Here is a 72,089-nt window from a genome sequence, read left to right on the forward strand (position 1 = left end):
ATAATAAACAATCCTGTTATGTAAGCGAATTCCCTGCCTACCCTGATTCCTCATACTACAATACTATCATATTGCCTCTCATTTACACTCAGATGTAAAGTGATCAGAGAAAAAAGTGAGGACAGTCAAAATATGGATTTACTCCTTAAATGGAAAAACAAGGATGTTTTGACTGCATCTGAGACCTGTTTATTTGACACATGTTATTCATTAAATGAGAACGTTCTCACAATAAATAACATTCTTACTGTAAAAAATATTGATGATCAATAAGTTATGACAACATATGTTTTTACATCGCTTTAACTCATCGAAAATAAGTTAAGCAATTTCCAACTTTTTTTATAAGTTATATAAGATTCAGCTCATTTGTTTAATTCAATTTAATGTAATTTAAGTTGAGATTACTTAAACATCCAAGTTGATTGTACTCCATTTAAGGCAGCAACTTTTTTTAGGGTGTTATATAGAAAAGAATATGGGTGGGAAACCCCAAATTATGAGATACTGCAAGTCATAAAAAGTCTGTATACTTATTTATAAAATAAAACATATAGGTTAAGTCTTATACATAGATAAAGTCAAAATTATGAGATAAAAATCTAAATAGGAATACTAGTATTTATGGGATAAAAAATCTATTCAAAAGACGAAAATGGGCGATACGTCAGAAATATAACAAAATTGAGATACTGCTGCAGGTTATAATTTTTGAAAGTCGAAATAAGACAAAGTCATAATGACATAAAAGACAATCAATTATGACTGTCATAATTGAGTCATAAGTTTGACTTTTTATCTCATACTTTTGACTTTTTGTAATAATTGACTTTGTATCTAATAATCACAATGACTTTTTATATCATAATTAAGCATGTTTTTCCCCCTTAAGTGGTGGAAATGGGCTTATTCTTTAAAAAATAAACAAACAAACAAAAAAACATGCCTTTTCTCTTTTCTGAACTCTTTAAGGTCAGTATGATGTAAGAAATATCAAACCAATTTTTAAAAATGGGAAATGGCACAGCTTAACAGAGTTAAACATAAAACAAATACTGCTTTTTCTGAGAAAATGGATAAAGCATTTTAGCACTTTAGCACTAAAGGTTTTTATAAAAATTGGTTGTTTTAACTTCCAACCCATGTTTGGGTCAAATAAATAAACCCATTGAAATGTAGCCTAATTGTGATGGACACGTCTAAATTGGCTGATTCTGATGAAAAACAAACATTGTAAAATATTGTAAAATATATTATAAATATTTTAAAATTTCTTTTGCATTACACATTAAACAGTCAAATAAAGTGACTAAGTTCAGCATGCTGTTGTTGATTCTATCAGTGGTGATTCATAGCACACAAATGGCATTTCGTGAGAATGACCCAAGTGAACATCTATCACACGCTTCACACACTTGCAAACAAATGCAAAGGCATTTCATCTGAACACTTAAAGATCCATTCAAAGATCCGTCAAGTGTAAAGTGCATTGTATTTGTTGAAAGCATTGTTGAGTTTAACTTCAGATGAAGGCCTATGTTTTCTTCTGTCAAACAAAAACTGCCTCCCAACCAATAGCTGCTCAACAATCACTATACGTTATAACATCTCTAGTCGCCCATACTGTGCCTATAGCTATTACCTGTACAACAAATTATTATGGTGATTATGTGTATTATTAGTTTGTTGAAATATCTACATTCTTGTATTTATAGTGCCATTTTAATTAAGCCTACCTTCATTCTATCACTATCTTTTGCTGCCACCTTGTGATCTGAGCAGGAACTCCTGCCAGCAAAGGTTTTTTTTTTTTGTTTTTTTTTTTAAGACCACTTAGATGTAAAATAAAAAAGACAAAAAAAATTTTTTTGAATCAGTGGTTTGGAGCGTGTATCAAACTGCCAAAGTCACTTGATTTCAGTAAAAGTGGCTTTAATTCGTCATCACTGTTTTGAAATTTTAGTTGGAGTAATGGGCGTGACGAAAGGTAGAGGGTTAGGGGTCAGGGGTCAATTTCTGTTGAAGGCGTTACCTTTCGGCACGCCCAAATACTCGACCTGCAGCTCTAACTGTCTCTGCTTGGGGGCGATATCTACGAAACCAAGAATCATGCAAATTTACTGCGAACACCCCTCAGCGGTGAACCATTGAACGAGTCTCTATGGTTTTTATACATTTGTCAATGCTTTAATGAGACATCTGTATAATTAAAATGAATAATATAGTGATTAGTCTCTTATATTGGCCCGTTTAGCGGAAACATCCATTGAACAAACAAAACTTGATTGAAAATTGTATAAAAAGCACACATACAGTATTATACAGACACTTAGGCCTGGTTCATAGACAGGGCTTAGATTAAGCCAGGATTAGGCCTTAGAAAAGTTTTTTTTAAAGTGCCTTAGAAAAAACATCACTGTTAAAAGGGTTAAAAGGTAGGGTCAACAGATTATAGGTGTAATAAGCCTACAGGAATTAATTACAGTTGTAATATGCTGGTATTTTAAGTACAACATTAAAACATATATGCACACAATGAGTACATTGTATCAAATGATTCATTTTAATGTGATTAGTAACAGCCCGGTTTCACAGACAAGGCTTAGATTAAGTCAGGCTTAGGCCTTAGTTAAATTAGGTAGATTTTATAAACGTGCCGTAGAAAAAAAAACATTACTGGCTTGCATCTTGAGACAAAACAATGGCAATGACATATTTTTAAGATATGTTAGAGCAAGTTGCTTTCAGTTAAAACAGCTCAAACAGGGACTAGGCTTAAACCTTATTTGTGAAATCGGGGGTTAGGCTAATACTTAATGGTATTAGATGATTAGTTCATTGCAGTTAATATACTTTCGATAAAACATTTGCAGTGGTTTTGTAAAAGCTGTTCAATTTCATTGGGTAGACCGCCAGAGGGTATAACTAAGTGGAATACCTTCCGGTCTTTCAAGTTGAGAATATAAAAACTGTCACCTTGTGACATTAATGACATGTCTTTCTATAAATACCTTCTGTAACATCATCACTTCCTCTCTTGTCTTCTCGTCTAGAAGTTGAGAACCTGCAGTGGTGTGAAGTGCAGCTATGTTCCAACAGCTGTATCCCTGCAGAACCTAGTAGAGACATATTAGTTTATCAGGAGAGCGTGTTTCTTCCCAAACCACCCATAGGGCTCTGGTAAAAATGAACCCTTAAATGCATGAATGTTTCGCCAATCATTATTACATATTCGGGTCTCTAGCGACCCGGGTCTATATCTACAACGGATGGATCTCTACCCATCTCGATCATATAAAACTCTCCTGATATTAGAGTAACAATTACAGAAGAATAAAATAAAGCATATTTTGTCACCTTTTGGAGCTTGGAAGGGTTCAGTTTTAGCAGATATTTTATACCATCATCACTGTCCTCATCAGAGCTCATTTCCCAGTTCATTCAGCATCTGGCTCATATTCACCATCTCAAACATTCTCAAAACTATAATTTTCAACATCTTCAAAATCAATATTTTGATCGCTGACAGCTTCTTCACCATATCTACCATCAAGTGACAGTGACACATATATTTTATTGCGTTTAGTACTTGCTCTGCAGTAAATCACGGCGCCATTTCATGTTTTCTGATGATACTTCCTATTCTTTTGTTTTCTGCCTGCAGTAACTATGTCATGTATCAGACATTGCCACCTCTGCACTTATTCAGTCATCAGAGATTTGATATTGTTGTGCAGAAAAAAAATTCTCCCACAGTTTCACACCTCGGTTCGTTAGCGACCCTATACAATTTTTACAAAAAAAAAAATCAGATAATCTTTTATACTTTTATCATTTTTTTCTTGTTAATAATGAGTTGACTGAGGAATATTAAGAAGGTTGATGTCTAACTTAAAAAAAAATGAATGAGGAGGAGGGTAGTGAATGATGTCTCGGTCACTAAAGACCCAAGGTATGTGTTTAAGGGTTAAAAACAATAAATCAAATTGCAGGGTTTCCATTTACCTTCCTGATTCTATCTAGAGTATGTCCTTGCAGTGTTCAGCTCAAATTTACCAATTAATCGAATGTAAAAAACTGTGCAAAACATTCCGTTTAATCACAATTTTAACAATATCCTGAGGAGGTTTTAAGAAACACCAGATGTTAAACTGAATCATACATCTGGAAACAATTTTTTACTCTAAGAAAAGTCTGTAAAAATATGCTGCAATGTACAGTGTTCATATGAAGGAATTTATGTATTGATTTTTCACAGGTATTTTACCAGTATTTTGAATTACGCATTGCATAGTGTTTAAATGTTGAAGGGAAAGGTCTGTAAAAGTCCTTGATGTCCTTGAAAAAAACATGATCTTTTTCTTACAGTGAATGTTAAATTCACCAGAAGACAGCTGATATTATAGTTATAGATTTTATAGTTATAGATATTTTATGGTTACTGAATTTAACCGTATTCGCACTATAAATTCACAGACAAATTCACACTCTATATAGTATGTTAAATAACAAATATTCTATGTTGTGGAGACCAAAGAGATGCCTTTTCACAAGTATTAAGTACCATAGTTGTGACAGATTACATTACTTTCTGCAAGATCATTACATGTTTACACATTAATCTTCAGTTATACATAGGCCTATTTGATCTGCAATGATCCAGTCTGAGCTGAAGAGGGCAGCAAATGCTTAACTATAATTCTCACACAGAGCACAGAGAAATCCTCTCTGGCCTGTAGAGCTAGTGTGATTGTATCACACTGTAACACTTCAATAAAAAAAAAGCAAAAAAAAAGTATTCAGTCTTTTCTAACAAATAAAATCTACATTCAGGGGAAGTGGAAGCACAACTAAAGTCATCTTTACATCATGAGAACATGTTGTTCTTCTGACCTAGAACCTATCCTCAATTAGCATTGATCTGAAACAACTGACCATTGCAATTTACATCCACCACCAAACCAGATTACCTCAGCGTGTCTTTATTTGCAAGGGGTTATACGTTAAGGGGTGTGTGGAGAAATGACAACATGAACAAAAATGTTATATTTGGGAGCTGAGGTATACAACTTTTAGTATGTTTTTTTTATAGTAGAGTTACCACTTATGTGTAAATATCAGATACTTTCCATTTCTTGAGATGTTAAGGGTGTTCCGTTCACAGCCTCTGGATTTTTACTGATGGAAGCAATCCATGCATGAAATTTTAAAGGTATTTCTATCATGACAACTTTCGAAAGATTTTATCATGTAATGATAATGACATGCAAACATTGACCAACTATTTAAATGTTGAGCAGCAAGCTCATTGGCTACAGATGCAATGGGGAGCAATCAGCTTGTGCCGTGAAGTTATGTGATTGTCAGCAGGTTGTTAAAGGGATAGTTCACCCAAAACTGAAAATTCTGTCATCATTTACTCACAAAAGATATTTTAAAGAATGCTGGTAATCAAACAGGTAGCCATTGACTTCCATTAGAAAAAAAATATGGAAGTCAATGGCAACCGTCAACTGTTTGATTACCAGCATTCTTTAAAATATCTTCTTTTGTGTTCAACAGAAGAAAGAAACTCACACAAGTTTGGAACAACTTGAGGTTATAAGTAATGACAAAATTTTCATTTTTGGGTGAACTTTCCCTTTAAGGGAAACGCAGAGATTTTTTTTTCATACTTCTCAGGTAAAATGACATTTAATTAAATTAAATAAAACTAATAAACAACGAAGAACACGCAAAGCATAAGAACCATTTAGACTATATGTTAAACATATCAAGAACGTTTTTAGTTTTATCATTATTTTTGTTTATTATTTAGGATCCCATTAGCTGAAAGTCTATGCAGTTAGCTAGTCTTCCTGGGGTCCGCTCTAAAAATGTACATTATTACATAACAACAAAAACATTTCGTCATAACAATTAACACATACATATTTCATATCAATACCTACATACACAAACAAACACATACTCATACATACAATTTAATTTCAATTTATAATCCGAATAAATATAACATTATTATAATAACCTTACTTAAAATCAAAATAACAAAACCTACATCAATAAAAAACACCTAACACCTTTTTTAAATGAAAGCTTATTACAAAGCTGACGCACTTGAATGGGAATGTTATTCCAAATGACAATAGCTCTATACAATAATGTTTTCTTCATAAAATTAGTTTTTGGATAGGGGGTCGTTATATGACCATTATTTGCCTTTCTGGTGTCATGGTTATGCACGGAATTACAATATACTATTTGATTAAACAGAGTAATAGGCATTTTCATTTTCAATGTGTTATATATCATAGTACTTAAAGTAACTGTTATTCTTTGGTTTAAAGTAAGCCATGAAAGAGTAGAATACATCTGATCTCTACTTGTTTCAATTGAGCAGCCCAGAACAAGTCTTGCTGCTTTATTTTGTGCAACCTGAATTTTTGTCAAGTCCTTTTTTGATGCTGAGGACCACACCTCAGTGCAATACGACAAGTGACACAATATTAATGACTCTGTTACTATTTTTAAAGTTTTCTGATTCACATACTGACAGCATTTTTTTGTTACTGCAATGCCGCATCCTATTCTGTTAACAATAGTATTTATGTGTTCTGTCCATGAAAGACTACTATCAATAACCAAACCCAACAGTTTAGCCTTTTCTACTGTTTGTATTCTTTGCCCGGCTAAATGTAACTTTAATTTTGGTTTAAGCATCAATTTTTGTTTTGATCCAATGATCATGCTTTTAGTTTTGGATATATTTAATACTAATTTGTTTCCACTAACCCACTTATACACTGAATCTAATTCTCTAGACAGAACCTGATTGAGTTTGTCACATGAATCTGAAGCATAGTAAACAGTTGAGTCATCAGCAAACATTGTCATTGACGCTGTTTTGACTGTTAAGGGCAAATCATTGATAAAAACCGAAAACAGAAGAGGACCTAAACACAGGGCCGGCCCTGACCAATTTGCTGCCCTAGGCAAGATTTTACCTGGCGCCCCATGCATCACAGCCCATTTCACCCTGTCATTGTGTTCATGATTTAGCATATATATATATATATATATATATATATATATATATATATATATATATATATATATATATATATATATATACACACACACACACACATTACAGCAGAACTGTTTCCAACACTCATAATAAATCATCATATTAGTATGATTTCTAAAGGATCATGTGATAGACCGGATGTCACATGTGACACTGAAGAATGGAGTAATGATGCTGAAAATTCAGCTTTGCATCACAGAAATAAATGATAATTTAAAGTATAATAAATTGAAAACAAATTATTTTAAATTGTAATAATATATCACAATATTACATTTTTTTCTGTATTGTTGATCAAATAAATGCAGGCTTGATGAGCAGAAGAAACTTCTTTCAAAAACATTAAAAATAGTAATGTGTCCAAACTTTTGGCCTGTACTGTATCCCCCAAAAACTGCACAACTGTAGAGTAAAACATTAATAAAAAAGTGATAATAAAAAATGCGTCTTAAAACTGACATGATTGTACAAAATCACAGTCTGGGGACTCAGAACTCAGAACAACTGCTAACATAAAGTTTAAGGTAAAAATAACTGCCATGAAATTATAGTATCTTACTCCTATGCAATAAATTGATCATTCACTACATCACTTTACCTCTGTCTTTATCCTCTTCTCTTCTTTTTGGCACTGTATCTATCGCAGACTATGCTCATTTATAATATGTCATGTAAATTCGCCCTTCCGTCACAATCAGGAAACTTTCACCGCGTCTAGAACTGGCGCGAGCTGCCAGGCCCGTTTCTACGAGCTGTGTGTTAACAAAAGCAGTGCTGTCTACATTGGATGCGGAGTCGCGCACGCTACACAACAAATTACCAACAACTGATCGCGCGCGCGCTCTGTTTCTGACGCACTTCAAGCACTCGATGGGCGGGGGAAGATTGAAGAGCCGGACTTTTTTTTTATTTATTTTTTTATTTGGTAGTATTTCGAATTAATGGTTTTAAAATAGTAGCCTATTATATAAAAAAAAAAAAAAAAAAATGCACTCGTTCACTCATTCTGGCGCCCCTATGGATGAGTGGCGCCCTTAGCATTTGCCTAAACAACTACCTTGTGGTAAACCACAAACTAAACTTTTATAATTAGATAAGGAACCGTTATAAAAAACCCGTTGCATTCTATATGAAAGATAACTTTTCATTAATGTAACAGCAGAAGGAGAAAATCCGTAACTCTGTAATTTCTCAATTAAAATTTGATGGTCTATTACATCAAAAGCAGCACTAAAGTCCAACATGACCACACCAACTAATTCCGAATTATCCATACTTCTAAGCCATCCATCAGTCATTTGTGTAAGAGCTGTACTGGTAGAATGTGCCTTTCTGCATGCTGAAACATAGTCATCAAATTATTATTCTGGAAATAATTACAAATTTGTGTATGAATAATCTTTTCCAGGACTTTACTGAGCGCAGGCAAAATACTTATAGGTCTACAGTTATGCCCATTAAAAGTTAATCGATTGTCTTTTATTAATGGGATAATTTTCCCTTCCTTCCACAAAGATGGATTACTTGGGTATATACCTTCATTAAGAAAAAAAGAATAATAAATTGTGGTGACCCTTATTAAGATATGTAGCTTATTTGCAAAGAAACGTTCCACGGGTCTGGTGACTCTGGAAGCATAATTGTAATATTTTATTCTTTGGTAGGCTATTGTGTAAGCAGCATCAATGTAACTACAGGCTACAAAGTATATTTGCATAGCGAAATAATTGAAGTTTCTCAAAAAAATACCTTTCCAAAAACTACATTTCTAAAACTTGTAATACATTTGTTTTTATATACTTGTGTAAGTAATCAACTGAGGAAGTTTCATGGTGATATCTATTATTTAAACATTTTACCCTATTCACCTGTAGTGTCTCGCCTTAAAAATAAAAAATCCACCCGCAAACCGCCTATATTCTTTGATTTAGATATCTGCATCTGATCATCACATTACAATTATTCAAATTCTTAGTGTTAAGCATGATAATATGGTAACATCACACTGAAGTAGGCTGATTTAAAATGAACATTTATTTAAAATAAAAGTTCTTCTTTTGGCAAAATTACATTCCCTTAATAGCCTAAACAGAGGCTTTACTCCCTTCAAGCTTAAATTGTCAATGTTTCATTACATCACTGTTTGAAAACACTCAGAATCATTTTTTGTACCTTTATAAAGGGCATTTTTCCCTAATTTTATTAAATGTATGCTCCATCTTTCATTTCAAATTCTTAAATTTGATAAATATATTCAATTAAAATAATTAGACATGTTGCGATTCAGGAGGCAGAGACAGATCCATATGCAACAATGTTTATTGACCAGTTAAGCCAGGCAAAACGAATAAGCCGAATGGCCAGAATAACGGCGTGAACTCGTAATCCAGGAACGGGCAGGGGTCGGGGCAGGCGGCAGACGACGGAATGAAGAGACGGGCAGAAGTTCAGGGCAGGCAGCGAGAATCAGAGTCCGGGGAACAGGCTTGGGTCAGAAGTCAGGCTGCAGACAATCGAGGAAACAAGTAAGGCAAGGATAATTCAGGAAAACGCTCAGACATGCAACACAGGGTGAAACAATACTTCGCACAGGACGCTGAGTGAGTGAGTAAGATATAGTATCAGTAATCAGTGATCATTCAGAACAGGTGCAGCATAATCATAAATGATCCATACTAGGAGAAGTATGCAATGCTCTTAGTATTCTGGAGAGGGCGCTCGAGATTGAGTACAGGGAGAATCACGGAGACTGGATGCCGTAACAACTAGGCTGTTACCAATAAAATTAAATCATTTACATTGAAAAATTATAACTATTAAATTAGATTATTTTAAATATTTTTGAATATACAAATAAGGAATGTTGAAAAAAATGATACTTTATGAAACTAGCGTTTTGTCATTCAACGTTGACACTTGCTTGAGAAGTTGAAGTCGTTCTCTATCTCCGTTGCTTCTAGCCACGGTGGTTAAAAATGGTACGGTCCACAATAGGGGTGTCTGAAATCGCTTTACATTAAAATGTTCCTACAGTGAAAATAGGAGTTGACTTGTATTGTAACTGTAATTATATTTTTTCACAATATCAGAAAAATTATCTGACCCCCCCGAAACTGATATTTCTGTCCCCTACTGGGTCTTCATTGGGGGGTATAGTACCCCCCAGTACCCCCTGTAATTCGAACTATGCTCTGAGGTACTTTTGTATTTGTGGGTGGCGGTCAGTTACAATACACTCCAGAGTAAAGGCCAATTTATACTTCTGCGTCGAGTGTACGCCGTAGTGTACGTCGTAGGATACGCACGTAGGCGACGCCGTCGTGAGCATTTATACTTCTGCGAATGTCTGTGTTGCTCTGCAGTTACACCGCCGAAACGCTAGTTGGCGCGGGTGGGTTTTAATGTTCCAGTTCCACTGTGTTTACATTCCTCGCGGCTGTTTTGAGTTTAGGTTTCTACGAGCAATGGCGACTGAAGGAGTCATACAGATGGCTGTATTTCCGCACTTCTTCAAGCAATCTCTCGGTCACTTGGTCTATTTCCATGGCTCTTCACTGATCTTCGGAATTTAAAAATGGCGGGCGGGCGGTGCAGAGTGCAGAAGATCATTCCGGAAATGCGTAGGAGGAAACGCGATGCTATCCAGCCGACCAATCACAGATCTTGCGGTCCGCGTCGCCGCGACGCGTAGTTACATTTTTGAGGAGGTGCGCGTCAGGGTACGGCGAAGGGTACGACGTATGGTACACGTCAATGCGTATGCTACGCCGTACCTTCTACGCGAACCCGACGCAGAAGTATAAATTGGCCTTAACACCACGAGCTTCCAACAGGGCAAAGCTCCTATGTAATCCTTTTTCCATGTGGTAGCTTCCTCCCACTTCGTTACTCTGAAATAGACAAGAATAGGGAACGAAACAATCATCCTAGACAAACCAGAAGTTTTAAACTTCTCAAAATGTAATTTTTTTAAATACTGATATTTCTTCTCTCCCACCTGAACCAGCTCTGGTGTGTCCACAACGGTGTTGGTCTGAAGGTCCATCAATGTATAGCTTCCAAACTTTGCAGAGTTGCCTTTGAAAGTAATATTACACAAAGCATTATTACCACGAGTGCATTGAATTCAGTTAGATACTACCTATGCATGTTATGCTTCATGATCCGGAAAATACCCGAGCATCCATGCATCCTTCTTATTTACAACTATGTACCTGGTGAGTCAGCCCTCATGTCACCTCCAACGATGACCCTTTCCCTTTCACTCAGGCGATCTAGCGTCTCATTTTGCCATTTTGCTTGAGCACTAAGAAACAAAAACTCGTACTGGTTAACAAATATTAAATACAAAAGTAACAAAATATAATAATAATAAAAATAATACAATTCTGAACCAGGGGTGTTAAACTCAGTTCCAGAAGGATCAACAGGCATACTTGAACTTTTTTAATGAGCCTTAGAGAGTTGATTAGCTGCCTCAGGTGTGTTTAATAATGATTAGAGGTAAACTCTGCAGTGCTGTGGCCAACAAGGAACTCAGTTTGACACCCCTGTTCTAAAACAAATGCACAGTTTTGAAACTTACGACATGTCTGCTGTCTCCGTTAAAGTTGTGTCCGTCTCTGCTGGATCAAATGTATAATCTTGCTCTTCAGGTGCTACTACAGATGATGTGTCCATTAGGGTTTCTTCGTCATCCTCTTCCTCCAGTTCCACACGAGGTCTCTTTGATGGCCACTTTATAGGTGTAGAGGTCCTAAATATTAAACCAGCTGCTGGTGACAAACTGTCAATGTCCGAAACTGTATCTGTCGTCTGGACACCTGTAATATACAAAGTAGTTGTGTGTTACTGTTATGTGACACTTATTGTGTAACAAGACTAGTTATAGGTCCTCTGTATAAGCAGTATCATGTAATACATAAACATACCTGAACTCCTGTAGCGAACATGAAACGTCTTCATTGATGACTGAGTACCAACAGACTTGGTCAGCGGTTTTGCGTCTGTCTGGCAAGCAACATCTCTGGTTTGGCTGCTCTGTTCTGATGTGCTGTCCTTAACAAATAAAGATTCCACTATCAGCGCGATAAAAAAATAACAACATAGCTGGACTCATGGTGCTATCACATGCTATCTCAAACTTTATAAGTCTAACATGTTATTATGAACTTGACAAATTCAAAGGCAATTTGGAAAACCAACGCGTAATACATACTTCTAGATGTGTAGCTGGATCACGAACAGTTGGCACTGCTACATCCTTCAGGAGCCATTTTTTTGCAAAACCTGCTTTATACTGAGCCTCATTCAAAAAGCTGTCCGGTGTAAAATGATTCGAGCAGACATAAACGAATTTTGGTAGAGTTGAGGGAGCATTTTCTTCAAAAACAAACTTAATCCACCTCGTCTTCAGCGGTTCAGATTTCGGGAGTAAATAGAGAGAGGCTATGTGGATTATTACATCCAGCCCAACGCTTGGGAGACATTCTCGTCAGTGCAGCGATGGCGGATGTGATGCCCGGAGAAAAATCTGTGGAAGCAGTTTTCCAGGATCTGGAGCTGCCTGAGGATGGAACATTTCAGATATCAAAAACTGTTTTTGTTTTATTTTTATTTTTTATAATATTAATGATCAATGTCAGTGGTCACATCAAATTGTTACTTTGGTTTCACTTTATTTTGGTCCCTTTAAGTCAGTAGAGTGTCTGTTGCTAGATCCATTGTTTTATTTAAAAAATGTCAGCGCTGGTCGAGAAAATAATATTATAATGGGGGAAATAATTTTAATATTCTGTAAAAACAAGCCTTATTTTTTTGTGGAAAACAAGATAATACTTTTTAAAATAATGTTGGAGAAATAATGATTTACCATTATTATATAGTATCAAGCGTTATATAAATGAAGGTGATTTGACTATAACAAGAACATTACAATGAACACAAATTTGAAAATCTCACTACAAATAATCCAGAATTTAAGACAAAAGATAATAATCCTACTCTGCTTGTTACACTTCCACACACCTGAAACTGATCGAGTGAATCTCCTCAGCTTCTCCAATCTAGCGTAGTGTACGAACAAACCATGGATGTTGTAACATCTGCTCTAAGCTGGGGCGTTCAGCTGGATCCCGAGCTAGACACTGTCCAATCAAATCCCTGCAGTCTGTACACATTTTAATAAGGAGAGAGCTGGTTAGTCATGACCATGTGACCTGGCATTTTTGAAAACAGCGATGCTCTCGGTGTACGTTGAGCTACAGTATATATAAAAATTCTGACACACTACAACCTTTAACTTTCTGTACAACTCGTTTGCTTTATGTGTGTTTATCAATGTTATCATCATTATTCACTCACGTTTGGATAAGTTGGGGTTCTGAAATGTAACTTCGGCTTGTGTGATTTCCGTTCTATTACGAAAAGGAAGACAAAAGTTCGACAACTCGTACAGCAACACTCCTAGAGACCAGACATTTGCTGGGACGGCGTGGAATCGAGGTTCTGTAATGACTTCAGGTGGGCAGTATTCCCGAAATCCTGTAAGGAAGACATTTGCACATTGTTGAGCTTTTTTTTTAAAGCATCATCAAAAAATTTGTAAGTCACTACCTTCAGGTTTCCACACTCCCAAAATGCTCACCCCTGTATATGTTGCTCTCGTAGCCTTCACTACTAAATAGCTGACCGCAGCCAAAGTCTATCAGCTTGAGATCTAGCGTGTCTTTCTCAAACAGGAAATTCTCCAAATGAATGTCATTATGGAAAACACCATGATGGATGCAGTGTAGCACTGCCCGCACAGCCTGTCTCATGACGACCCGTGAGAACCAGTCACTCCAAGGTTGACGAGTGATTATGTCATACAAGGTCTCGTAGGCCTCCGGATACTCCATAACCAGAGTGAATTCTTTAGGATGTTCAAACCACTCGTACGGTTGTATGACGAAGGGGCTTATGGGTTCTCGCCTCATCATCATCAGCAGCGCCACTTCTGTAACGAGAGGTTTGGGATTCCCAGGCTAGAGAGAAGAAGCAGACAGAAGGTTAGCTGGGTAAAAATCTGAAAAAAACATCATTTTGAAATGTACTACTCTTTGATCTTTTTAGATGCGTTCAAAAGAGCCTTTTTAGCTCAAAGTTATTTGGTGCCTCTAGGCTTATTTGTTGATCACATTTATACCTAATGCTTCCTACAGGTGTATTAACTACAGTAATCTGCACTTAAACAACTCCATACACATTCAGGTTTTGGCCAACTTACAATATAAAGATAACGATCATTGTCAATCTTGCGTATCCGCTTGATGGCAACCTGCACAAAAAAACAACAAAAAAACAGTTTCAATAACAGTAACAGTTGTCAAGCACCTGGCCTTGTATTAAGTATTAAACCATCTGTAAATTGTTTTAAATGTGTTTTGATGCATGCAAGAGCAAAATGTTTGTACAATTCAGTAAGATTTACCTTTTTGCCATCAAATTTGCGTGTTCCCAGGAAAACCCTGCCAAATACTCCGGATCCAATTAACTTTTCCACGTTATAGAGAGACTCAAAGGACTCTGAAAAACAAACAGAAAAATATGAGACAATTATTAGCTTGCTAGATCCATTGTTTTATTTAAAAAATATCAGTGCTGGTCGAGCAACAGTAAATGTGATCGGACGTGTTAAAAACTTGACTCAGTTATGCATGAAATAGCTAAATCTCTATCTGTAGACTTTGCACTGCCCAGCCTTATTTCAGTCTCACCTGTTAAGCTCTCGTTCACAGGAGAAGCCCTCACGGCACGCCGAGCAGTTCGGCCAGTTGATGTCTCTGTTGGCTCGACAGGAACTTGACCCGGCAGCGGAGGACACAGAAACCCTTCGAAGCTGTTGGACCTGGACAAACCCCTTTCGCTTGGGCTCTCCAATCCATCGCTACTCCAGCTCCCCTCGACGCTGTCCGAGCCTATTATTATTTTTTTATTATATTAATTATCAATGTCAGTGGTCACATCAAATTGTTACTTTGGTTTCACTTTATTTTGGTCCCTTTAAGACATTCTATAAGTCTATCAGTAACATTGCACCTACATGTCTACTAACTCTCATTAGAGTATTAGTAGAGTATTAGTAGACTTATAGTCAGTAGAGTGTCTGTTGCTAGATCCATTGTTTTATTTAAAAAATGTCAGCGCTGGTCGAGAAAATAATTTTATAATGGGGGAAATAATTTTAATATTCTGTAAAAACAAGCCTTATTTTGAGTGGAAAACAAGATAATACTGTTTAAAATAATGATGGAGAATTAATGATTTACCATTATTTGGCTTGACGCCGGAGTGATCTGAAGCAGGTGACGATGATGGTTCAGGAACAGGATCTGCTGGAGGAATAAAAGGCTCCACAACATTTCTTGAGCTGCTGAAAAAACCCTTCCAGCGCTTACGGAAACGACCAGGTTTCTTCATACGTTCTGAAGCTTTTTCTGAAATGAAGAAAAAACTAATGAAAACAACTATTAAACCCATCTCTGACGTCAAATTAAGCAATGACATAATGATATAACTTACATTTTACTATTCAAATCTTATCTGTAAAGTTACAAATCTAAAGTAATGGGAATTGTTCACGCTATCCACCTGACTTCTGCTTAATGCCTGCATAAATGTCCCAACATATTATTTCACAATATTAATAGTAATTTTATTTCACTATTATCACGATTACGAGGTGATTCCGATTCAACGCTACAGTTATTTTTCTTATTTTATCTGACCTTTAATTAAAAAGAAAACATACATTTCCAGGCTTCATTTGGCCAACTCTGGCACATGTGGCTCAGTTCTTGTAATGGTAAAGATCATATGGGCCATATCTAAATATAGATATATTTTATTAAACACATTTATTAAATGCATAGCAATGTCTTATTTATGACATAACCGACTCTGTAATACTCGGCACGACAGCCATTTTGACAATTTTGCATGTTTTTGACAATTCAAGAGAAATAAGTGGTGAAATTGAATTCTTTTCTGGATCGTATGCAGTCTGTGAAGCGGCTTTCTCTGCGTGTGTTTCTGGTGTGTGTCAGACAGCCATCGAGCTCATGCCTTATTGAGAACGTTTTGCTAACATTCCCATTCAATTAAGAAAACATTATTTCTAAATGTTCCCTGAACGTTCAAAACGTCCAGTTTTTTCAACGTTTCAAAAATGTTTTATCTTGGTTAAAGGAACATTCTATTTTATAATTTTTCATTATGGGAACGTTACTTTTGAATGTCCTCGGAATGTTCCGAAAATGTCAGATGAATGTTGGAAAAAATTGGTTTCACTTTATTTTGGTCCCTTTAAAGGGATACTTCACCGTTTTTTCATATTAAACTATGTTATTCCCTTAACTAAGACGAGTTGATACATACCTCTATCGTCTCAGTGCGTGCACTAAATCCCCCTGTCTTGCGGCGAAACTTTGTTAGCCCAGTTCATTTAATATGGGCCAAGCAGAGAAGATACCAAACACCTCCACGTTTTCCCTATTTAAATACAGTTACTCGTGAAGTGTAACTCGACCTAGGACGGTGACACAAAACAAAACGTTGCGCTTTTCTAAGCGTGTAAAATGGATAACTATTTTGTATGGCGGAATACCATAGCAAGTGCTTGTAAGCACTTCGACTTGGCGCAGTAATATCTTCACTAGAGGGAGCGGGGGCCGGTGAGAGGATTTTTCACGAGTGAAGATATTACTACGCCAAGTCGAAGTGCTTACAAGCACTTGCTATGGTATTCCGCCATACAAAATAGTTATCCATTTTACACGCTTAGAAAAGCGCAATGTTTTGTTTTGTGTCACCGTCCTAGGTCGAGTTACACTTCGCGAGTAACTGTATTTAAATAGGGAAAACGTGGAGGTGTTTGGTAGCTTCTCTGCTTGGCCCATATTAAATGAACTGGGCTAACAAAGTTTCGCCGCAAGACAGAGGGATTTAGTGCACGCACTGAGACGATAGAGGTATGTATCAACTCGTCTTAGTTAAGGGAATAACATAGTTTAATATGAAAAAACGGTGAAGTATCCCTTTAAGACATTCTATAAGTCTATAGGAGAATTATCACCCTACGTCACACGGCGTCACGCAGGTTCTACTGCGCATGTCGGGACCAAAAGTGGTCAAAAAAATATGCGGAGAACATTACGAAAATTACATATAAAATGTTTTAAATCGAGCTATTAGTATTATTCTTATCCGTGTAAGGATCAGCTGTTAAACGGGTCTTTCTGCAACCACGATGCGCACACATCCTGGATGTTTACAAACCTATAATTGGTCTATAAGTAACACTGCACATGTCTACTAACTCTCATTAGAGTATTAGTAGAGTATTAGTTGACCGTTAGGGTTAGAATAAGTTGACATGTAGTTGAAAAGTTACTTATAATCAGTAGAGTGTCTGTTGCTAGATCCATTGTTTTATTTAAAAAATGTCAGCGCTGGTCGAGAAAATAATATTATAATGGGGGAAATAATTTTAATATTCTGTAAAAACAAGCCTTATTTTGAGTGGAAAACAAGATAATACTGTTTAAAATAATGTTGGAGAAATAATGATTTACCATTATTTGGCTTGACGCCGGAGTGATCTGGAGAAGGTGACGATGATGGTTCAGGAATAAAACGCTCCACAACAGTCACAGCACTACCGGAACAGCAGCTGAAAAGTCCCTTCGTAGCCTTCCAGATCCTGAGCCAAAGACGTTCTGGAGCTTTTTCTGAAATGAAGAAAAAACTAATGAAAACAACTATTAGACCCATCTCTGACATCAAATTAAGCAATGACATAATGATATAACTTACATTTTACTATTCAAATCTTAATAGTAAAATGCTCCTCCCAACAGACATTCAGTTGTCTACAAGTAAAATTGCACCTACATGTCTACTAACTCTCATTAGAGTATTACAGGGTACCTGCACATATTTTAAAGTCAAATTTAAGGCTTTTTAAGACCTTTTTAAGACCTGAAGAAATCAAAATGAATACCGTACATTAGGGGTGCGCAATATTGACAAAAATATGTCTCGATATTTTCAACGTTTTGTCGATAATAATTAGATGATATTTTTAAATTATTTAATGATTTACTGTACAGTTTTTTTATGTTTTAATTAAAGAATACTTTAAATATGAAACTAAAACCACCAGTAGGTGGCGGCAAGTCACTGTCTTAATAAGCGAGTTGTTGGAGTCATTTATTCAACCGATTTGTTCAAACCATAGATATTATATAGAGACTAGATGCCCTATTGGCCGCTGGGCACTGAGAAATGCGGCCGCCATCTTAAACCGGTCGTGTTCCTAGTTTCGTTGCGTGGCAGCAGTTAAGATGCTAGAGCACTGTGGAGTATTTTCCTGTTCTAATCGACGGACCATCGCAAATAGGGCCCGGGGGATTACTTTTAACATTACCGTACTATTGGTTGTATTTTGTGAATAGAATATTACCAGATAATTGAGAAGGAGCAAGGATCTTTGATATTACTGTACTGATATCGTAGCCAGCTAACGTTAGCTAGGCAATGTTTACTGCACCAGCCGGTGTTCACCTGACATGGAGAGGTGGGGTAAAGTAATAATTACAAGAGCTTCTCGGTTATTTTAGTCCCGTCCGAATGTGCCATCTCAGTAATCATTTCGGACAATGTCAGTAAAGATTACAGCGACTTTTACCTTCTGTAAAAAGGTCCAGGAAAATTACCTCAGGTAACGTTAACGTTTATAAACGTGCGAATAGACCCTCTGTAAATCAAGTAATTTCGTGTTTAAAAGTAGTTTCCTGTGGTTTTTCAAGTATTGAGACGCTTGAAAAGGCATTCAGTTGCGTGTTTTCTCCCTCCGTCAACTCAAGTGTTTTCCACATACCATTCAGATCAGAAAGAAGTTCGAAAGCACTTGTAAGAGGCACGAAACTTACTTTTACCGCAATCCAATCTTAAGTTAATTCATACATTGTTCGACCGGACATAACTGTTTTATATATATATAAATATAGGTTATTTGTGTTTGCGCACGTGATATCAGGAAGCAATGTAAATGTAAAACACACGTTTCTTCAACTTATTAAAATATCTTACTTTACTGCAACTATCTGTTTCTGCTTCTTTATCATATTTATAGTGTGTGATTTATAAAATAGCTTATATCCTACATCACATATTTTATATCAGAATATTATATTACTGTTAAGCCAACTATGAATATTAAAATACGCCGAACCATGTGTCCTGTATAATAGCTACATGAATGACCTTTGCAGCAAACAAACCCGCGTGAAAATCTGTTCGGTATTCAGTGAGGTATGATTAATTAAATGCGCTGACAGCTCATTGCACCTGCCATACAGATTACACTGAGTGGAGCGGGTGACCGGTCTAAGATGGCAGCCCCACGGCTCATCCGCGCCAGTAGGCAGTAGCGGTCGATAGAGCGTCTATCTATATGAAGTCTATGGTTCAAACGGCTGATTCGTTCAGAAAACAAGTGATTGTTCATTGAATCGTTAAAATGATTCGTTCAAAACGCGGATTTCAGTAAAAAACAAATCTGTCTGTTGGACTACGGCTTCATTATGAAATTCTCGTCGGCGATATAAAGTGAAAATTGACAATATTGTGTCCAAGAAGTAACTCACAATGTTAACTTTATTGTTAATTTAACTGTTGTATAAAATAAATAGCACATTTGCAATTGTGCAAAGGAAAACGGCACTCTTGATCATGTGATATTCTAATATAACAACATAATATGATATAAATATAAGACAAAAACTAATTTGGGGACATCTATAACTGCACTGACACATCACGCAGTGAAAGCAAGCCTGAGAGACAAACGCGATGTCAGCTCGCACTCGCAGTGCCTCGTACATAGTTAAAACAATGATTAAAATATCATCATAGTTCATAGACAATATTGCACACTCCTAAGCACATAAAGAATGAACTTACAATCGAACTGACATTTACTCGTTTTCTTCTCTCCTCTCGCGTGCAGGAGACAGACGCCGTAAGTGACAAATCCACAAAGTAAAAATAATAATAGGGGAGAGCGGGGCACAACCTAACGCTTTTTGACTTTCTCAGTTTGTGTAAATCTACTTATGGTTCAGAGTATTTATTTTTTCCCACATGTCTAGTACAATTATGTGTTTTTGTTTTATTAATACAGTATATACTTTTTTCTTGACATACCCCGAAAGAATGGAAGTGAAATGTGACAACATGCCCCATAGGTGGGGAACATTGTAACATGTGAGGGGCACATTGTAACATAACATATGACAGCTTCAAATGTTATCTGATCTAATAAAAAATATATACAAAACAAACTAAAATATTTTCTAAATAAAATACAATTAAAAAACCTTTTCATATAAAATAATGGCAATTTTTAATAATTAAATAGGCCTATAAACAATTTTTTGAGTTTTGACTACGAACACAGGAAAACACAGCTATACAACATAGTTCAAAACAAATAAATAATTAGTCATTTCTGAACATTGACTCTCAGTCTTTATTCACCTTTTTCTCAAGTTTTCCCAATAAAATTAATAAAAGTATAGAATATAATAGCATATTTCTAATAGGGGCACATTGTAACGCAGTGTTACAACCATGCCCCCGCCTGCACAACTGGGATTTAAACCCTGCTAGTGTCTTCTGCTAGTTAGCGAAGCATTAAATAACTATCTCAACTGTTAAATAACATCTTGGAGACTAAAATAATATCAGATTTGTCTTATTTTAAATAAACACAAAAAATAGAGATGAAAAATTTACTTAAGTAAGAAATTTACTTTTGCTATGGTTTAATAAATGTCTATGGATATCTTCCCAAAAAAATAATAATTTGGGCGGAATTTTTTTTTCTATATAGTGTTGATATGGCAACTAGTAAATACACAAAGTTTCGTCATCCATGCATGTGCGGAAGTATTTAAAACAAGCGTGTTACAACTAGCCCCGCGTTAGGTTGTGCCCCGCGCTCCCCTACGTAGGCCTATGCTAATTAGATAGTTTTAATTTCGAAAGCATTTAGATAAGTCTAAGTCAAAGTGTCATCTAAAATTTAAGACCTTTCATAAGTAAAAATAAGACTTAAGACTTTTTATGGCCTTAAATTAAAAAAATCGAATTTAAGACCTTTTAAGACTTTTTAAGGATCCGCGGGGACCCTGTATTAGTAGAGTATTAGTAGACTGGTAGGGTTAAAATAAGTTGACATGTAGTTGAAAAGTTACTTGTTGTCAGTACAAGTGTCTACTGATGCTCTAATGAGAGTTAGTCGACATGTAGTTGCAAAGTTACGTATAGTCGACAGAATGTTCAAAAGGGACCATCAAAATAAAGTGTTATCGTTACTTTAGTTGGTTTAGTTGACAAATCAGCCATTGAAAATAGAAATAGAAACTAAGCCATTACATCTTTATTAAAACCCTTTTCGGACCTCTGCGAGAGTGGTTAGATGAAGTGGACGGACGTCCAACATCTGGGTTCTGCTTCGCCCTCGTCCCGTGAGCCTGACCTGTGGACACAGAAACAGAAAACTCAGAAGACAGAGATGGTAAATATCCAGGACGATCCTGGCTCTGGGTCGGGTCTGGCAGCGGCAGAGGTGGACAGTAACAAAGTACATTTATTTGAGTACTGTACTTAAGTACACTTTTTGAGTATCTGTACTTTACTTGAGTACTATTTTTTCTGGAAACATTTTACTTTAACTTCACTACATTTGAAAGACATCATACTTTTTACTCCACTAACGTTACATTTCTGTCAAGGTCCTTGAGTAGAAAGTAGTTGGATTCTGACATCAATCTGACTTTCATTTTCAATGTTGGGTTTGGTCTTTTAAATGCTCATTTTGTCATTGTTTTGGAGCACACTAGCTTATAACAGTGGCTGACATATTCATCCTAAAAGCCAAAAATCTTTAAATAGGGCACTATTTGAGGGAACAACCAGAAACTATTGTGGACGTTATTGAGAGCACTTATTCAATCTCACATTCAATCCCACTACAGGAACTGTGTTCTAGAAATAAATTATATATTGATATGAGGGTGGGTAGGTAGGCAGGCATAGATTCAGAGGCATAATGTACTGTAAGTATTACAAACAATAATAAAACAATGCATTGACATTTACTTTTTACTTTTCATACTTAAGTACTTTTAAAAACAAGTACAATCTGTACTTTTACTCAAGTAAAAATCAGTCTTTTCAACTTTTACTTGTAACTGAGTAATATTTCACCAGAAGTATCTGTAACTTACTTTCACTCAAGTAAGGAAATTGTGTAACTTACTTTGTCCATCTCTGGGCAGCGGATCCTGATCACGGTCATCAGAATCGGGCCTCCAAACCTCCCGACCAGCCGTCTGACCGAAAGCAGCTCTCCTGGATCTGGAGTGCTCTAAGGATGGAATATTTCACATATCACATAACGTTAGTTTAATCATAATCAATAACGTTAATCAATGTCTGTGGTCAATTACAGATTTTTACTTCAGTTAAGTTACTCAAATTCAATTCAAGTTTATTTCACATGCAATGAATCAAATAAATGGGATCAAATGGGATCAGTCAGTCATTGTACAACACACCATAACAAATAAATTAAAAATTAAAGCACTCACTTCCTCTTTCGCCCATCATGAAATTACGAGCCATCGCCAACCTCCTCCAAACTGCAATAAAATCGGTACAAACTAAATACAAGACAAGACAATACAATACAATACAATACAATACAATACAGTAGAAATCTCCTCAGAAATAACGTTACTCCCCTGAAAAAAAATATCAAACAAAAGTATTATCAGAAATTATATGAATTATATAATATAATTAAATTATATATCCTTTTTCAAAAAGTATATATCCTCCGATGTCCTTCAAGAATATAAGTGTCCTCTCAGCAATCCAGAAAAGCTTCAAAGTAGCAAGTTTCGGCCAGAAAATTCTCCGCAAAAGTCAGTCTGTTAATTCGCCTCGTCTCTCAACCAACAGACAGCGGTCGATCGTTGAGCAGAGAGATACATGCAGATCGCAGAATTCATAAAACGCGTCGCCATAGCAACTAACATTCGAATCATAACATGCACGCACGCCCAGACAGGACCGGTTCGAGTGTAAATATATTTGCAGTCAGAATTCATAACCTACATAGCAACTAAAATTCGAACCACGCATGCACGCGCACATCGACTCTGATTTATTAAATAATTGCAACCTTAATGTTGACGTTTTCTTTAATATGATTTTCATTCTTTCAGACCAGTTTTATTATTAAAACCCGTGGAAAATGCGCGCAAAAAGGCACAAGAGAGAATAAATCGGACATCATATAAATAACTTTTCCGCATATATATCAAGGCCAATCAGCTTTCAATATCACTAATACACCATCCAACCGGTTAGTAGTAGTGGTGAAGAAATCCAAATTATTTTTGAATCCTCTATTAAAATTGTTCACAATTGCTACCCAGTTGAGTTAACTATAAACGTGCTAAATTTGCTCTGCAAGTGAACGTCGTCTTGTGGTGCAATCTTATATATATTTTTTAATAATATTTATTATCAATGTCAGTGGTCTGGGGCCTGTTTCAGAAAGGAGGTTAAGTGAAAACTCTGAGTATGTTAACCCTGAAATGAGGGAAACTCTGAGTTTTCTGTTTCAGAATAGGAGGTAGGTTAAACCTGAGAAAGCAGAGTAAGTCAAGCCTGTTTCAGAAAGAGAGGTAACTTATACTCAGAGTCAGTTACCATGGCAACTTACTCTGTGAACCTAACCTGGTCGGGAGCAGGTTTTCTTCGGGAAACCCAGAGTTTCTTTCGGTCTCCTCCCCTTTTTTAAAGAGGAAGTGGTATTTAAACACCTCATTCATTCTTTCTGTATTCATTCATTGCGCACATTTCAGTCACGCAGAGCGCATCAAATTAAGTGAATGAAATGGCATGTCCTTTCATGGACGATCCTGTGGATGAAGAGGCTGCATTAATCCGTAGGGAGTTGCATTTACGTCGGGAGAGGATTTTGAGACCCAGAGTGGATTTTTTGTCATATCCATATTCATTTTTATTTGAGCGGTACCGTTTTTCTTTACAGTCAATAAGATACATCCATAATCTCATCCATCCTTACATCAGAAACATCAGCCATCGCGGCCGTGCTCTAACATCCGAGCAGATGCTTTGCGTTGCATTACGTTTCTTTGCAAATGGTAGTTTTCTGTATAACATTGGGGATGCAGAACATATCAGTAAGGCTACTGTTTGCAGAGTTGTAAGGAAAGTGTGCCTCGCTCTTAAGCGCTTTCTCCGAATTTTTGTGCTGTTTCCTGGGCACAAACCCGTGAGAGCCATCAAAGAGGAGTTTCACAGGATTGCAGGTCAGTGATGTATAAATCGGTTTAAATGAGGCTAACCTGATAAATGACGTTCAGTTAAGAGCATATTGCTGCGACCCCTGGAAGTAAACTAATAATTAGAATTCATTTTAGGATTTCCGAATGTGGTTGGATGCATTGATGGCACACATATTCCCATCATTGCACCTTCCGAAAATGAAGCGGACTATGTCAACAGGAGGTCCATCCACAGTATTAATGTGCAGGTACACTGACAGCCTGTTGTTTCTAATGGTTAAAGACTACATCACAATACTATAACATGTCTCATTCTTTGCATTGTCAAGATCATATGTGATGCTGCACATCTCATTACAAATGTGGAGGCCAAGTGGCCCGGTTCTGTTCATGACTCACGAATGTATCGTGAGTCAACGCTGAGCAACAGACTGGAAAGGGGTAAGTAAATGCATGTATTTCAATGTCTGCACTACACACTTACTGGGGAACTTCTATGCAGCTCTAAAGCAATGTGAACTTTCTTACAGGAGAGATTGATGGCTTTCTGCTGGGAGATAGGGGTTACCCATGCCGACCAACACTAATTACCCCTTACCCAGAACCTGAACCAGGCCCCCAGCGCCGCTTCAATGTGGCACACTGCAGGACGAGAGCCCGGGTGGAGATGACCATAGGCCTGTTGAAAGCACGTTTCCAGTGCCTACGTCACCTCAGGGTAACCCCTGAAAGGGCCTGCGACATTATTGTGGCCTGTGTTGTTCTCCATAATATTGCCATAATTAGAGGGGAGCAACACCCTGCCCTACAAATACAAGACCCAGAGGAAGACCCCATCAACCCGGCAGATTTCCAGGAGGGAAGGGTAGTCCGGGATATGATATGCCGAAATGTCTTCACAGATTAATACACATTATATCCACCACCACAACCAACCAACCACAAAATTAAATAAAAATGAATAAACACAAAATCACAGCAATTTATATGGTGTTCTTTATTTCCTACACATTAAAAAAAAAAGAAAAAGATTTTAATATATTTTCAATACTTAGAATTCACCTGTGACCATGCACTCACCTCTAGCTTTAGTTTCAGAATCTCAATTTCCAGATCTGCCTTTTGGATCTGGCGGTCCAAGTATACAAGTTCTTTGCTGTTTTTTTCTATCTTTTTAATAAGAAGAAGTCTATATAACTCCTTAACTGGCAACTGAAAATACAGTAGATTACAGTTACATAATGTAGTTCTAAAATTCTACAATATTAAACTGTGGCATTTACTGAAAATCACTGAACTGTGTTCATCTGTGCATCAGAAGTTGATGGACCATCCTCTTGCTGTTCTTCCACACTCTGGGGAGAGATAAAAATACATGTTTATACTTAGATTTAAACTTAGATTCTATAGGCTACTCCACATAAAAAAAGGTGAAGAAATGTGAATGTGTAGATTGTTTGATAGACACATAATATTAACATTACCTCTGTAGGCCTCTCTGTGGCAGCAGAAACTGTTTCTTCATCCCCATCATCCTGTGAAGATGAGCATTTGAGTACACTTTATAACACTATTTGTAATAATTTCTGGTGTATTGAGTAGGCGACTTACAACTGCCTGTGGTTCTGTTGGGACAGGAGGCTCCAAAAGACAGATATTACCATCAGAATCTGTTGGTACCAACGAAAAACCCACCCCAAAGTAAAATAAATGGAAATATCACAAATAGCCTATATAAAAACACAACACATAGGTAGACCTCTTACATTTTATGAAGGCACTTAAATCTTCTGGAGTGACTGGCTCTGATGAAGTCCCTCCAGGAATTCCCTCAGCCATTGGCCTTCCAGCATTCAGGCTCAGGGCCATCTCCTCTGCATTTGTCAGAGGTGGTGGTGCAGGTCCTCCCCCCGTTTTGCGAGCCTCTGCCTTCTTTCTGTTGGCTGAGTAGTCAAATGAGAATGAACATTTAGACCCATGTCAAAAATGCTGCTGCACTGCTAGACACTGGATGCTATTTAGTTATTTATATGTCAAATGTTTGTAAAGTCAGGTAGACTACAACCATGATATGTTCAAGCCTTACCTGATTGAATTATGTTTTTATATTTCATTTTCAGCTGCTGCCATGTTCTTTTAATGCCTGCAGGATTGCACCTACATGAAAATTAAAATTAGGTTGAATAACATAGGCTACTGTTCTTTCACCTCTGATATTATAACAGTTGGGTAAGTTACTTGTATTACTAACTACAAATGACATCTTCAACAGTGTAATTAGATTAATGTAATAATGACTATCTCTAGGAAGTATTGGTCTACTTATTAGCCTACTAATTACTTTTTAAATCCCATATCAACCTCAACCACTTGAACAATACAAGGAGAGACAAGAAACTGCACTTTTAATGCTTTCAAATAAACATTATACAATTGCATGAATTATTCTTGAAAAAATATATCTTTTAAAATTTGATGTTAAATCCACTATTGTTTTATACAGAATTGCTTTATAGTTTATGCAGCATTTAATGCAATTACATCAGATTTTACTTTAAATTACGGAGTAAATTAAATTACAGTTTTTAGATTACATAGAAATTAAATTACACACAACACTGTATAACAGTAATTCAAATGTAAACTTACGCATTGACTCGAGCAGCTATTTTCTCCCAAGCTAACTCTCTGTCCTTCGCCGCTGCAGCCGTGTTGCTTTTTTTTTTTAAATATATGTTCGTACTCTCCATATGCTTGCATAAGCACATCCAGTTCTGCTGGTGAAAAATATGAAGACCTCTTTTTGTCTGGCGCTGTTGCCATGGTGACTCATAATATCTGCGCTCCATTGATAATGGCTTTTTATAGTTGTGGTGCACGCGCTTAACTCAGAGTCAGTCAACTCAGAGTTGATTGAACTAACTCATTTCAGCTGTTCTGTAACCGAAAACTCAGAGTTTCCCATCTCAGAGTAAGTCAACTCAGAGTTCAAGTTTTAACTCAGAGTTGGTTGAACCTCCTTATTGAAACAGGCCCCTGGTCACTTCAAATTGTTACGTTGGTTTCACTTTGTTTTGGTCCATTTAAAAAACAGCCTAAGCGAATGTTATATTTGTTTATTTTTCTGATTCATCAGAATCATCACATTACAATAAAATCAACTGTATTTAGATGGGAAAATGATTCTCATCTGTTTCATTTCATTAGCCTCCAGACTTGCTTAAAAAAAAAACAAAAAAACAGAACCATTAAAGCTATTTTTGTGACAGTAACGTCATATAATATATAATATTATAATATTGAAAGTATTGATTTTAGAAATACATCTTTTTATGTATGGTATACATAACATATTGTGCTTTTTATTTATTTATTTAAATTACAAACATTTCAAGTAGCCTACAATGCAACAAAAAACTAAATGAATGCAAGGCACTGTAAATACAATTCAAAATGTATAAACCAAAGAATAACAACAACAACTAAAGTATAAATGTACATAATAATAATAAAATTAAAAATTAATAATAAATACAGAAATTAAAGTTTATAATATCAGGGCAGTTATATGTATTTGAAAAGCTTTAAAATTTGTATTGTTTTTATAAGCTTTTTGTTTTGTGATCTCATGTTTAAAAGATATTCTAAGTATATTGTGAGATCAGTGTTATAAAAGGTAATATAGGAGGGTTTCTTTTTAGTTATTTTTGTCTTATGGATATAAAACTTCACCAAAATAATTAAAAGATTAATGATATAATTTTGTTTTTCAGAAAAAGAATTCACAAATCTAATGACTAGGCAATTTTAAATATGAATTACACATATTTATTCCATTGGCTGGTCCAGCAACCAATCGCGTTGCATCTCGCGTGGGCCGAGGTTCCGTTTCTGCTTTACTTTTCGAAATGGATGATCCCCATGGAGGGAGAACCTGGATTTGGGACGTTGGGACGGTTGTTTTATTCTCAACGATATGAAAAGTGTTGCCACTCCCATTTATTGCACATGTTCCCCCGAAATTATATTGCACGACACGTAAATATGCAGGCAAACGCGGTTGCCTACTATATCAGTCGAGCCAATAGTGCGGCAAGATACTGAAATAGGATTATTATTAACCAATCAGATGTAGCTTATTCACAACAGCTGTTACACGTATGATTCAGCTTTCGGATACGAGCAGCAGCTGCGGCGGCAGCAAATTGACCATCGCCAAGGACATTATTTCTGTGATTGTAAGTATTCATTTAATTAGAATATGATATCTATATAAAATGTTTGTTTTGTACGCTGTGTTGTTAAGCGTCTCGTTAGTGTCGTTTTAACCCTTGTATGGTGTTCGGGTCTGTAGGACCCGGTTTCATTTTTATCAAGAGAAAAATTATACGATTAATTATTTTTTCAAACTCAGACTCATTGGCCTTGGCTCATTTTCTGTGAAGAATATATATCTGAACACATTTTCAATGACCACACACACACACACCCACACCCACACCCACACAGGCTGTCCGGCTAGACCCGGGGCTGTGTACCTTTACTCCTCCTGTCAGAGCATATTGTTATTGTGTGTGTGTGTGTGTGTGTGTGTGTGTGTGTGTGTGTGTGTGTGTGTGTGTGTGTGTGTGTGTGTGTGTGTGTGTGTGTGTGTGTGTGTGTGTGTGTGTGTGTGTGTGTGTGTGTGTGTGTGTGTGTGTGTTCTTGTATATGGTTTATGAGGACACATGTGTATAATGACATGGGTATTACAACGTAAACATGGTTTATGAGGACATATGTGTCCTTCTAAACCAAACGGCTTAAAAAACATACTAAATCTGTGATTGGTAGGGTTAGTGTAGGGGGATAGATTATACAGTTTGTACATTAGAAAAACCATTACGCCTATGGAGAGTCCTCATAAACCACATATCTGAGAGTGTGTGTGTGTGTGTGTGTGTGTGTGAGATTGTAAGTGTGAGTGCAAGAGTGAGTTCTGTGTTTCTTAAAGGGATACTCCACCGAAAACTGAAAATTCTGTCATTATATACTCACCCTCATGTTGTTTCAAACCTGTAGGAATTTCTTTCTTTTGCTGAACAGAAAGGAAGATATCTAGAAGAATGTGAGTAACCAGACAGTTTTAGATACCATTGACTTCCATAGTAGGAAAAAAATATATACTATGGAAGTCAATGGTATCTAAAACTGTCTGGTTACTGACATTCTTCTAGATATCTTCCTTTCTGTTCAGCAAAAGAAAGAAATTCCTACAGGTTTGAAACAACATGAGGGTGAGTATATGATGACAGAATTTTCATTTTTCGGTGGAGTATCCCTTTAAAGGGTCAGTAAGAAGCCAATATTCTAACCGGAGAGCTAAGAGCTCAAGTTAGAACTGCATGTAATAGAAACAAAATTATAAGTATAACTATCAAACATAGTATTTTGGTTATTTAACTTTAAAATATATATTTTATCAGATATATTTTATTGTATTTTGGTTATTCAGGGTGGCCGCGGGTCCTTAAAAAGTCTTAAATAAAATGTTCCTAATAAAAGGCCTTAAAAAGTATTAAAATGTTTTAAATTCAGATTCGATAGGTCTTAAATATTTCTGGTCACATTACCGCTAAAATTTCTCCAGTCTGACGGACCTAATGTCCGTCAAATAACCAGTGAAGCATCGAATCGCGAGAATGATTCAGATTTGATTACTTAAACAGCTATTGATAATGATAATGTAGGCTTTTTCTGGTAACGCTGTTGAGGCTCGCTCTGCTTGTCTCTGTGATAGATTTTATAGTAAGAAATCAAAACAAATGAGCATAACGGCACACATAAAAAAACTCACAGAAGAAACATACTGAGGTAAAAATTCTAAATGTTGATTTTTTTTATTTATTTATAACATGTGATATAGTTAAGTAACATAACATGACGGGAGCTATTTTGCTGAATATTCTCACGATTGCAAATGTTACATTGATTTTAGTTCAATAAACAAGTAGTTAATATTAAATTATTTCAATTACTTCGGTTAAATATTACATATACATATGCAATATAATGTGTATTTCCATCACAGGTTTGGTCTTAAATTTAATTCAAAGTGGCATTAAAAAGGTCTTAAAAAGTCTTAAATTTAACTTGTTATCTGTAGACACCCTGTATTAACTGGCCGGAATTTTGAGATCGCAATAGACGTGAAGGACTATAATGCGTTAAGAGCTCGCTCAAGTACTGCGGAGCTAAACCATTTAGTGCTTTGTAAGTAATCAGCAGTATTTTAAAATGTATACGATGTTTAATAGGGAGCCAATGCAGTGTTGACAGAACCGGGCTAATATGGTCATACTTCCTGGTTCTGGTAAGAACTCGAGCTGCTGCGTTTTGAACTAGCTGTAATTTGTTTATTAAGCGTGCAGGGCAACCACCCAGTAGAGCATTACAATAATCTAGCCTTGATGTCATGAACGCATGAACTAATTGTTCCGCATTTGTCATTGAGAGCATATGACGTAATTTAGATATATTTTTAAGATGGAAAAATGCGGTTTTACAGATACTAGACACGTGACTTTCAAATGAAAGATTGGTATCAAAGAGCACACCCAGGTTCCTAACCAACGATGAAGACTTAATAGAGCAGCCATCAAGTGTTAGACAGTATTCCAGGTTATTACGTGAGGGAGTTTTTTGTCCAATAATTAGAATCTCTGTTTTTTCAGAATTAAGTAGTAGGAAATTACTAGTCATCCAATTTTTTATATCAGGTATGCATTCCGTTAATTTTGTGAATTGGTAAGTTTCGTCTGGGCGTGAAGAAAGTCCTACTATTATTCATTTCAATAATTTGTTACATTAAGATATCACAATGCAGAAGAAAAGATCTGTCTATACTTCCGTTTCATTGTGACTTTTAAGGCCCTGTTCTAAACGGCACACTTCATGTGCATCTGTGGTGTTCCACAAGACGGCAGGGTGTCCCATTTGTCATTTTAGGTTTCAGAAGGAAGCAGACTTACACCCGACAGACAAAGCAGCGTTATGTCATGAAAGCGTGGAACTGGAGAAAGACGTCGAAGGCCTAGGGTTCCATTGGGACGGGCTGTGTCTTTATTAAAACAAATCTTTACATAGATTAAACCAATAGGCCTTTATCTCATTTCCTGGTTTTGGAACGTTCGAAATCACCAAGCAGTGTACTCGCACTTCCGGTTGTTAAGTAGTTACACCTTTAGATGAAAAGTTGGTCAGTAAACTTAAATAAAATCGCGATATAGACCAGTGTCTGTCAATATTAAACCACATAAAGACCATTTAAATAGGAATCATGCATGTTCTGTGTATCTCTGTGAATGAATGGTTTCATTTACCACACACACACTGAGGCACGCATGTTTTCAGCCTAACGTCTTAACATTAATGCACTTTATCAACACAGCTGCTCTGAGAGTCACTTCAGCAGCATTTTAGCTTCATTTGAGAAAAAACGATCATATCATAAAACACAGAGAGACTCAAAGGTGTACAAGGCAACCCGTCAAAATAAAAGTTTGGTTTAACCTTTGAAGAAAGTTTGGCTTAAATCATTACATTTTAAATAATTGGTTATAACAATTTGATCAAACCATTAAAATGGAATCAAGAAAACAAAACAAAAAAAGAAACTTTTGGCAGATGCGAGAGCGAAGTAGTCCAGTGCAATAACCGGAAGACGCCGTACACTGCTTCGCGGCTACTTCCAGCGTTCTAATGTGTTGTGATAAAGGCCTATACAATATCCCTCAGTTTCACAGACAAGTCTTAAGATAGTCCCAGACTAAAATGTATGTTTGAGCTGTTTTAACTAAAAGCATCTTGCACTGACATATCTTAAAATATGTCAGTGCCATTGTTTTGTTTCAAGATGCACACCAGTCATGTTTTTTCTAAGACACGTTTATTAAAGCTACTCAAATGCTCTAATTTAACTAAGGCCTAATCCTGGCTTACTCTAAGCCCTGTCTGTGAAACCAGGCCTAAACATTACATTTTGTATTTTAGCAAATTATCTGTAATCTACTGACATGATTTTAATTCTGAAACATATTTCTGCTTCCTAGATTATTTGATCTTTTTTCCAAGATGATCCCTGCAAGTTTCGGCCAGCTGTTGGCTAAAGTGAGCAAGCTAAGGACCCACCTGCTATTTGCTCCTTCATACTTCACTACAGCACGGCTATCAAATCAAAACTCTAAACCGCATGAAAGAAACATTCTCCTGATGGGTCCTCCTGGAGCAGGGAAGACCTGTGTAGGGCGGATTGTGGGACACAGACTAGGTATGCCTGTTATTGATATAGATGACGATGTTCTCGAAAGGACGTGGGGAATGAGTGTGGCAGACAAGCTCTCTGAAATTGGTGGTGATGGTTTTATTGAAGAAGAAGGTAAAGCAGTGTGCAGGTTTGCAGCCACAGGAAGTGTCATCTCTCTGACCGGCTCCAATCCCCTGCATTCGGACGCCATACGGCACCTGAAGCGCTCTGGACTGGCCGTGTACCTGGATGTGGACACAGAAGATATCATGCAGAGACTCTCTCGAATGAAGGTGAACAGGATTGTGGGTCAGGATGCTGGTGTTTCTATGAGAGAGATATTACATTACAGGGAGCAGTTTTATGAGAAATGGCTAGATGCGAGAGTCCTTTGTGGGACGGGAGACTCCGTGGAGGACGTGGCTGATAAAGTCCTGAGGACTCTGCTCAGATATGAGGATTCAGAATCAGAGGTGTTTGTTTCAACGAGGAGCCAAATGTCAAGTGACCCCAAGTTCTTCAGTGACGTCGTCATAGAGGGTCTTCCACCAGATGGAGGGCTTTACGTACCAAAAAAAGGTTTCCCCAAACTGGAACCTTCAGAATGGTTGAGAATATCCAGCCATGCCACGAGAGCTGTGGCCATACTGGAAAACTGTATCCATCCTATGGATGTGTCCCCTGTAGAATTGAGCACAATGGTGTGTCGTGCTTACGGCCAGAACTTCGCCGATCAGTCGGTTGTGCCTCTAAAGCACCTCACTGATCATCAGTATCTTCTAGAACTCTTTCACGGCCCAACTGCCTCGTTTAAAGACCTGGCACTGCAGTTGATGCCTCAGCTGTTTGCCCACTGCCTGCCACAGATGTGCAACTACCTGATTCTAGTGGCCACATCTGGAGATACCGGAAGCGCGGTGCTGAACGGCTTCAGAAATCTTAAAGACAGTGACCGGTAGAGGATCGGCGTGCTTGTGGTTTTCCCTGAGAACGGAGTGAGTGAGATTCAGAAGCTACAGATGACAGGATTTCAGGAGGGCAATGCCAAGTCCATCAGCGTCCTGTCCAATTTTGACTTCTGCCAGAGGAGCATTAAACGAATGTTTGGGGACTCGAGCTTGATCGGACATTTAGCTGTGGAATATGCCACGGTTCTCAGCACCACAAACTCGATAAACTGGGCCCGACTGCTCCCTCAGGTGGTCTATCACTGCTCGGCGTACATGGACCTGCTTAGAAATCGCACGCTGACTTTCGGAGACCCCATTGACGTGTGCATCCCTACCGGAAACTTTGGCAATGCCATGTCAGCCCTGTATGCCAAACAAATGGGAATACCCATACGGAAGGTGATCTGTGCATCCAATCATAACTGCATCATATCCGACTTCATCGCTAGTGGCAAGTATGATCTCCGCAACCGGAAGCTGCAGGTTTCAAACTCTCCTGCCATTGATATCCTGAAGTCTTCCAACCTTGAGAGGTTCATCCATCACGCTTCCGGTGGGGATGGAAGTCTTGTCAGAGATCTGTTTTTGAATCTAGAAAGAGAGTGCATCTTTAAAGTGTCGGAGACTTTACGGCAGAAGATAAATCTGGAACTTCAAGCTGGTTGGTGCTCTGAAGAAGACTGTTTGAGGGCCATACAGGAGATGCACACTACAACAGGCTTCATAATGGACACTCACACAGCGGTTGGGAAAGTAGTCGCCGATCGTATACATGACAAAACCTGCGATATGCTCCACTGCACCTTGTGATATGCTCCACTGCACACCACGGCAAGTTTGCTCCGGCTGTCTTAAAAGCCCTTCAGTGTCAAGATATCCCACCGGATCCTGTTGAGCAGTTGGATAAACTCTGCAGCATTGGAGGCCGAGAGCAGATGCATGACGCTCTGCTGAAGTGCATGGGAAACAGTGGACATCATCCACATAAAGTATGTCAGGCTGACTATAACAAGCTCACTGATGAAGTAGAAACTATGATACAAGACTCATTTCTGAGAGTCCAGTGAAACCTGCAGTACCTGCACATGTCCACTTGATGGCAAAGTCTGTCAAGAAACCCCAAACATTATACTTCCATCAAATCTGAACACAAGGTGACAGTAAAGTCATGAGATATAGTTCAAATGCTTTTCATGTAAGTCCATAAACTAGTCTTAATTGTACTTTATCATAATCTCTCAGATGTTTTATTAATTTAGTGTTGATAACTTTATTAAAAAAGCCTGTTTATACTGATAGTGGCTTAATTGCTGGCAACAGCAAACAGTCTACAGTTACATAATGAAATATTACTTGGTGGAATTATTCTTTTTGAATATTATTAATAAAAATAATTTATTGATCATTTTTATTCCTATTGCTGTTGTTGACATGTGTAGCTTATTTCTTTAAGGGTTGAAATACAAATAAATAAACTGACAAGGCAAACCAAAAGTTTTTCCCTCTTGAAGAGATAGTTCATCATCATTCACTCAAACACTCATGTTGTTCCAGACCTCAATTACTTTCTTTATTCTGTCAAACAAAAAAAAATAATAATGAGAAATTAATCCGTTTTTTCCCCTTCATGTAGTAGAAGTCAATGGTAACCAAACCGGTTTGCTTTATCAACATTCTTCCCAATATCTTTATATATATATATAATGACTGAGCATCCTGGATTGGATCCTGTTTGTTTAAACGTGTATTCTCTTCAGAATGCATACATTTATCGAGCCGACTATGGAACCTTACCCTGGTATTCCAGAGTTCTCGCGAGAGCACAAGTTGAATTTGCTCAGCGAGTTAGATTTAGGTCTGGATTTCCAGGCTAATGGAACCTTGCGTCTACGTGGAATTGTACAGTAAGTGTCGATAGTGTTTTTAAATGTTATGTCAAGTTTTTATATTTTATTAAAGTTTGAAAATTTTAATGCAGGGCTATATAACAATATATTTACATCTACAATCAACCTACACATACTGACTGCACAAAAGTAAAAACTTAGCTATATTCTGAATTGCAACCATGAAATTGACAACACATATGGCAGAACAAACTTAATATTTATTAATATCACAATACACTCTGCAAATACAATTGTATAAATAATTAGTGGATGGATCTTACTTTATTCTTGTAATTAAATAAACATTGCCGATTCTACAAAACCAATACATACTGTAAACAAACTAGTGAATATTTGACATTTTATATACAATAGTAAGAAATAACTTCAGGAGTCTTCATAGAATTATAAGAAAGCACAAAATGAAGCATAGGCTGTGCTATAACAAAACAAAGACATTGCTGAAAAATAAAGTACTATCTGTACATGTGCCTGTTTTAGTCGTTACAGGTTTCTGGCATATCGCTCCTTTGTGAGCTGGTGCTGGGGTTTCCTTGGCCGTCGGGTACGTGTCGTGATTCCAGCCTGGGTGGTGATGAGGGTTCGCTGTGAGTTTCCAGATGATCAGGGCAGATATGTTGGTTTCCTACCAGCTGATGATTGAATCTGGACACCATGGTGGAGATGACCTCCTCCTTGTCTGGCCACTCATACTCCGCACAAAGGTCTGATAGTATGGGTATCTTAAGTACCTCATCCATGTATGGAGCAGGGTCCACAAAAACATGCTCAAATATTAGGTCCTGCAGGTCATCTAGGTACTCTGTGCAATAAAACAAAATGTATTTATAAATGTATATCCTGTTGATGATGTTGCTTGTGCACGACCAGCATTTTCATTGTAATGAAATGCAGCCAGGTTTAGTCTGCAAGTGCACAGACACAATTCAGGAAAATAGCCTATAGTGATGTAAAGTTATTTTAACAGCAGTTAAATTACCTGCACAACATTCCAAGAAATGGGAAAACCACATTTTTTGGGGAAAACTGTAGAATGTCATTATGAAATGACTCCAAAGATGAAGTCTGGTGATGTGGACTTAGTTTGGTGATGTCCCTCAAAATCCGCGTGTTTGTCATCACTTTCTCCAGCTTGTAGAATGCCTGAGTTCCTATGAGAAATGATACAAAAATTGCATTAATTACAACTAATAACTTTAATTTGAGGTTATTTACACTTCGATTAACAGTCCCTTTTAAAAAATTTTTTTTTACATGTCGTGTTGCATAAAAATAATATTTGTTTACAGTATCATACTGGCAACAAGCCACTTGTTTCTATCTCTGCTTCCCTTTAGATGATGTAGACGAGCAGGAAAGTTTGGATCCTCTGTGTACGTTCCTGACATGGTTCAGAATCGATTTCCATTTTGCCACTCTTTCTGGTCCAGTGGTTGAAGATGATGCAGTCCAGTAAATGTGGTTTTTAATGCTTCTCTGCCATTTCCGTAATTTTTCACAAGTCTTTCATCTTGGAAATGTTTTCAAGTTTCCTCACAATCCCTGTAAATAAAAATATAGACAAGCATTTTACTGCTGAGAATAAAAACAGTGATGTTCACAGTTTGCCACTACTAAATATTTGTGATATGCCTATAAACTGTCACAATTTCTTAATTTTCATATTATACCCACTTATAAATCTATGTTATTGAATAAAACCTTTTTCGATGTGCCACACATCATAAAACTGGTTGATGTTATGTTCTCTGAGGCAGAGTGCGAATTACCCCACCATAATTGGGGGGTACTGCTCCTTCACTTCTTCTATGACCATCATGGTCCACTACCATATCAATCCCCACCGTGATCGCCAAGTGCAAATAGTTATACCTTTACAAGAAGCCTATTGCCTATTTCAGGGTTTTCCTGCCTTAAAATGTGGCGCAGGTGGTAAAATCATAATAATGTATTTTAATAATAAGATAATAAAAATGTGTATTTTTTTTGTAGATCATCATATAGCCTAATGTGTTTTCCACAATTCATTCTGTTGGTGGAGCTTGGTACCTCTAGGGGGGTCCGGGGGCATGCCCCCCCGTAAGAAAATGTTGTACATTTTAAAGATAAATTCATTAATCTGGTGCACTTTGAGTCACCCGAATCCACTATTAAGGCGAGACACGGCAGGCAAAAACAACGATTTTTCATGCAGTGGTCAGTTTTGAGATTTTGGGCTAGTTTACTCCTTCAATTATGTGTTCTTTCAAGCTGCTATAAAGAAAACGTTGAAAATATACATTAAGATGTTTATTTTATTACATTTTGTTTACTTGCGGCAACAAGTTTCTCCCGAATTTACCAAGAAGTTAGCATTCCAACGCGACACCCCGAGATCCGTCTGTTTACTGAAGTCTGTCATGACCGGGATCGTTGTGAAGCTCTGAGTCTCCTGCACAACACTATGTAACCCAAATATGGGCATTTCCTTTCTATCAGTAACCAATCGTGAATGTCCAAAGGGGGATTTAAAGCTAACGACGAAATCTCATTTAGAGCTATTTAAATCTTTAACTGCCGTTTTCTCAAAATGAGTTTTTTGTCATTCTCCAGTAGAAACATCTCAGCCTATGTAGCACCTATGTACACCAAACTTTCCAGTTATACACTTAGCAGTAATCTGAAGATATTTTCAGAGGGATTTGTTAATAAATCATTCCTGGCCTGATTTATGTGACATTTTAATAAAAAAAATATGGTGGAAATCGATTTTTTAAGGCTATGGACAGTATATTTTAATTTCCTAGGTAATGAAAGCATATATCCTGAAATCCCTCTGAGTTTTTATTTTCTTCTTGTGTGTAAACAAAATGAAAAAATAATTTTGCATCTATCTACCGAAAATATATGCAAAATCGTACATATTTAATGAGATAATGCCTAATTTGCATAATTAAACACAGGCGCGTCGTTTTTGTATAGCCCCGGATCTCAAAAAAAAATAATTTATTGATAATTATTATTAGGCAAAGTGGCAAGCAGCACAAGTCCACGAGCCGTGAGAGCAGGGCGTGGACAGTAGCGCGAGAGTTAATGAGTCACCTGAATTCAAGTTCAAGCACCGGTTTCAAGTTTCTCACGGATGAAGTTCGGGGGCGCGCGCGCCGAACCGGTTTAAAACAAAAAAAACGCAGTCAGCACCGCCGCACAGTCTTCAGTCACACCAGATGTTGTCAGGCTATATGTCAGTAAAACTCAGAAAAACTAACTTACTTACGTCGTGACAGCCGTTTGCTCGCGGCGCGCACTCTTCAATCACGCGCAAATGCGGCGTGCCCTGTATCATGCAAAATAAACTAGCATGTAACGTCGTGTTCTGTCGTCAATTAAGTATTGAAATAACCAAAAGGGAGATCAAAGCTGCGTCAAAACTCTATGTCGGGGCTTTTGTATTCCTTATAGGCTACAAACACATTTTGGCGTAGCCCTACTCAATTTTCATTATTAATATTCTAATATTTTATCAATATTGCAAAGTCATCAAAACTGACTAAATATTTTGTGACCAAAAATGTGAAAAATAGGCCTACATCTAGCCTAAATGATCGTTCATGACATTCTTTTAACTATAAGCAACCCAATTTGTCTAGATCTGTATTATTTCCTTTGTATAATGTGCTTAAATATTGCTGCGCAGTCGTGTGATTTAGTCTGCTTGATTAACATTATTACAATGTATTCCTATTTAACTCTGATATGTAGCCTATATATAAGGTCCTCGAATGTGTTCGAATATTTCACCAGCATCAGCCTTTTCACAGTTTCTATCACTCCGCTTGTCTGTGTTTGCACAACTTGCATCATTAGGCCAGTAATGGTGACAAGTGACTGTCTTTATGAGTGAACAATTGAAATTTAATTGAACTTATTTAATAGTGCCAAAAACATTGATTAACTCAAGAAAGAAACAAGTTGCTGAAACCAATCTTTAATGCTAAAAAGTTTACATCTATGCAAAATAATCCTTGAAAGATTTCTCATTTAAGGCCATTCCTGTTTGGAATATGTGGTTGTGTATTGTCAACAATAAGCAGAAACATTTTGCATTTCCATTTTATAGTGTGGATCATTAATTTCAACATTTATCCTCATTCTCATGTTTAAGAATCTGTTATCTGCTTGACAAATAATTTATGCTACTGCCCAATGACATGCTTTTAAAGCTATTGTTATCAAAAAATGTTGGCCTTCAAAGTTCAAACACCTTAAAATGCACATATGTAGGTCTGAGAAATCCAAATTTTCTCGGGGGAGCATGCCCCCCAACCCCCCTAACTACCTCACATTTTAATGTGTGTGTCTGTGTGGTAGTATGCCATGGTGTGGCTGCAGTGCCAGGACTGCATTTTTTAACCAGTCTGCCCCCCTGCATATAGGCCCAAAATATACATTATTCTCTGTATCGAAGCATGTTATCTTGTTACCCAGCCCCTGATGTTTTGGGCTCAGCCCCTGGTGTTTTTAAAACCTAGAAACGCCCCTGCCAAAAAGTAGCCTATATGTTGGCAGCACCATGGTACAGAGGTATCGTAGTAATAGATTTTAGTTTGATATATGGCCTACCATGAAATTGAATGATAGATGTATACAACATATATAATTTAAGATACATGTCAAAACAAGTAGTGTTAGTGAACTGATACTATTTAGGTTGGGAAATGTTAATGTCTTTAACTTCAGCAACAACCAGCTTCACATACTATCTATGATGGATTCAGTAAAGTCCTTCTTTATCACTGACGAGCGATGACGAGATGCCTTTATGCGTGTTTGTTTCTATGGGTTGTATTTCAAGAAAATATTCACTTCGCCCAGCGCTATTTTAAGTTCTAACGTGTTGCGTGCTGTTTTACTAAATTAAAACACGCAACAAACGTTTAATTGCGTGTCGTGAGTAATCTGTTTGATTGTAAGATTCTTTACAAAAACAAATGACCTAACCGAGCTATTCACTCGTGAATCGTGCATCGTAACAGTGAACGGAAAATACAGGACACATATATTAAATGAAATATTTCTGAGTGCGGTAATCTACCTCATCAGACAGGGATTTATCAGTCAAATTGTACCGGCGAAAAGCAGAGTTTTAGGGGTCATGGCATGGGTGAGTCATGCCAGCAGGATCAAATGAGTCGACGCTTCGTGAATCGCTTACCGAAATTGGCTTGGTAAATCGATGGAACCCTGGGCCATTGTATAGGTATTTGGCCATTGGTTAACATTATCCAATAGCCAGTGCTGTCTCAGTGACGTCATGTGGGAAAAGAAGGTAGTTTGGGGAAGAATTTTTACAGTAGGCTATATAGGCTACCTTTTTGGCGGTGTTTGTTATTTTATTGTTAAGAATAATTAGTTGTTTGCTATGTAAAAACATTTTGCCTATTTTTTGTTCTCTTGTAAAATCATAAAAACAAACAACCATGTTTGTAAGATAAATCTTATTCTTTTACTGGCGAATTTCACATTCACATGTACAAATTTTCCTGCAAAAACCCTGCTTTATTTCCTTTAAAAAGGAAATTAAACATTATATAGAATCAAAGAACATTAATAATAATAAACTTTATTTTATATAGCGCCTTTAAAAGTTGCATCTCAAAGCGCTTTACAAAGACGGACAGAAAAGATACATTAAGATAAGAGGGGGGAAAAAACATAAATAAAAAAATAAATAGAATCATACAATCAAAATCAATTTAAAATAAAAAAATGTATATTGATTCTGACTGCAAGTCCTGATGAAACAAATTTAGGAGGTTACAAGCATTGATTTAAAATGACTGTGAGGGGAGGTTGAATCTTAGCACTAGAAAGTCGCTGCAGCAAAAGACTTCGATATTCTGAGCACGGCTGGCACGCAGGTCTTTGAGAGGACACACAGAAAGACCGCGTCAGGCAATAGAGGACAGCGGGTTCTTTCTCACAGTGTTACCCATGGGGCCACTGATCTAATTCTAGCTGCGTCCTGATTCCTCTGTAAAGGGCTGGACGTCTGAGCTCAGTGCAGAAGAAGTGTCACTAGACAGAGAGAGCTATATGATGTCCACATTTACATGAACATTAAATTAGTCTCAGTGACTAATAATCATGAAATCCTTGTAATGGCTTTTCATACAACATAACCAGGGACTAATGGTGCTCTCTAAAATGCAGGAGGAGAGAAATTAAAGTGAGCTGGCAGTAGCATTTGGAACAGGAAGGTCTACCAGGAGAAAGTTATCCGTTAGCATTCATCTCAATGGCAGTTGCTTAGTTGCTTAGGTGTAGATATGACATACTAGCAGAAGCTAACAGGCCCATGCTAACCATCTAAGTCTTGACAACTTAGTTTGGTTTGTCAGTTAAAGGAGATATTTTAGAGATCTTTAGTACACAACTGGCAGTTAAAACGTAGCACCAGTTGCATTCTTTATACCCAACATACATAATGTATGTATTTAGCCTAAATACTACTGGCCCACTTATTTTCATATTACCTTTTGTAAACCTCGATCCAGACCAAGACTGGTCACACTGTATCAGGTCAGTAACTAGTTGGCATGTCTGTTTTTATCAAATTTAAATGCCTTAAAGTGAATAGCCTTTATATAGCCTTATTCTGTTGTGTTCAACCCAGTTCTGAGAATAGAAATGACTGTATATTCCACAATGTCAATCATTATTATAGCGCCAAAAGTGTGCCTGCATGTGTTCAGCGATTAGAATATAAAGCTTACAAAATGTTTATCATAAACTAGCGCTGAGACTCAGACCTAAATTTACAGTCGGGTGCCGCTACTGGTTAGCCTACTGTTCTGATAGGGTTACGGACAGCAAGGGCAAAACAATTCTGAATGTAAATAATAAAGTGAAAACAATACAACTTTAAGATAGCATACTGAGCAAAATGAAGCCACAATTACAAGTGCCCCATTCATCTCCATGTTGTAAGAAATTCAAAATGTCACTGGATTTACATTGCCATGCTCAGTTCTTTGCGCACACTAGATGGTGTCAGACACACTCAAACAGAAAGAGATTACCAGCCATGATAAGACCTATACAGGAAATTACAAACCATACATTCAAACAGATTTATTTTCCACACAAGACCTCACTGTAGCTAAGAATCCAGTTTTAAATGACCTGGTTTGTTAAGTAAAGGTTAAACAAATTTCCATGTCATTAATGTCAGATCCAAATATGTGCAGAGACTTTATAATTGTCATTATCCTAACAAATGGAAATCCTCTTAATACAGATGGATAAAAAAAATCAATAGTTAATATGTTTTACACTGGGCAAACACTGACTTTTACACTGAGGAGATGCAATGCAAAGGTTGTGAGTGTTTGTATTGGGTCTGGGAGCGACGCCATTGCTGTAGCACAAGCAGTTGTGGGATTTGTATAGGGCAGGGGTGAGTTTAGCCAGAGGGTAGTTGACTGATCCCAAACGTCCCATGTTGCTGTGACCCCCAGTATAGCTGAGGTGGCAAAACACAAATCGCCCAGCATAAACAGCCCTGAACAGATGTTACTTAGAGCTTTTGCATAGAGCAGAAGCCAAGGACGGTTTTATACTTTTTTTTTCACTTCTTCAAGATGGGTTCATTTTTGAAAGTCCTGGCTACAAGGAAGCAATTGAACATTTCCCCTGTTATTGACCTTGAAATAAGATTCTGCCACAAACTGCTCTGAGACAAGAAGGTTGAGGATCCAAATGCAGTGTTTATTGAACAGGGTAATCCAAATCCAGGCAAGGTTCATACACAAATAAGCAATCCAAACAAGAACAGAAAAGGGCTGAGGCAAGGAGAGAAACCCACGGGAATAGGCAGAGAAACAGGACACAAACATGCTCAGAATTGCAGTTCAAACACTAAACAAGACTTCGCAGGGAATGAGTGTGAAAACCAGGCTTATATGGGGTGAGCTAAACAAATGACATACAGGTGAATGTGATCATGGCTGATTAGTCTGGGCAAAGGATTATGGGAACTGTAGTTTGTGGATGTGTGGTGATTGTCCGGGTTGGAGTGCCCTCTGATGGTTATCCCGGGCACTCTCACTGGTGATCGTTACAGATACAGCTGAACACTTGTGATTCCAAAAGGAACTAAGTCACAAATGCAAACATGCCTTTAAATAGCCAGTTACAGTTTTTAGCAATATTCAAACTGTACAACGTAAAAATTGTTCAAATAAAAAAGTATGACTGAAAAAAAAAAAACAATTCATGAAACAGCAATAAAATGCAACATATAAAAATACCTGACATTCTAAAAATATAATAAATTGTATAAAATTACAATTAAATCATGTGACAGCTTGCTGCTTTTAAAATATGACTCAACATGACATTTATAAATGTATATATATAAGCTGTAAGCTATATTCAGCTAGAATTTTAATTTGGAGGACAATTAAAATAATAAATAAATCATCATCATTTATTACATACAAACTGTCACACTTTCCCGCCAGCGATCAGTTGTCATGGACACCCATCAGATCATCACACCTATTCGTTACCTTTCAGTTGTCGGTCGATGTTTGCGTGTTGTGTGTGTCTCTGTTTCACACACGCACTGTTACACCTTTTGTCTGTTCCTGTGTTTATTGTTTTATTAAAATCACTTCGAATCGGATCCTGTGTACCTCCTCCGTCTTCATCTTGTGACACAAACATACAAAACTAATGTTAATAAAGTAAACCTTCTTGTAAAGTGTTACTGAATATTTCCCGAGACATATAGCTCTTGTGATAAATTCCCAGTGTAACAACTTGCCTCAGCCTCCATTACATAAATGGGACTCTGAAATGTCTGTCTACTGAGCATTGTGATGACAGGTAAGCAAGAACCAGAGGATCCGAGCCATTTCAGACTCAAATATAGCAAATGAGCAGAGGAAAGAGCGGACAGCAATTCATCAACCCTGTCGCAAGTAAAGTTACATGGCACAGTCAATTAAACAGATTTATGGTGAGTGTTGTCCCTTGTATTTTGAGATAACAGGCTGCCCTACATAACTGTTAGAAAGGATACTTTAAGGATTAGACTCATCCATCCCACATATTTTAGAAATGCTTTCTGTGGCAGCAGGGAAATGTCAGAATCAGATTGATCCCGTGACCCTAATTGAGACAGAGGTGGGGGTGAGGCGTGATAGACAGTGACTTCCTGTCTCTGTGCAGTCCACTGAGGCATCTCGCCGTCTTCCTGTCAGATTATGTGTCCTCTGCTATGACCTTCATTCGAGAACAAGCTCTACCATCCACAAATGGATCTTTGTGGAATTTGTATGTTTATAAGTATAGAATAACATAAAGTCAGATGGTCATTATTGCAAAATAAACCCTGACAGGGTGATCAGGACCCTTGCAAGTGGAGGAGTCTTGCATATGGATTGAGATTTGACAATTAACATTTCTTATGGAATATTTCAGCCTTTATTGTAAATGATTAATCTGTGCACATCGTTATGTATTTTTTTAATTCATGTGCCCTCGTAATCTCAAATTCAAAGCTGAATCCGAAATCGCATCCTCTTTATTATATCTGGCGAAAAAACAGTATGTGTTGTATAATATACAATCTAAAACACAGTTTAACAAGGCCCGGTTTCACAGACATGGTTTAGATTAAGCCAGGATTAAGCCTTAGTTCAATTAGAACATTTAGGTAGATTTTATAAAAAAAAGAAGAAAAGAAAAAAACAAAAAAAAAAACATAACTGGTGTGCATTTTGAGACAAAACAATGGCAATTAAATATTTTAAGATATGTCAGTGCAAGTTACTTTCAGTTAAAACAGCTCAAACATGCATTTTAGTCTGGGACAAGGCTTAAGTCTTGTCTGTGAAACCGGGGCAAGTATCTTAGCACAGTATTACAAAAAAATAGAAGTCGTAAAGTGCCATAAAGGGGTGTATTTAGCAAAAATAACCATCCCTTACCTATATTAACATGAATGTGGTACTTAGAGTAATCAGGTACTGGTAATCAAAGCGCATGATTAATTACATTTATTTGTTTTATATTTGGGGTCTATATAATCAATGTTTCCGTAGTAACTAAACATGGTTCCCTTCATCTCAGTTGCATAAAATTTTGTCACTTTTTCTACATTTTCTATCTATACACACACAAAAAAAAGGTGCTTGATTTGGTTGTTCTAAAGGTATAAAAAAAAAACACACACAAAAAAAAACACATATGGTCTTTGGGGTCAGTATGACCCCACATTGAAATGAATGGGAAAATAATATTTTAAAAAAATAGTTTTTTATTTTTCATTTGTCAAAAAAAGAAATTTTCCATACCACAATGAAGTCCTGGTACTAGAGCACAAATGCAATGTGAACATGATCACTTGCACACACATGTATGCGCGCACACAAACACACACACAGGTGTGACTCCAATAGATAGCATTTTTTATAGAAATCGACAAATAAATCAGAAAATTCTCACACATAAATGAAGGCCTGGTACTAGAGCAAAAAAGCAATGTAGAATAATCATGACACATACACACATGCACGTGCACGCTCACAAACACACACAGACACACAGGTGTGTTTACTCTTAACTCCTGTTCCTATCTGCCTATAGCTGTTTGTTTTTTGTTTTTAATTACTTAAAAAAAAATCTTATTCTAAAGTTAATCATTTTACACATTTCTATTATTATAATAATATGTAATTGCAATCAAGTCTTTTCTTATAGTGGCATTACTGCAAATTTATATAGCATTATTGCAATAAGACACTTCAAAAGACCTCAGACAACAACTAAAATAATTCTAAACTTTGACAAAATACTGATTTAATGTATTTTAAAATGTTTAAATAAATATATTCATAACAAAAGCTGTTATAAGAGCAGTAAGTCACATCCAGAAAATAAATGGATCTCTATGTGGCCTCTGCTGGAAGTATATGGTAATTACACTTTCTGGCTAAAACTATATTATCTACAAAAAAACATCTAACCAGATTTGGCAGAATTATGCATCTAACACCTAGATCAATATCCAGAAACAACTCATATTTAAATTTGATCATCATTTATGTGCTTTTTTTTTCATAAAAAAAAAAAATAATATGCATGCTAATGGTTTAGTAGGAATTTTGCAGTAAATATGTAAAAAAGTACTTCATATCCCCCAAAACACAGCATAAATATATAGATGAGAATTAAACGGAAAAAAATGATACATAATTTTTATTATTAAAATGCATATTTTTTGTACAATCGCTCTATACGTTTGGGGTCATATAGACCCCAAAGATCATAAGTGTAAACAGGAAACAAAGATCATATGAGCATTATGTTTTTATTTATTATTTTTATCAGCCACGTATTAACATGACAATTTTACAGCCCTAAACACAACAGATTATTTGTTTACTCTCTGTGTGGATGGGAATGTGAGGTGTAGGAGTGAGCAGAAAGACAAGGACGGTGGTGATTCAACCATAGCCAGAAATCTGATTGTGAGACATAATATTATGTGGATACACAGAGCCTCACGGTCACAGGCTTGTCAATCTCACCACATACTCTATTCAACTCCATCGCCTCTGATTCAGATTTCATCTAGATAACCCACACACCACCCCCATTTAATTCAAGCTGTCATCAACAAGGTATCCTGGAAGCATTTTTCACCTTCAGACTGAAGTAGCAGTATGTGCCTACTAGCTAATAAAAATGTGTACTTCGCACTTTCAATTTTGCATTTCATGACATTAGTCCATGGGGGGCCAGAAAGCCATTAAAATGTATGTGCCTCATTAATGTAAAAGGTTATTTTGAGGACAGTGCAGAGCATTAGATTATTGTGTGATGTCTGACAGTGATTTCTCAGCATTTGCTCTGACATTATTAACCAAATGACAAAAGACTATTTAGAATATGAAGGCTATAAAAAAATATAAAAAAGCTGATGAATAGGAACAAAGTGCAAACAGCATGAATATTACACATATGTTGGTTACCTATTACATTAAAACATTAATTATGTGCTCATTATGAATGCATTGAAGTGATTTTTACACTCCCCTGAGATGCTCCATTATAGTATACGAAATAATAATGATCATTCATTTCTTTACCGAAATTTAACATTCTGTTGAACACAAGAGAATGACCTGAATCTATTATACTGACAATTTCTCAGGTTTTAATGAAATAATTTAATCTAACGGGATAGTTCATGATGGAGCTACGCATCAAGCTGACGGTAATTGATGGCTTTATTTTTTGCAATGAGAAGTTGGCGAATGGTCAATGGATGTAAATGCCAGATTTAATTGTGTTTGCCATTTGTTTATTTGATTTGAAGGTGATTGCAAAAAAACAAAAAAACTGATTTGATTTCTGTTTGCAGACCAGTTGTATACTTTATGAGACTGTCTTATTCAATCTCATCCCACCCAATGTAATCATGTTATCTAAATGCAGTCTAGCAACCATAAACACCCAGCAAATAGACCTGATAATGACCTGTGTTTCTCGTTTCATTTCTTGCCCGGAAAGTAAAAAATTGACATCAGGTTTTTTCTAGTTAGCTAGTATTTATCTGTAAGTATAAAAAGGTCCCTCCCCGAAAGAAGCATTCAAGCATGAAAAGTGCTGAGGGAAATCAATTAAGGAGGCCTATAGGGGCCAGAGTGTTCAAGGTCTCCAGAGCTCACTAAAAAGGCGCTCCACCAACTTACTCACCGCATTATAGCAGTCTGATGCACTTCTGTACACAGATACAAGGACATTGCCAAATACTCAGGACTGGAGAGTGTTGTTAAGAATATATCATTGAAAAACTTTGATTGATCTTAAAGGGATAGTTCGTCCAGAAACGAAAAATGTATCATCATTAACGCACCATCATGTTGTTTCCAAACCTATAACTTGTGAATGGTAACTGTTAAGCTGCCAACATTATTCAAAATATATTCTGTTGTGTTCTGCAGACACACAAAAAAAAAATCATACAGGTATGGAACAACCTGAGGGTGAGTAAATGGTGACAAATGTTAAATTTTTCGGTGAACTATCTCTTTAAGATTAATACTTTCGCAAAGACTTTCTCTTTCCTGTTACCACTAGGGCTATTTAGAAGGCACAAGAGGTGCTGATAGTGATCAAGATGTGTCTACGCTAATTGTCACACCTTTGGCACAGTGGGGGAAGTTGTAATCTGCTGACTGGCCCGTTTAAATGTCTTTGATCTGGGTTTTAGTCACATGGTCAAGGATGGGATAAACGAACCCAGCAAGAAATTTTGCATTTAAAAGACGTCTAATAGCCGTCCAAACACAGCCCTTTATAACTACGCTTATTTCCGTAGTTGGTATAAGTAGCAGTGGGTGGTAATAGACAAGAAATTTAGTTCTATTCCATCTCATTTAGTCATTCGGCAATCCTGCAGCCTGAACCACTGTAGTGAAACCACCCTGACAATACTTTCCCTTAGGCTACATTTACATCAAACCGGATAGAGTTGAAAATGGAGTTTTCATTTAAAAACGCTCTGTGAGTCTCCATCCACATTAGCGTTTTCAAGCGTTCTACAAAAGTTTCTCATCCACACTGAAACGTAACAGACGTAACATAACAGACACAATACCGGTATAAACATGAATATCGGTTCAATATGTGTCACATGACTAAACATAAACATAAACATTAAGGGTTGAAGCTCAATTCTGCTGGGCTGTGGCCCTCCAGGAACTGAGTTTTGCACCCCTGGCATAGTTAGTTATAGCATACAACTTGGCAAACTCATGGACCCAAACTTTTTGGCAGGCTTATAGTCCATCTTGACTATAGCCAAAAAGCTTTATTAGAAAGACTAAACTAGTTTTGGGTGAGCACCATGCCTCGCCAACTACATCAACACCAGACTAACACTAATTAAGATAAACTGGCATCGACCAGCATAGAAACTGATTTTAGTCGCTGGGCTTTTAAACAGGGAAAACAGCATCAATGCTTTTAATAAGGAGTTAGTATTTTTCTCATGTTCTAGGAAAAGTCATAATAAGCTGCGGGCACATTGACCTGTTAATCATGTAGCCTAATTATCAGGACATAAGGATGAACAGAATAAGTGCGGTGAGACAAAGTGCAGACAGTTCATCTAAGATATGAAAAGCCCTGAAAGGGAAGCCACCAGCTGAGCCATTTGATCTGCTAATGTGCAGTCGAAGGACAGAGTGACATTTTTGCCACAGATAACAGTTGAGTATGGGGCGCCGTTTGTAAAGCGGCTCACGCTGAAAATAACAGCAACATTTTGTCACATTTAGCTTCAAACAATGTTTAAAAAACTAGTATGAATTTTTGACGGTCACTTTTTACCACATTTACAACAATATTTGTCAACTTAGAGATAGTTTAAATAGTTAAATCTAAATATGAAATGTTACACCTAAATGCTAAATCTAAATGTTAAATATAAATCTAAATGTTAAATATAAATATAAATATAAATGTTAAATATAAATGTTAAATATAAATATAAATGTTAAATATAAACGTTAAATATAAATATAAATGTTAAATATAAATATTAAATATAAATCTAAATGTTAAATATAAATCTAAATGTTAAATCTAAATGTTAAATCTAAATCTAAATGTTAAATCTAAATGTTAAATCTAAATCTAAATGTTAAATCTAAATCTAAATCTAAATCTAAATGTTGAATCTAAATGTTTCGGGTGAAACTAAATATTTAAAGGGTAACTAAACCCTAAACCAACTTTTTTTAGTTAATGATCTGTAAGAATGGGGCTTTATTAGTGCTGTTCATTGATTCGAGTAACTTTTTTGACATTTGGGTATAAAGTGTTTTAATTTGACAATATATGGTGTAAAAACGTCTGAGTGCTGCCCTCTTCAGGTTGAACGGTGGCTACTGCAGTCGAATTTTCCTATTGGATGTTTGCGGTGGCAAGTGACGTAAGCGGTGGCAGATGACGTAAGCAGGTTCCAGCTCACCACGCCCTTGGTATGAGCTAGCATAGATTTATCTGTATTTAGTACAGTGGTCAGGAGGGTACGTAGGTGTACTGTTGCTGGTTGCAACAGCACTGCTGGACTGCATAGCTTTCCAGCAGACTTGGAAATTAGGAGCCAGTGTTTGCATGCACTTGGCCTGGAAGACCATGAGTGTGAAACCTGCATTTTACGCGTGATTGCTTTTCCAACGCAATAGAGGTGGAAATGCCTGGGCTTCTCCGTACAGCTCGCCTCGCGCTGAAAAGCGACGCAGTGCCAAACGCTGCTCCTCCTGCATGGACTCCACCACCGCAGCGGCGTCATGATGTGAGTGATCATATATTTTAATCATCATTTATGGTTAGGCTAAAGTTAATCCTCTGGGGTCGACAAACGCGCCGACGCATTTTGCTGGATTTTTTTTCACATAGCGGCAAAATATGAATATGCCTATAGAGAGCGCGCGCTATTGACATCAACTCGATAAAACTCATCAGATGCATGTAGGCTACTTTACGTCGTCTCGCGACCCTGTGAGTCACTCTCCATTTTAGAGAGTCTGACAGCAGGACTCTCAGGTGGTTTTTATTCGTTATTTGACACTATAAACCATGCTATAAACACACACTGATCTCCTCGAGCTTTTATTTTGGCACTTCCGGTTACCGGCATTTTGATTTTGCATATTAGTTAAATATTTAGTTTCACCCGAAACATTTAGATTCAACATTTAGATTTAGATTTAGATTTAACATTTAGATTTAGATTCAACATTTAGATTTAGATTTAACATTTAGATTTAGATTCAACATTTAGATTTAGATTTAAGATTTAGATTTAAATTTAAATTTAACATTTAGATTTAAAATTTAGATTTAGCATTTAGATTTAACATTAAGGTGTAACATTTAATATTTAGATTTAACTATTTAATATCTCTAAGTTGACAAATATTGTTGTAAATGTGGTAAAAAGTGACCGTCAAAAATTCATACCAGTTAAATACAACATTGTTTGAAGCTAAATGTGACAAAATGTTGCTGTTATTTTCAGCATGAGACGCTTTACAAACGGCGCCCCATAGTAGAGTGTTTCCAAAAACGTGCAGCAGAGCAGGCTAGTCTATAAGAGAAAAAAGATGTGTGCTGTGTACAGCGTTCAACCTCAATAAATAGTTACTTCTCTATATGGACCAGCGACAAGCATACTAGAGGCACAGCTAGAACGCGCAAGTGTTTTTGCCAGAATACTCTGTTCACCCTGTTATTTCATTGTTGTTTTTAGTCAAGGTAAGCCTATCTTCGATTCTATTGTTACTTTGTATTTTTAACTTCACATAATCCTGTATTTTAGAGAGACGCGTTGGCACAATTAACAACAGCTGCGAGTGAAAATTAAAATTATTGTTACATTTGCACTTAAGCCTTTGCTCCTAGCAGGTTGGAATTGCCACATTTTCGCGTTATTTACACTTAATTGCCCGACCGAAACAGCATCTGTAAGAAAAGCTTTAAATAGAGACATTTCAGATCATTCCAGCAGGACCAGCGACAAGCATACTAGAGGCACAGCTAGAACGCGCAAGTGTTTTTGCCAGAATACTCTGTTCACCCTGTTATTTCATTGTTGTTTTTAGTCAAGGTAAGCCTATCTTCGATTCTATTGTTACTTTGTATTTTTAACTTCACATAATCCTGTATTTTAGAGAGACGCGTTGGCACAATTAACAACAGCCGCGAGTGAAAATTAAAATTATTGTTACATTTGCACTTAAGCCTTTGCTCCTAGCAGGTTGGAATTGCCACATTTTCGCGTTATTTACACTTAATTGCCCGACCGAAACAGCTGTACTCACTCAAGCGGTGAAAGCATTATCCGTATATCTGTGTAATTTGCGCGCTGTCGCGGAAGCGTCAGCGGAAGCGTTCAGCTCTCGTGTTCAGGCTCCTCGTGTGAAGACCGACTCGGGAAAAGACCAGCGACTCTACCTGCGCGACTCCACCGAGCAAGGACACCAGAAAGGCACTTACGTATCTTCTCTTCCCTCTACTTACCTTATTGTTCACCTTAATCAACATGTGCTTTCAATACATTCCTGTTATCTCTCGGCACCGTCCTTTCATCACGCGCAATAGGCAGCGCAATACTGCCAATCTGCGTCCCATCCCCACATCCTCACATACTCCTCTCTCTCTTTCCGTGGGTCTATGGAATTGTCAGTCAGCAGTCAATAAAGCTGACTTCATTCCAGCCTTTGCATCTCATTCTACTCTTAGTATCTTGGGGCTGACTGAGACCTGGATTCGTCCAGAAGACTCAGCAACCCCTGCTGCTCTCTCTAGCAATTTCTCCTTCTCCCACTCCCCTCGCCAGTCTGGGAGAGGTGGGGGTACAGGGCTTCTCGTTTCTAACAATTGCAAATACTCCACGCTCTCTTCTCTATGCAACAACAACTCATTTGAATATCATGCTATTACACTTACAACCCCCATTAAAATCCATATTGTAGTCATTTATCGCCCCCCAGGTCAGCTGGGTAACTTTGTAGATGAGCTGGATGTGCTGCTGTCCACTTTCCCTGAGGACGGCACCCCACTTCTAGTCTTCGGTGACTTCAACATTCATCTCGAAAAGCCACATGCAACAGACTTCACCTCTCTCCTAGCCTCTTTCGATCTCAAACGACTCATCACCACAGCTACTCACAAATCAGGCAACCAACTGGACCTGGTTTACACACGCAACTGCACCACAGAAAACATCCTGGTGACACCTCTCCACGTTTCAGATCATTTCCTCATTACTTTCAGTCTACAACTCTCTACCCCTGCACCCCCACCCCCACCACCAGTCACTTTCAGACGAAACCTGCGCTCACTTTCCCCCTCCCATCTCTCCTCTGCCGTGTCATCCTCTCTTCCCCCACCCTCACAATTCTCATCTCTGGATGTGAATACCGCAACGGACACCTTATGCTCCACTCTAATCTCTTCTCTAGACATTATCTGCCCTCTCTCCTCCAGGCCAGCACGCACTACTCCCTCTAACCCCTGGTTATCTGAGGTTCTTCGGGAACACCGGACCAAACTCAGGGCAGCGGAGAGGAAATGGCACAAATCAAAAGACGCATCTGACCTGAGTATGTATCAATCTCTCCTCTCCTCCTTTTCTGTTGATGTTCATGCTGCAAAATCTTCATACTTCCACAACAAGATCAACAGCTCCTCCAACACACGATTACTCTTCAAGACATTCAACTCTCTCCTCTGTCCACCTCCACCACCTCCCGCCTCCTCCTTAACTGCTGACGATTTTGCGACCTTCTTCACCAACAAAACAACAGCTATCAGCAGTCAGTTCTCAGCTCCACACACACAGGAACCCAGACCGACCCCTTCCACAGCCAATACCCCTCTGTCCTCCTTTTCTTCGCTAACCGAGGAAGAAGTATCTACACTTCTCCTCTCCAGTCACCCTACCACCTGCACGCTTGACCCCATCCCCTCACACCTTCTACAAGCCATCTCTCCCACACTTCTACCATCACTCACACACATCATCAACTCATCCCTCCACACTGGCACCTTCCCTACAGCATTCAAGCAGGCTCGGGTTACTCCACTGCTCAAAAAACCAACGCTAAACACATCATTGGTAGAGAATTACAGACCTATCTCTCTCCTACCATTCATTGCGAAGACACTTGAAAGAGCTGTCTTCAACCAACTAACATCCTTCTTGTCTCTAAACAACCAGCTGGATGTCAACCAATCTGGCTTCAAGAAAGGACATTCAACTGAGACTGCATTACTGTCAGTCACAGAAGCCCTACGGATCGCAAAAGCTGCTTCCAAATCTTCAGTCCTCATTCTCCTGGATCTGTCTGCTGCCTTCGACACGGTGAATCATCAGATCCTTCTGTCCACCCTCTCATCACTGGGCATCACAGGAACTTCACTCCACTGGTTTGAGTCCTATCTCACAGGTAGGTCCTTCAAGGTCGCATGGAGAGGCGAGGTATCCAGAGCACATCAGCTGACCACAGGGGTTCCCCAGGGTTCAGTTCTTGGTCCCCTCCTCTTCTCCATCTACACCACATCACTGGGACACATCATACAGGCACACGGTTTTTCCTACCACTGCTATGCTGATGACACACAGCTCTTCCTCTCCTTTCAACCAGATGATCCCACAGTAGCTGCACGGGTCTCAAGCTGTCTGGCGGACATCTCCACATGGATGAAGGAACACCACCTGCAGCTCAACCTGGCAAAGACTGAGCTTCTCGTCCTCCCTGCCAATCCGTCTCTACAGCACGACTTCACCATCCAGCTAGAGTCATCATTAATCACCCCATCAAGATCGGTCAGAAATCTTGGAGTAACGTTTGATGACCAGCTGACCTTCACAGATCACATTTCAAAGACAGCTCGATCATGCAGGTTTGCACTGCACAACATCAGGAAGATCAGGCCTTTCCTAACTGAGCATGCAACACAACTTATCGTCCAGGCCCTGGTCATCTCTAGGCTTGACTACTGCAATGCCCTTCTGGCTGGACTCCCAGCATGTGCGACCAAACCCCTACAGATGATCCAGAATGCTGCAGCTCGTCTTGTCTTCAACGAGCCCAAGAGGGCCCACGTCACTCCTCTGTTCATCTCTCTGCACTGGCTACCTCTAGCTGCTCGCATCAAGTTCAAGGCACTGACGCTTGCTTACAGAACTATCACAGGCTCAGCTCCCTCCTACTTTCACTCACTCCTACGAGTCTACATCCCTACCAGACACCTACGATCGGTCAACGAGCGACGTCTCGTGGTTCCATCACAGAAAGCCACAAAATCACTTTCCAGAACATTCTCATTTACAGTTCCATGCTGGTGGAACGCTCTCCCCACCCTCATCCGGAATGCAGAATCCCTGACAACATTCAAAAAACAGCTGAAAACCAATCTCTTCCGTGAGCACTTAACCTTATAAAAAAAAAAAAAAAAAAAAAAAAATCCTTTCCCTTTGAAACATCACTTATCAGGCTTATGCTACTCTGAATAATACCAGAACTTCGTATTTTGAGCACTTCCTGCGTTGTTGTTGCTTTTGCCTCTTTATGATGACTCGCTGAACTTAGTCCTAATTTGTAAGTCGCTTTGGATAAGGGCGTCTGCTAAATGACTAAATGTTCTCTCTGTGTCTGCCTCTCCCTCTCTCTCTCTATCTCCATCTGTTCATCTGTGTTCCCAACATAAATGTAGAGAGTGGATTTGGAGCGGTACCAACCAATCACGAGACTCCATGCCTCGACGGAGAACGCGAAAAGTCACATGACTCAATGGACCAGAACAGAGAAAGAAAGGCAGTCAGTTTGAAAGAGAAGCCGGTAGAAAAGGGAAAAGATGGGGTGACTGAAAGGGAAAGAACAAGACTGAAGGAGATTTAACAAGAGTTGAAAGAAAAGGAAAAACAGTCACAAGTAATGGTTGTCGTAGCAACACCCACTGCCTGCAAAATGTGTTGTTTTTCCCGATCCTGCACCCACACAGATTTTATGCTGTTTAGGCTTTATTCACTTTGCTAATAATCCATGATGAATAGAGGCTGAGATTTTATTTATGCCTAGAATGGACTTCCTGTTCTTCGCTGAGGAATATTTACAATAGATAGGCACTAATGATTTGTCTGTGCAAGTATACACAGTCATCAAGTCCTTGTGCACTCAGCAGTAGGTACACTCAGATAATCGCATTCTTTATTTTATTTCCGTGTGTGTCTATGAATTTAACTCATCGGTTTGTTTGCTCAGGGACCATTACACTAACTTGGATGGGTTAAATGCAGAGGTCAAATTCCAAGTATGGGTTACTATATTTTCTGTGTATTCATATTTGTACCTATTATTGTCTTTTTTATATAGAAAAGAAAATATTTACTCACCCTAATTGGCACATACACTCCAACACAAGGCTAAGACCTTATTATTTGAAGATTTAGTGTATGACATCATAAGAATTTCATTTATTTGTATCACATGGAAACTACAGCACACTCAACACAATTGTAAATAAGAAACAGCCAAACAGACATAGATAGCATTATACTGCAGTTCTCAGTTTTATACACAGACATTACAGCCCTGGTCCCAAATCTGTTCTTAGTAAAGCATGCAGGGTGTGACTGGAGTGCATCCAGGGTGTATTTATCCTCTTACCCTATCTGCAGATGGGCACCCAGCGGTACAGCCGGGCAGGGAGCAGAGAGAGAGGACTGGAGAGAGCAGTGTGCTTGGTAAATATTACTCATATCAAATTAGCTCTGTAGTGCAGAGGAACCCGACTGATGTGATAGAGTTTGACTGGTGTGTGGAGATCTCACATGTACTCATGCAAACATTCAGCTTGTGAATAGGCACTAATGATTTGTCTGTGCAAGTATACACAGTCATCAAGTCCTTGTGCACTCAGCAGTAGGTACACTCAGATAATCGCATTCTTTATTTTATTTCCGTGTGTGTCTATGAATTTAACTCATCGGTTTGTTTGCTCAGGGACCATTACACTGACGTGCTTGTGACAGGCCGTGTAATTGAATGCAAACAAATAAGATATACGGTTTCCTCTTTAAAATTGCGTTAGCAAACAAGAGCAGATGAAACAGGATTTGGTGCTTTCGCCTTGACTGCCCATCATAAAACGCGTCAAAGACGGTAAAGACTCAAAGAAGATATTTTGAGGCAAAATGGAGAGAACAGGCATGAAAACTCCTCACCTTGGTTTTAAAACCAAAATGGGTCACCTACGTGATTTGTACAGATCCGATGAGAAAATATTTAGGGGTGGGGGGTCGTCGTCATGGTCGTGGCCAGCATTTACCTGCTATATCTCTATAGTTACCATAATCTTTGCAGCTTTAAAAAAAACAACAGTCATCATTCCTAATGCCAAAACAGCCAATCCGAGTCAGAGTAGGGCAGAATTGTTTTCAAAGTCTTTTACACCGCGAGTTTGACAACTGGACACACTGCCGAACAAAGAACCACACGTTGGAAAGCAAGCCTGAGGTAAGTTAGCTTACAATGTTAACTGTCCTGTCAGATACAGACAGCCATGTTGCCAATGTCATTATTTTGACATAGAAGAGGGCGGGATAATATCGCGAGCGGGCGCGGGCGCCGTGAGCGCTGAGCGAGCAGGAGCGAGTAGCGAGTTGTCGTCGAAAAAGATGGATAACTCAAAAAAGCTGTCGGGGGCTAAACATAGAAAAAGAAAGAGGGGAAAGGAGATGGCATGTCAATTGATGCGACAGCAGCTAAATAAGTGGATGGTGAAAGGCTACAGGTAGGATTTTGTTTTGTGTGACGTCCTGGCACGTAACGTTAGGCTAGTGCCATCGGGACTGAGAATCCACGGGGAGGAGTCGGATCTAGATCCAACTCCTCCCACCTTACATATACCTAAACCTACCCATCTCCACCCCCTGATCCCTAAACCTACCCATCTCCACCCCTTAATCCCTAAACCCACCCCTAAACCTACCAATCTCCACCCCTTATATCTGGATCCAACTCCGCCCCCCGGATCTCGTGTACTGCATTGAGGTGCTACTGGAGAGACTACCGGGAGATTCCCGGTGGGCCGACGTGCTTTTTGGGCCGATACATCTCATACTTTTTTGTTTTGTTTTTTGTCTTAACGGCCCATAAAACTCGTACATCGGCGGCCCATTCGTTTTGTTTTGCTTAATTGGCGGCGCTGGGTTAGTGCGTATTTAGTATGTAATGCATTGGTAAAAAAAAAAGTCAGCGTTAGTTTTCTTTCTGACACCCCATGAAACACGTAGATCAGCGGCCCATTGGTTCTTTTCTTGATTGACACTGGGCTAGCCCAATCACATCTTTAATGTGAAGTATAGAAATATACTCTTTCAAGTATAGAAATTAGTACAAAACTAATATAAATAAATGTTGATTGGATTGGATTTTTTGCTGCCGCATCCTTCTCACCTTTTTTACCCCTGACCCGTTTTCATGCCTGAGAGAAGAGGAGGTGACAGGACACTAATGCATTTCTTAGACATCACTAAGCCATGAAACACACACACACACACACACACACACACACATACATACACACATATTCTTCTTGTATATCCTTGTGAGGACATTTATTGACACAATGCAATCTATCTTACCCTAACCATACCCATCACTTTTAGTTTATATTGTTAAGGCTTCAAACAATATTTCTGAGCCACTTTTTCAGGGCTCCAGACTAACTTTTTTCACCTCCGTCCTGGAACCGTCCTGAAAAACGATTTGAACCGTCCTAAAGTGAATGTCAACCGTCCCAAAATAAACATGTTGTTTCTGTACTTTGTTATTGTCATCTATAGTTGTTAGTTACATAATAAAAACACCATTAAAATGTTTATGATATATATTATTATATTTATTTAGCTCCATTCAAAGTAGTTATCTGTAAACAGGTAAAAAACAGATTTAATAAAAAAGAACAGGAGTTAAATGCTGTTTTGTATTCATGCAGAACAAATCTTTTTTTTTCTTTTTTTTTTTCTTTTTTTACAAATACGAACAATAAGAAAAATACATACAGCTCAAAATGTTTTTGAGTTGGTTGGATTAAACCAACTGGGGCAGTCATGGCCTAGTGGTTAGGGAGTTAAACTGGTAACCCAAAGGTTGCTGGTTCGATTCCAGAACCGGTGGGAAATGACTGAGGTGCCCTTGAGCAAGGCACCTAACCCCTTATCGCTCCCCGGGCGCCACACAAAGGCTGCCCGCTGCTCTGGGTTTGTGTATCCACGTTTGCAGTGTGTGTGTGTTAACCACTCACTACTCTGCTCCTAATGTGTGTGCATTAACTTGGATGGGTTAAATGCAGAGGTCAAATTCCAAGTATGGGTTACTATATTTTCTGTGTATTCATATTTGTACCTATTATTGTCTTTTTTATATAGAAAAGAAAATATTTACTCACCCTAATTGGCACATACACTCCAACACAAGGCTAAGACCTTATTATTTGAAGATTTAGTGTATGACATCATAAGAATTTCATTTATTTGTATCACATGGAAACTACAGCACACTCAACACAATTGTAAATAAGAAACAGCCAAACAGCCATAGATAGCATTATACTGCAGTTCTCAGTTTTATACACAGACATTACAGCCCTGGTCCCAAATCTGTTCTTAGTAAAGCATGCAGGGTGTGACTGGAGTGCATCCAGGGTGTATTTATCCTCTTACCCTATCTGCAGATGGGCACCCAGCGGTACAGCCGGGCAGGGAGCAGAGAGAGAGGACTGGAGAGAGCAGTGTGCTTGGTAAATATTACTCATATCAAATTAGCTCTGTAGTGCAGAGGAACCCGACTGATGTGATAGAGTTTGACTGGTGTGTGGAGATCTCACATGTACTCATGCAAACATTCAGTACTCATGCAAACATCCCCCCCCCCCCCCCTCTCTCTCTCTCTCTCTCTCTCTCTCTCTCGCTATTTCACACCCACACACAGAAGATCTGCTCACAAGACAACAGACAAAATGTTCACGTCCTAGTACAGGACCTGGCCCCCCAAAGGACAAATATGCCTGCAAATGCTTAAGCAATATTAATATAATATACATTTAAAACACCTGACTGTACAGAATTTTTTTTTTTTTTTTTACATGAATTTTAATTCACACGGGTGTGAACTTAGTCTGGGATCTGTTGGCAAGCGTTCAGAGACGGCAGCTGGTTTGCTGGCCCACACAGCTCCTGCTGCCCTGGGCCAGTGCTTTTGATTCTACACACGTCTCTGTCACCAAGGGTTAATTAAGCAACAATTAAGCACCTCTGCAAACGATGATGCTAATTGTTATAATTTATAAATTCAGCTGAGAGTCTGAATAAATGACTAAATGAGAATTTTCATCCAAAGAAAAAATGAGCTAATAAAACCCCTGATGCATGTCGAAGAACGCTTCAAACTGCAATTTCTAATGTTTACAAAAAAAAAAGAACAAAAAAAAGAATTGTATGCATTATTTACTAAATGAATATCAATATTACCCGCTCAATGTTCATAAAATACAAGAAGAGTTATTTTTCAATAATTGATCATAATTATCTTTGAGACACATCATCAGTCAGTTATCAAAACAAAGTAATTAAGGAAATAATCACATCATTTGAGTTCTAAATGTGAGGCACTGTTTTTGTTTTTTTGTTTTTTACTGTTATTGTACTTGTATGATTGTATATTGTTCTAAACTTTAGATTTATTGTAATAACAGGAATATTTTCGAAGTATATTTCAATCAAAAACCGACAATGTGAATTAATTAGAAATTGGATTTAAAACTCAGTTCATAAACAATCAATGAATTTTTTTCTCCTGCATGTAATGTGCGTGGCTCCGTAATTAGTTACTTTTTTTAACAAATATATTTCAGCTGCTACTACTATTATGTCTAATTCATATTAGCTCATATTCCAATGATTCATTAATAAAAAAATGAATGCTGCACCAATTGGAATAGAAAAAATAATGACTGTCCCCTCCCGTCCTCTGTCTTCTATTGCTTGGACAAATCTCAAGTCTCAACCCAAACTCACATCATTAAGTCAGAAGTTGACATGTCATGATTGCTCAAACAAACTGCTGCTTTTTGCTTTATTGTGCACCTCTGTGGTTAAGGACAGGACAGACACCTTTAATTGGGTTGAGAAAACCTGATCCTGGGTCAGCTTGTTTCCACTGTGCAGGTTTAATTGGTTTGAGCTCGAAAGTAGTATTGGGCCCTTAAGGGTTTGATACAATCAGAATGTCAAAATAACCTCACCTGAAAGACCTTTTCTGTGCACATAAGGTCATGTCCACCTGTTTCTGAGGTCACAGGGTCCCTCAAAGGAATCACAAGTGATTTAGAAAGTGATTTAGAAAGTGAAAAAAGGGCCATTCCATGTAAATGCAACCTACTACTGTAACTACAGTATAGGTCAGTTGCCTGTTTGGCATGTCTGATGTTTATTTCTTCCTTACTTTTGTAATTTAGGATTATGTCTTCCTTCACAGTACACAGAAACACGGTTAAGGACAGTTTGCGTTGTGTGTGTGTGTGTGTGTGTGTGTGTGTGTGTGTGTGTGTATATATATATATATATATATATATATATATATATACTGTATGTGCACACATTACATTTAAGCACACTTTATAGTATTCTTTTTATGTTTTGTCTTTCCTACAATATTTTCAGAATCAATTCATAACCATGTAATTTTTACCATAAATCATCTTTATGTCTTTATGGTTTGTTCTTGAACATTGATACAAACTATTCATTTAATTTCCTTTCAACACCGTACCATCACACTGAGCTCATGGTGTACATAAAAACTCAGTACACAAGAACCTCGTGGGACCGACCTCCAGTAAATCTCTCTTGTACTGCACTGCTGGTACTCTTGAGACCAATGTGATAAACTCAGCTTGACGTGGCTCTGGTAATCTGGGCCCTTTCAGGGAGTTCATATGCTCCCTTAGCACACTCTCAAGCTGCTGCAACCCAAGGAACACAAGGGTAAATTTATGTCAGTAATGGAAAGGGTCTAAGCCTTCTGTACGTTTAGTTTGAGAGCATGTTGCTTCAAATAGCCTCCCATCACTGGAATAATGTCTTTTGAAATAATGATTAGAGTAGGAGGGATGGGCCGAGGTATTATACTGTAAGTGTGGAAATATTAATATACCCATGACGCCTAAAGCCAAATGGATATGCACTCCAGACCTTCTTGGGAACTAATACAGCCACTATTGAGAGAGAAGCATCAACATTTCATGGAAAGGGACAACAGGAGTGTTTCTTGACAGTCAGTGTGTGTGTTTGTGGGCACAAGGACACTGAAAAGTGATGGCTTCCTTGAAAAACAGGTAGCCTACGTGGTGTTGCCACAGTTACCCTTTCTGATCAAGTAACAAACATAATAGGCTGTCTGAAGAGAAATATAAGGAGAGTAATATGGAGTAAATGCGCCATAATAACTCTAAATGTGGCTATTTCTATTATTTAATGGATATTGTCAAGAGTAATAGAGTTAAACATGCATTGCATAATTCATGACAGGTCATATTATATGTAGCATTATATATCATGGTATTATGATAGTCGAGGCTGCTTTGACAAGCTTTGTTCTTCAATGCGCCACATAATTCTATCCGAAAAATTACATAACATATTGTGTCTTACATAAGACATTGACAAAGGACAGATGGATTTTGGGGCAATTTTAATTTCACTACAAACACTGGGTGAACAACATCAAACAGAGTATAACAGAATGTTTATCATCCCACACAGCAGACTTTATTCCCGTCTCGACAGCCAGAGGCACTTTCTATAAACGGTGCAAAATAGGGTCTGAAACACTAACTAAATATCTTTTTTCAAAAAACAAACAAAACAAAAACAAAAAATAGTCAGTGAAAGGATGTGCTTAGCCTAGAGCGAATGTTGATCACCTCAAGAGGTCTGAATAGTATGAGCGGTTTTATATTCTATTCATTTTAAATGAGGTATTTTACCAAAAATACATCTAATACAACCCTTATTAGTGTGATATTTTTTTTATTTAAAATTAAATAGTTAAATAACCATCAAATAAATTGTATAGTAAAATACATTCCTATACATTAGGTACATTTGAGTGGTTAAGGTTGGTGAATTAAAAAATTGAGAAAATGTAATAAGATTATTTGTCAGATTTTTTTAAATGTATAAAAAGATTCTTCTTTCAAATTAAAGGTGCAGTAAGCAATTTCTGAGAAACGTTGTTGAAAGTGGATCGGACTGAGCGGCAAAACATACTTGTAGCCAATCACCAGTAGGCTAATGCTCATGATGGGGAGGAGAGAGAGTGAGCAAGAGGGAGACTTGAAGAAAGAAAGAGAGATGGCTAAGAGACATTACAAAAGAGAAAAGGTCAGAGGAATATGACTGAAAAAAAAGAAGGGTTATGATCATGCAAGAGTTTTAGGATCCACATTAAAATTAGAAAAGCTTTCCAGCGCTGGAGAGACCTAAGCGGGAAGGCCTGAAAAATGGACATTGTGGTGGTTGCGTTGTTTCTGTTCCATACCTGAGTAAAACTGGTTTTGCAAGATATGCTGTTGTTGTAAAGTTAGCAATAGAAACAGGACAGTTTTGAGTGTCATTGTTTGTCTGGAGCTGGTGTGCAGCTTGTGACTAACACCCAATTCGTGCTTGTATATAGACCCCTTTTCAGTTAGTAAACATGGTAACGTTTTTTGTGGGCGGAGCTTAGGTGGAGGCAGAACGATTCCCCTGGCCGCTTCGTTTTGTTAGCTTGTTTTTTAACAATGACCGGAGAAAATCAGATTTTATCTTAATGTGTAAGGTCACTCACTGTCCAGGATTGCGATTGTTATTTGCAAAAGTTCATTTTAACAGATGGAACCAGACTGGCCGATCCGAACATGCTCACTCAATGGATGGTCGATCTGACAGGATTAACGTTAACACTACCTCGGTTGAGTGGCCTGACATCTACACCTACCTGATAGAGAAATCAAGCATAAAGAGAAACTGAGGGCACATAAATCTTTAGAGGCCTATAACTATGTGCTGAATGGTCACATTCATGGTTGTGAATGGTTGTGTTGTGTGTTACAATCCGAAGCTCTGCCTAGTCAGCGCCAAGGCCAGAAGACGACCATGTAAAGAGTGACATTGCAGTGCAATTTTAATGATGTGAATATTTTCTAGAAATAACAATTCCAGATACAGCAAATTCATTTTTAACTATGTATTTAATTATTCTTTCTTACCAGGTTCTTCAAAATGTCTAGTCACAATCAAACACAACAATGTAGGCTATATAATCATAGATGATTCACAAATAATCACAATAGTTTAGAAAACATTATGCGATACAATTTACAATTTTTTTGGAGCCTGTACAATTGATATTGATTCAAATATCAACAGTGTTTCTCAGAAATCTCTTTGTCCACCTTTAACATTCAAAACTTTAAATTGTCTCAAAGTTGTATATTTAATCCTAGTGATTATAAACCAATGGCACAAAAATATAAATCAAATTAAAATACATTCTATAGCCTCTTCACTCAGACTGTCATCACAAAAAGGATAAATGAGAAAAATATTGTCATTTAAATTATAGTATAGTCTTATGTAAGCAGGAGGTTAGTAAAGCATTAGTGTGTTTCTCTGGGAGCATGTTAGAAAATTAATGGATGGAACACTTGACACCCATATTTACATGCCTCTTCATCCTTTCAGAATCTATTTCAACTGAAGAACTAAATCAACAGCAGAAACAGAGACAGCTAAAATGAAGGATGTACAGAATAAACCAACTTCCATGTATCAATTAAGGCCTGTTTGTTTTCAGTCAATACTCTTTTCAGTTCTCACCTGGGACCATTTCTTCTTTCTCTCTTCTGTATGATGTAACGTCTAGAAACATGCACTTTCTGGCTTTGACCTCACACAGACACCAGCAATCATTGTGGATCAATCAATAATACTGCTTACATTTAATCTATACCTCGATTAAGAATTAGATATCTATACCTCGAAGAAGCTTTTAAGAAACAAAGTCTCATACTTTAAATTTGATGGAAATAAAGCCATAACACTAAACATTAAGATTTTGGCATGTAACTCGTCCCACTAAGTCTCTATGGAAACAGATAAGTGGCGGTAAACTATAAGACAAAGGAACACACTAATGAATACAAACAAAAAGTCCATGAAAACAAAATAAGAACCAACACGTGTGAATACGTGTGACAGATATGTACCTAAGAATGACATATTAAATAATAGTGAGAAAAATAAATAAAATCGTATTAAATAAAAGAGGTGATTGAACCTTTAGACTAATATTTAGTCTTTTAAAAAAATCTTTTTAAAAAGCATACATGTTTCTTTGCTGAGTATCATATTTGATGCAGGCTTTTATGGCTCATATACAGTAGTATGATATAATAAGAGAATGTGGAATTCATACTCGAGGAGGAGAAAAACAACTCAACTAAATTGAGCAAAAATATATATGGCTAAAAAGTAAGCTGTAAATCAATTAGATCTTTATAATAGTACAGCAGACTACTTACATAAAATGCATATAAATATAATTTGACACTCTATATCTTCCAATAATATGTCTTAGTAAGATGATATTTAATATGATCAAAGCTCTGTAGTTTTTATGGTGAGAGGCAAAGCATATAATGCAATGCAATACAATGCTGATTGAGAGATGTTTAAACATATAAGACATATAAAATAAACCGTTCCTCAAAAGCCTAATGTATCACGTTTACCTTATAAAAATCCTTAACGATTTAACAGCAAAAAGACAAAATCTGTGAGAAAACCTGTACCAAAACCTGAAGAGAAATGTTTTTACAATAAAAGGCCTTTTACTTTTTTTTTTCTTGCCTTGCTGCTCTTTTGATTTACCATCAATAAAGAAGGTTTACTCTGTCAGCAAATCTTGCCAAATAGACTTTGAATACCACTCACAATCTCTCCGTCTGTCTCCTTCTCTTTCATTTCTTCAAGGTTTTCTCTGATGTGTTTTAGCTGTAATCTGTGACCATACACACAAATTAGGCTCGCAGAGCAAATCAAAGGCTTTGATTCGCCTCTACCGTTGTCTGCCGCCTGCTGTTAATAATGGATCTTTGTTTTCCTCAAAGAGCACGTCTGTTGTTATCGCAACGTCTCTCTCTGTCTCTCTCACACATTTTTCTCTAAAACAAACAAGCCGATATGGTGGGTGAGTCAATGGATGACAGTCAGTTGTTCAGTGGCTTGGTGGTCATCCAGAGGGTGTTTGGCTTTGGTGGGGATCTGCAGGACAGCAGCAAGGTCAAAGGGTGAGACGTCCTGTGAGAACTGTCTATATGATCATCTGGTGCTGGACTGAAGTCACACACAGACAGATGGTTGTACCCCAAAGACCACTGGACCATAAAGCCTCACGTTGTCTCTCTGAATGTGTGAGATTGAGATGAGATTTACCAGGATGATACACAAGTGACAATTATCTTATAAAACAACTCCACAAAGGTTTATGATCCATAACCACACTATAAAAATAATCCGTAAAAATAGGGCACAGTGTACTGTATTAATTTAACGGAAATTTGCGTTTTTTACCTGTATTTAGAATTTTGCACTTCATTGCGTTGGGTTTTAGGATTAACGGAAATGTCCGTAAAATTACTGGATAATATCAGGGTCCTGCCCTGTCTTTGTTCAATGTTTCCTTGTTTGTCTTGTGTTTTGTTTGTCTTTGTTTGTGTTGGCCATGTGCTCCTCTCATCCCACCTCATTGTTTCCTGTTACCACACCCCCTTGTTTAGTCCTTGGCTGCGTCCGAAAACGTAGGCAGTTGACTTGTTGCCTCGCTGCCCTTTCAGGCAATGACTTTGCAGGCAGCGTCTGCACACGAAGGTGCCTCACAAAACTGATTTCCGACAGACTTCTGATTCAGCGTAACGGTTTAATGATCTACAGAAAAATAGAGCGAGCTTTGGTGAAAAATAAATAAATATTTAATGGCTACAATAGTAATTTCTCGCTAGAAATGACATAAGTGGAAAACGTTGATCAAAAATGTACATTTACACACAAACTGACGACCAGACGCAACTTTCAGACGCCATCTTTGTTTTTCTATCTCAACTGTCACAGGATGGAAAGCACAGGATTGTGGGATATCAAAGGCAGCAAAGGATACATCTATGATGCAAGTGAAACTAACATTGCATTCGGCCGTGCCGTGATGTCTTTCGACCTTTGAATGCGTCCTCCGAAGGCAGCATTTATCAGTTTTCGGATGCAGCCGTTGTCTGGTCCTCATTGACCTAATTGTGTTCACCTGTTCGTCATGTGTTCTGCTCCCTTTATATTGTGCTCATTCCCTCATGCCTTTGCTGGTCTGTTGCATCTGTTATACATGTTCATTGTGTGTGAAGATCTCTTGCTTGTTAGTCAGTGCTACATTTGGTGATCCCTGTTCAGCCCTAGCTTTGCATTTGGTTTCTTTAGATTTTGTTCCCCTTTATTCATGTTTTTTATTCTAGTCTAGTTCTAGTCTTTTTCTCTAGACTATTTTGGTTTTGTCATTTGATTTGGATTTCATTGCTTATTTCTTTTCTTTTTAGTTCTCTGCAAGGTAGCAGTCTTGTTAAATTTCTTCTGTTTATTCTTTTTTACGTTGCTAGTTCCAGTTATAATTTAGTTTTTTTGTTTTAGTTTTTTTTCTGGTGTTATAGTTTTGCCAGTTTTTATTTTACTCTTGTTTATATTTTTTGTGATCTCTTGTTGTCTTGCCTTGAGTCTTGTGTGTTGGTTCCTGCCTGCTCCCTGAGATTCCCCGCCTGCTGCTTCCTTCTGCCTGGCAGCTAGACTGGTTCAGAGTCTGTGTGCAGCAACTAACAGATCTCTGTATCATTGTGCCTTGCCCTGTCTTCACCACAAAACATCTACCTGGTCCGGTCACGTCCTCAGCAGTTCTTCAACCTGTTGTCCTCCGGAGTTGGTTCCAGCAGTCACCCTAAGCTGTCCTATCACTGTTTCCCGTATGCCCTTCTGTTTGGACTGTTAATAAACATCACCCTCCCACTCATTCTGCATCTGGGTCCTCCCTTTCAGAAACCTTGATGGAACGATCCAGCCAAAACCAGACCCAGCAGAATGAGCATCATGATTTTGCCACCCGCCAATGCTCAGGAGAGACTGTCCCGCCAGCTGGGGCTGGCAGCACTTCATCAGCAGGGGCTGGATGTGAGGGCCTTTGCCCAGATGTTTAGGACAATAGCCAGGGGCCTTGATTATCAGGACCTGGCCCTAAAGGACATCTTCAACTTCTGTCTGGATGATCCCCTTCCTCAATGGGAAATGGAACAACTAAGGGTCCTGGACTTCTGGAACTTCTCGAATTGCCTGCATCACTGCAAGGATTGGCAGATCCTGACACCCCCAGAGCCAGTCTGTATTGAACACCTCTCCCTCTTTGGAAATCCAACTGAAAAATGAAGGTTGAGAAGGAAGAGGGCTGCTCGGACTGCTGCATCAGTCTCTGTCTCCACCGAGTCAGTTCCAGTCTTTCCTAAACCAGGTTCCAGTCACCCCAGAGTCATCCAAGTTAGCTGTGGTTACCCTGGAGGTGACCGATCACACTTCGTCACGTCCTCGGAAGCGGAGGAGGAGGGTTTATGTCTCTCAACTTTTTGGACTACCCTCTGAGGTTCCAAGTCTGGTGATTCTGGAGGGCTCAAGTCTGGGCAAGCCACTCCCTAAGCCATCGACTAGTTTATTCTGCCCTAGTTATAGAGAACGTGTCTACCTGCCCTTCCTATTGTGCCCACTGAAGTCATGCCTGTTGGTCACGTCATGCCCACAGAGATTGTTCCTCCCAGTCATGTTTTGTCTATAGATTCCATTCCTGCCATTAAGGCCATGCCCATGTTACGCTCACAGAGGCCATCTCATAGACAAAAACATGCATACAATTATACAGACTATATTTAATCAAAGTATTTTCAAAAGCTGCATTTAAAGCAAACTGTAATATAATTATTTAAAAATGATTTACAGTTTTAAATTATTACATAGTGCTTAAAATGATCAAACATCATATCACAAAAAATTCTGGATTTTACCTTAAAGCTAAAAGAAAACATTAAGGAAATATATTAAGAAAATTAAGCTTACCTTACTTTAAATTTTCACTAATGACAATTAAACAATTGACTTGTTTTACTTTTTCATATTACCATAATGAGATTTATAATACAGTTAACATTGTTCTAATAAAGGGTGAGGGGCATTGAATTATGCTTAACTGTCATTAAAATCATTTCAATAATAATAATTCGAATTTTTAAATAGGTTGAATAATTTCTTCACCCTCTCGCCTTTTCACCAGAAAGCTGATCTTCATGGAAACAACTGCAGTTCTTTTTTTATGGAAAGCTAAAGTGTTTTTTCTTAGAAGCACCTTATGCTAAGAAATACCATGGAGGGGACGTGTTCTCATACACCACATTAGCTTGATTTTTTTTTTTTTTTTTTTTGCCCTGTATTGGCACAGTTACTATGGAAACAGGGACACCAAGTGTGCAGTCAGTGGTGGCTAGAGTAGCACTTGAAAAAAAACGAAAAACAACCAACACAAAAAACCCCAGCCCTCTGGAAGATAAACAAGACTATTGAAAAACATTCTCTTTGCTTTGTGGCCTCACTAGTATATAAAGTGCATGTTTCGGGGTTATGAAATTAATTTATAATGCTCCACTTACGTTTTTTTTTTTTTTTTTTTTTTGGGAAATAAAAAATTGACTTTATTGATTGTTGCGCAATCAGTAACAGCCTCCTGCCCTCCTGAGAGCTCTTCATCAAAGCCTGGAGCCACTTTAAGGAGCCACTTTTGCTTTAAAGTGCTCTTTACCCTTGAGAAAAAGTCAAAAAAAAAAAAATGCTTTTGCTTGTTTCATGATGCAATGACCAGAAAGTCTGTACCTTACATTGAGCCAGTACCGGTCCTAAACTTCTGTGGGCGCCAAAAAAAAAAACTTGTAAGGGGACACTGTCAGTGTGTTAATAAAAAAACCTAAATGACCCCCAACCCCTTAATCTGTTTTTTGTTTTTTTCAGAGCAGTTTTACTGTCAACAAACAACAGTGAGTTGAAACAGTAATACATAAAAAAGAAGAAAATTACAAACAAAAGGACAAATACAATAGAAAAAAAGATTCAAAATAAATAAACTATTTAGCCTACAAACAAATGTATAGCCTACTACACAGAAATGGTATAAAGTAATCAAATGTAAAAATAAAACACTGTTAGTCTTCACTGTGTGAATTAAATATGAATTGATTCTTATTAAATTTACAAAAGCTATTCAGTGAGTGATTCTCTTGTTTTCTTTTGTTGCATTAACATTACATTAAATGACAGAGAGAGCAGAAGGTTAATTATGCTGCTGTCACTTTAAGACTAAATGCACAGATATCAAGCGTATAGTGTCAGTTCTGGCAGGTCACGTTAGTCAAGCTCGCATCACCTGATACACGTCTACCTATAGGAATATGATGCCTATCACTGTATACATATATAAGCTCCTTCAGTATTATCAGCAGCTATCGCGTTTCTCAGGAGCTAATTACCCTCCTCCATCCCCAGCTCCTCCTCTCGTCAGTCAGGATTTGGCATTCTGATTCCCCTTAAATCAGAATAAATTCTCGAATTATGTAGGCATACTTTAAAATATTGAATTAATGACATCTGCATACATTCATGCTGGTTCTGTTCTGGGGGGTTATTGCTGCTCTCCCTACTCTTGTGCATGCTAGGCTGCATGGATGCGCAGGGAGTTCTCGCCCAGAACGGAAGCATACCGCCAATCCGAACTGTATGCTAACTGTCAATCGTATTTGACGATAGTGGTCCTGACAGAACTAATATACTGACATTCTGACATATTTTTGTGTGTATTTGTTAGTTTAAGCACACACCCGAAGCCTAAAGTAGCCGCCATCGCAGCTCAATACGCTTTTAACTCTGTTTTTAGCATTGAGCAAGATCGGCAGGAGACTGTAGCTGCGTAACAATTCAAAGGCTGCTTGCGTCCTTCGAAGGACTCTGTCTTCAAAGGCCATGCTTTCGAAGGCTGCGTAGAGTGTTGCCCGCGAAACAAAGGATGCATTTCAAGGCTGCATTTGAAGGAGCCTTCGAATTGGAACAGCCTTCATCGCGCCGCGGCCTTCGAATGCAGCCTTCAAAGGATGAAGCCTCTGAATTGGGACGCAGCTTATATATTTTAACAGTCACGTTTACATGATTTGACTGACTTGGATGTTACGTAGGAAGGGCGACAGCGCACTGCTCTAAAGGAAAGGAATGGAATGAGGCATCGTGTTTTCATAATCGGTGGAAGCCTAAACAAAAACGAAATTAAAATGATATTGATCACACAGCCCTAGGCATTAAACCCTCTTTGATTGCAAGGGGGCCCCCTGGTGGTTCGGGGTTGCTGTGGAATTACAGTGCCTGTCCCTCCTATATGCAAAGTACGCACAGAGCATCATCACATTGCATCAGCTGCCACAAACACTCATCTCCCTTTAGACAAACGTTAAAAAGAAAATCTCAAATGAATGGATTCTCACAGAGCTATGACGCACAACTCAGAGAGCATGGATATCTCCTAGGGTAGAGGTCTGCTGACAAGCATGTCTCTATACAACTGCATTGTTTCTCAACTTAAAGGGTGAGAGGTAGGTTGATGAAAAGATCAATGGACCCCCTCCCCTCCTCCTCAACAC

General features: G+C 37.9%; 1 protein-coding gene, 3 long non-coding RNA genes and 1 pseudogene across 5 annotated transcripts; 1 reads left to right on the top strand and 4 right to left on the bottom strand.

Moving 5' to 3' along the window:
• Positions 1-11,303: 11,303 nt before the first annotated feature.
• Positions 11,304-12,644, bottom strand: LOC309511244. Its single transcript, XR_014210554.1, has 4 exons — positions 12,309-12,644; positions 12,022-12,148; positions 11,676-11,913; positions 11,304-11,396 (listed from the first exon to the last, which is right to left on the bottom strand). It is a non-coding gene; the product is annotated as an uncharacterized lncRNA (long non-coding RNA).
• A 402-nt stretch (positions 12,645-13,046) lies between these two features.
• On the bottom strand, positions 13,047-13,916 carry LOC309511250. The gene is made up of 3 exons (XR_014210559.1): positions 13,737-13,916; positions 13,454-13,633; positions 13,047-13,259 (listed from the first exon to the last, which is right to left on the bottom strand). It is a non-coding gene; the product is annotated as an uncharacterized lncRNA (long non-coding RNA).
• A 7,680-nt stretch (positions 13,917-21,596) lies between these two features.
• LOC309511723 lies at positions 21,597-22,927 on the bottom strand. The gene is made up of 3 exons (XR_014210757.1): positions 22,789-22,927; positions 22,458-22,565; positions 21,597-21,674 (listed from the first exon to the last, which is right to left on the bottom strand). It is a non-coding gene; the product is annotated as an uncharacterized lncRNA (long non-coding RNA).
• Positions 22,928-25,808: 2,881 nt separating this feature from the next.
• Positions 25,809-27,547, bottom strand: LOC309510675 (uncharacterized protein; the record flags this gene model as incomplete). Its single annotated transcript, XM_082185548.1, has 6 exons — positions 27,169-27,547; positions 26,606-26,676; positions 26,286-26,462; positions 26,131-26,189; positions 26,004-26,054; positions 25,809-25,874 (listed from the first exon to the last, which is right to left on the bottom strand). The coding sequence occupies exons 1-6, from the start codon at positions 27,366-27,368 to the stop codon at positions 25,809-25,811; spliced, it is 624 nt and encodes a 207-aa protein (XP_082041674.1). The 5' UTR covers positions 27,369-27,547.
• Positions 27,548-28,725: 1,178 nt separating this feature from the next.
• LOC309510494 (threonine synthase-like 1) lies at positions 28,726-35,158 on the top strand (annotated as a pseudogene). The gene is made up of 2 exons: positions 28,726-28,757; positions 32,610-35,158. The product of its transcript is annotated as a threonine synthase-like 1 (transcript).
• Positions 35,159-72,089: the final 36,931 nt, after the last annotated feature.

Source organism: Leuciscus leuciscus, assembly GCF_965113295.1.
Source record: "Leuciscus leuciscus genome assembly, chromosome: 12".
In the NCBI taxonomy this organism is placed as follows: domain Eukaryota; kingdom Metazoa; phylum Chordata; class Actinopteri; order Cypriniformes; family Leuciscidae; genus Leuciscus; species Leuciscus leuciscus.